The 72,089-nt window shown below is 43.2% G+C and overlaps 1 protein-coding gene across 1 annotated transcript; it reads left to right on the plus strand.

Annotated features, from left to right (window-relative positions):
• Positions 1-405: 405 nt before the first annotated feature.
• On the plus strand, positions 406-60,503 carry IRS1 (insulin receptor substrate 1). The gene is made up of 2 exons (XM_055346336.1): positions 406-4,261; positions 59,473-60,503. The coding sequence occupies exon 1, from the start codon at positions 521-523 to the stop codon at positions 4,238-4,240; it is 3,720 nt and encodes a 1,239-aa protein (XP_055202311.1). The 5' UTR covers positions 406-520; the 3' UTR covers positions 4,241-4,261; positions 59,473-60,503.
• The last annotated feature ends 11,586 nt before the right edge of the window (positions 60,504-72,089 follow it).

Consider the following 72,089-nt stretch of genomic DNA (forward strand, 5'->3'; position numbering starts at 1 on the left):
CTCGCCTCCCCCTGCCCAAGGATATTTAATTTGCCTCGGGAATCGCTACTTCCAGAGGGGAACTCAGGAGGGAAGGCGCGCGCGCGCCTGGAGGGGCAACGCGGGGACCCCCGGCCGCCGCCGCCGCCGCCGCCGCCGCCGCCGCCCCCCCTGCGCCAGACTCCAGCCCGGGCGGCGAGAGATGCATCTTCGTCCCCTCCCGGCCGCGGCGGCTGCGAGGAGCCTGGGCTCTCGGAGGATCGGGGCCGCACTCACGCCGGACGCGCTGCCTCCCCCCCAGGGCACCAAGCGCCCGTGAAGTCCGGCCCAGGCCGTCTCCTTGGCGCGGCAGCTGCGTCCCCCTCCGGCCGCCCCTCCCCGGCGCAGGGGGGCGGCGTGGCTTTCGGAGTCCCGGGCCCGGCCGCCTCCAGCCCTGTTTGCATGTGCGGGGCCGCGGCGCGGAGCCTCCGCCCCCCACCCGGTTGTTTTTCGGCGCCTCCCTCTGCTCGGCGGCGGCGGCGGCGGCGGCGGCGGCGGCAGCATGGCGAGCCCTCCGGAGACCGACGGCTTCTCGGACGTGCGCAAGGTGGGCTACCTGCGCAAACCCAAGAGCATGCACAAGCGCTTCTTCGTGCTGCGGGCGGCCAGCGAGGCGGGGGGCCCGGCGCGCCTCGAGTACTACGAGAACGAGAAGAAGTGGCGGCACAAGTCGAGCGCCCCCAAACGCTCGATCCCCCTCGAGAGCTGCTTCAACATCAACAAGCGGGCGGACTCCAAGAACAAGCACCTGGTGGCCCTTTACACCCGGGACGAGCACTTTGCCATCGCGGCGGACAGCGAGGCCGAGCAGGACAGCTGGTACCAGGCCCTCCTGCAGCTGCACAACCGGGCCAAGGGCCACCACGACGGCGCCTCGGCCCCCGGGGCGGGAGGCGGCGGGGGCAGCTGCAGCGGCAGCTCGGGCCTCGGGGAGGCCGGCGAGGACTTGAGCTACGGCGACGTGCCCCCGGGACCTGCGTTCAAGGAGGTCTGGCAGGTGATCCTGAAACCCAAGGGCCTGGGGCAGACAAAGAACCTGATTGGCATCTACCGCCTCTGCCTGACCAGCAAGACCATCAGCTTCGTGAAGCTGAACTCCGAGGCGGCGGCCGTGGTGCTGCAGCTGATGAACATCCGGCGTTGCGGCCACTCGGAGAACTTCTTCTTCATCGAAGTGGGCCGTTCCGCGGTGACGGGACCCGGCGAGTTCTGGATGCAGGTGGATGACTCCGTGGTGGCCCAGAACATGCACGAGACCATCCTGGAGGCCATGCGGGCCATGAGCGACGAGTTCCGCCCTCGGAGTAAGAGCCAGTCCTCCTCCAACTGCTCCAACCCCATCAGCGTCCCCCTGCGCCGGCACCACCTCAACAACCCCCCACCCAGCCAGGTGGGGCTGACGCGCCGCTCGCGCACCGAGAGCATCACCGCCACCTCTCCGGCCAGCGTGGTGGGCGGGAAGCAGGGCTCCTTCCGTGTGCGCGCGTCCAGCGACGGCGAGGGCACCATGTCCCGCCCGGCCTCGGTGGACGGCAGCCCCGTGAGCCCGAGCACCACCAGGACCCACGCGCACCGGCACCGCGGCAGCTCCCGGCTGCACCCCCCGCTCAACCACAGCCGCTCCATCCCCATGCCTTCCTCCCGCTGCTCGCCTTCCGCCACCAGCCCGGTCAGCCTGTCGTCCAGCAGCACCAGTGGCCACGGCTCCACCTCGGACTGCCTCTTCCCCCGGCGGTCTAGTGCCTCTGTGTCGGGCTCCCCCAGCGACGGTGGCTTCATCTCCTCTGACGAGTACGGCTCCAGTCCCTGCGATTTCCGAAGCTCCTTCCGCAGTGTCACCCCGGATTCCCTGGGCCACACCCCCCCGGCCCGCGGCGAGGAGGAGCTGAGCAACTACATCTGCATGGGAGGCAAAGGGTCCTCCACCCTCACCGCCCCCAACGGTCACTACATTTTGCCTCGGGGTGGCAATGGCCACCGCTACATCCCGGGGGCTGGCTTGGGCACCAGCCCGGCCCTGGCTGCGGATGAAGCGGCCGGGGCGGCCGACCTGGACAACCGGTTCCGAAAGCGGACTCACTCTGCGGGCACGTCCCCCACCATTTCCCACCAGAAGACCCCGTCCCAGTCTTCCGTGGCTTCCATTGAGGAGTACACGGAGATGATGCCTGCCTACCCGCCAGGAGGTGGCAGTGGAGGCCGACTGCCTGGCTACCGGCACTCTGCCTTCGTGCCCACCCACTCCTACCCCGAGGAGGGTCTGGACATGCACCCTCTGGACAGGCGTGGGGGCCACCACCGGCCGGACGCCGCCGCCCTGCACACGGATGATGGCTACATGCCCATGTCCCCGGGAGTGGCACCGGTGCCCAGCAGCCGGAAGGGCAGTGGGGACTATATGCCCATGAGCCCCAAGAGCGTGTCCGCGCCGCAGCAGATCATCAACCCTATTAGACGCCATCCCCAGAGGGTGGACCCCAATGGCTACATGATGATGTCCCCAAGCGGCAGCTGCTCTCCTGACATTGGAGGTGGGCCCGGCAGCAGCGGCAGCGGCAGCGCCGCCCCTTCTGGGAGCAGCTATGGCAAGCTGTGGACAAACGGGGTAGGGGGCCACCACCCTCACGCCCTGCCGCACCCCAAACTCCCCGTGGAGAGCGGGAGTGGCAAGCTCCTGTCTTGTACCGGCGACTACATGAACATGTCGCCGGTGGGGGACTCCAACACCAGCAGCCCCTCCGACGGCTACTACGGCCCAGAGGACCCCCAGCACAAGCCCGTTCTCTCCTACTACTCATTGCCAAGGTCCTTTAAGCACACCCAGCGCCCTGGGGAGCTGGAGGAGAGCGCCCGGCACCAGCACCTCCGCCTCTCCTCCAGCTCGGGTCGTCTTCTCTACGCCGCGACGGCGGAAGATTCCTCTTCCTCCACCAGCAGCGACAGCCTGGGCGGGGGATACTGTGGGGTCAGGCCGGATCCCGGCCTCCCGCATATCCACCATCAGGTCCTGCAGCCTCACCTGCCTCGGAAGGTGGACACGGCCGCGCAGACCAACAGCCGCCTGGCTCGGCCCACGAGGCTGTCCCTGGGGGACCCCAAGGCCAGCACCTTACCTCGGGTTCGAGAACAGCAGCACCCGCCGCCCCTGCTGCACCCTCCGGAGCCCAAGAGCCCCGGGGAATATGTGAATATTGAGTTCGGGAGCGATCAGCCGGGCTACTTATCGGGTCCCATGGCTGCCCGCAGCTCGCCCTCTGTCAGGTGCCCACCCCAGCTCCAGCCAGCTCCCCGGGAGGAAGAGACTGGCACCGAGGAGTACATGAACATGGACCTGGGGCCTGGCCGGAGGGCAGCCTGGCAGGAGGGTGCTGGGGTCCAGCCAGGCAGGGTGGGCCCCGCGCCCCCCGGGGCCGCTAGCGTGTGCAGGCCCACCCGGGCAGTGCCCAGCAGCCGCGGCGACTACATGACCATGCAGGTGGGCTGTCCCGGCCAGGGCTACGTGGACACCTCGCCAGTGGCCCCCATCAGCTACGCTGACATGCGGACAGGCATTGTCGTGGAGGAGGCCAGCCTGCCGGGGGCCACAGCGGCCGCCCCCTCCTCGTCCTCGGCAGCCTCGGCTTCCCCCACGGCGCCTCCAAAAGCGGGGGAGCTGGTGGCCCGCTCCTCCCTGCTGGGGGGCCCGCAGGGACCTGGGGGCATGAGCGCCTTCACCCGGGTGAACCTCAGTCCCAACCGCAACCAGAGTGCCAAAGTGATCCGCGCCGACCCGCAGGGGTGCCGGAGGCGGCATAGCTCTGAGACCTTCTCCTCCACGCCCAGTGCCACCCGGGCGGGCAACGCGGTGCCCTTCGGCGGGGGGGCGGCCCTGGGGGGCAGCGGTGGCGGCAGCAGCGCGGAGGATATGAAACGCCACAGTTCGGCTTCCTTTGAGAACGTGTGGCTGAGGCCTGGGGAGCTCGGGGGAGCCCCCAAGGAGCCGGCCCCGCACGCTGGGGCCGCCGGGGGTTTGGAGAATGGGCTTAACTACATAGACCTGGATTTGGTCAAGGACTTCAAACAGCGCTCTCAGGAGCGCCCCCCTCAACCGCAGCCGCCCCCGCCCCCGGCCCCTCATCAGCCTCTGGGCAGCAGTGAGAGCAGCTCAACCAGCCGCTCCAGCGAGGATCTAAGCGCCTATGCCAGCATCAGTTTCCAGAAGCAGCCAGAGGACCTCCAGTAGCTCAACTGGACATCACAGCAGGTGCGTGTCATGGTGACAAAGTCAGAAGACAAAACTGCTTTTCACCTTGTGCTGGAATCCTCTTCCTCTTTGCCTGGGCCCTTAGGGGGTGCTTTCACGGGGTGGGGGAGGGGAGGGCGCCCAGGGTGCTCACCCCACCGTGAGTGACACTTGGCTGACAGTCCTATAAACCTGTGGGAGCAGCGGCCCACGAGGCCTTCCGTTGGAGGTTCCCAAGTGAAGTCCCTGTTGGAGTGTTTTCAGCATCTCTATCCCATACCGGCTCCGAGGCTTGTCAAGTTCGTATAGAAGAACCTTGTTGTCTTTACTGAAGTTTTCTTTGGACTATATATTTAGGTCAGTCCCTAGAAAGAACAGTTCTACAAAAAATATTTGTTAGCACAGGGGCTAAACCAAACCCTTCCTTTCAGATAGTTTCTCGGAGCTCTTAAAGGGTGATCTTATCAAGTTGCTCTGTGTACTTTAATTCTGTGATTTCACAATACCAAGGCAACATAAATAGCAGTGGAAACATCAATTTTTTATTCCTGCTGCCCTAAAAAGATTCAGGAGTAAGAGCTTGTTTAGGCTTACATGTTTAGGGAGAAATACCTGTCTGTTTATGACTCTGTTGGAAGTAACTATGGGTGACATTCTGTTTTCGTTCCTGAACGAGGATTTGTGAAATATTATTCACATACCGACCCACCACCTCACAGGCATGATGGCTGCTTTTTTGCACGGGGCATGCAGTAAAGTCTGCATGTGTCTGGGACCCATTATTAGTTAAGAGTTATGGAAATTCATCCCAGCGTGTCTGCCTTACAGTTGTCTGTTCTTGCAAAGGCCTGCAGGCAGACATCACACAGATCATTTGGGGGCTACTGTATGTCTTCTGTAAAATTACTTAACATTTTTACGTGGAAAAGGGAGTGTTAAGGTAGGGAAATGCAGGGGTTTGGTTTGGTTTTGCATTTAATGGAAAGGCTTAGGAGTACTCTTCCATCTTTAGAGAATTCATTGTTTGCCTTTAAGTGCAGGAGGAGACACCTCAGTAAATGTTGAAAGTTGGCTTTACTTCTGTGGCTGAGGCTCTACTGAAAATGAAAAACATTTGTAATAGGAAATTTGCCTGTCCTTCATTCTGTTGAGCCTATTTTCTGGTGGTCATAATTGTGGGAAGAAGAGAGGAGGATAGTTTGCAAATAATGTGATGAGTTGGCAATGCAGGAGTTTCCAGCATTTGAAAACACTTTATTCTGACAAACTGATGAACTTGTGATAGTCTTTTTGGTATACGCTTCATAGAATGAGCTTTTAAAAGCATTATTCTTCATAATATGTGTCCATTCTTAAGAAATTGTGCATTTGGGTTCCTATGGGTAGGTGTTTGCTTCTTATGTGATCTCAGTCTCCTAGATTCCAGGTTTCTAATATTTGACCCATATCATTTGCTGTTTTCTAGAACAAGATACAGGTACACAAACATTCAGACTACGATTTTAGGTGGTATGATATCTTACACAAAGCATTATTTACTTTAGCCCTCAACGTTTATTTTTGTGATTCACTAGGAGAGAGATTTCATTGTATTTATCAGCATCGACAGTTAAAAACTTTGGTTATTTTTAAATGATAAAAGAAGTGTTTTTGGGAGTGTGAATCCCTCCACTACTTTAACCATTTACGCTGCAAAGCATTTATCGCATTTATAAAGTAATAAGGACTGGAAGGAAAAAGACCAGGAGAACCAGAATCTTTGTTTTAGAGGAGATGAAAGAACTGGCTAGGAAACAATAAATTGTCCTCACCTGTTTTCTTAGTTTGAACAGGTTTCTTTCTATATAGAGTAGAAGAAATAATATTTGCTCTAAAAGAAATTGATGACCAAATAGTTTTTGCCTTATAAAGGGGCTTTAAAAGAAGATCCTCTTTATAGGGAGGATACATTAAAAACAAACAAACCAAAGCAAAATGATCTTCTATTCTTAGCTTTCTTAGGGAGAGTGTAGTACTCTGGAATAATCATCTCTCTAATAATCTTGGAGAAGCAATACACCATGCTTTGACAGCACCCTGCCAGAAAAATTCTACAGTGTGTGTTTTGTAAGATGTAAATGGAGAGATGAGAGGTGCGTGCGGGTGTGTTTTAAGTGAGGCACCAAATGCTACTTGGCACACTTACATCCTGAATTCTGCTCGCTTGCCTTTGCCCTGTTGAATTTAAAGATGTGATCTGATCCTCGATTGTCATCTGAAACAAAAAATCCGACCTGCCTTGGCAAATGACTTTTCCCAGGAGTGAGTATTTTGGCTGTGAAAACATCCCTTCCCTAACGTCTTCACCCAGTTCCTATCTTTGCCTCTTGCCCATTGCTCAGGTAAAACTTGGAACAGGAAAGGAAATGAGGTGCTGTAGGGGGTGTGCGCTCTCTCCCAGCCCCTCATTTGAAACACTGAGGCTTGTCTGGTATTTTTTCACCGTCAGTTCAAAGAGGACATTTATGGGGCAGCTCAGGTGCTCAGGGACTGGTGGTTGTCCTTCTGGTTGACCTCAGGTCCAGGCAGCAATTTTTCTCAGCCTCTTCTAACTTAGTTCTGACTGCGAGGTCTTGTTTGTTCCAGCATCCCCTCTCCCCTTCCCTTTGTTTCACACCTCCTAGTTCATGTTTCTGGCGTTGTCTTTTTTTTTTTTTTCCTTCCCTCTTTTTCTCCATTTCGGAATTTCACCGTCCTTGTGGCCTACTCTCTGCAGAGTGGCCCGAGAGCCCAAGAAAGAGGGCAGAAAAGGACACAGCAGCCCGGTTATCTTTAACCAGCTTTTACCTTAAATTTGTTTTTCAGTTTTCAAACTGCAGCTCGGGCACATAGAGCTTTGGCAAAGCCGCAGACCCAGGGCGCCCCTTTTAAGTCCCCCCCCTTTTTTGGAGGGGGGGTCATTTTGTTAGGCCCCCTCCCCTCCCCCAAAGGGGAGTGGGTGGGCATTTCTCTTCCTTTCACTCCGTTTCCCTGTTGTGATTTCAAGGATTCCGTACCTCCAGGACTACCTCCCGTGTCTCCCTCCTCCTCCTCCCTCCTTCCCTTCCCCTCCCTGTGTGGCCTTTTTTGTCTGGCGCGTACGGTCTCAGCGCTGGCACTTCCCCGTTTCCCGGGTCACCTCCGCTTCCTGCATTCCTCCCTATTTATTTGGCACTTGGCTCCCCTCCCTCCTGCAAGCCCCTGCAGCCGGGGGTTGGGGACTCTGCGGCGGGGCCGAGGCCGCCCTCGCGAGCCTCCCACCCCGCCCACCTCCGCTCGTCCCCCCGGGGGGCGCCGGGCTCCGGGCCCCCTGCCCCGCCCCGCCCCGCCCCGCCGCGTGGTCCGCGGAGCCTGCTGAGCCCGGGCCCCTCGCTGCGGGCCTGGCTCCGGGTGGGCGGGGCGGAGGGCCCCGATTGGCTCCCGCCAGAGCCAATCAGCGCGAGCATCTGCCTCTCTGCGGCGGGCGCGGGGGTGGCGGGGGCCTCGAGCCGGGGCGGGGTCCCGGGGCCCGGGGGCCCCCCCTTCCCCGGGCTGGGCGTCGGGGGCAGCAGCCCCCCCACGCCCCCCTCCACCTCGTCCCTCGAGAGCCCGCGGAACTGAGCCAGATGCGCGCCCCCTCCCGCCCCCCTCCCAGAGGATGTTCTGCGCTCAGCCTCCGTCGTGCATCGCAGCCCAGAATCCCAAGAATGAGAAAGTCCAACCAGCCCACTGACAGAGGCCGGAAACACACACTTCCTCTTATTTTTAATTGAGAAAAATCCAGGCCACGACCATGTGACGTGCCCCATTTTGTTTCCCTCCTCTCTTTACTACGGTTTACTACGACGCCGCGTTCCTTCATCTTCCTGTCTGCAAACCCACGAGCACGTGGTTGGAGGATTGATGGGGCTGGCTCAAGATCCTCACATTTACTAATGGGAAGGAGGAGGAGGAGGACAGAAAGAAAAAAAGAAAAGAAAAGAAAAGAAAAAAAAAAAAACCGGAGAAGGAAACACAAGCGCTGTGGCTGGCACTGTTTGGGGATCATTCAGGAGAAACTCATTTGGCTGGAAATTGTTTTAGGGTCAACACTATATATCGAGCGGCTGCAGTTTGCAAAGCTTGGAGCCAGATAAGATCAACAAAAACTGACCCTTCTAGGCCCTGGGGAGCTCACAGTGAGATGAAAACGCCGGATGTAGCTTGCAAATCATGAGAATCTAGAGATTCATCGCTAGGGCCTGGGTAGGGTTTGGTATTGAGGGTGGAGGAAACGCTGCTTAAGCTCTCAGAATCGGATTTGTTTTTTTGACCAGTGACAGCCCAAGTGAAAGCTCATCAGGGCAGGCTGGGCTACCTTTCGGAAAGCTTGCTAGATTTGTGTTGTGGCCCTCACATCACCCACGTTACGTGGGATGGAAAGTTTGTTCCCATTTTCCGTCCTAAAATAAAGGAAAATAAGAGAGGAATTCATGGAAGTGTTCCCCCTCCCCTCTCTAAGAAGTCTTTCTCACCAGCCAGTATCCCTCATGCATCACTGAATCATAAGCCCCAAAGGCAGCATTTTTTCCTGAGGGATAAATGGAAGGAAGAAGGGCTGCCCTGGTGTGAATGCTATGCCTTCATGCTGCTTCTGAGCTGAGGCAGAGAATTTCTCTGTTGTTAGTGAAAACTTGGAGCATCTAATAATCTTAATCCCTGCCATTGTTTTATGTTCAAAACTAAACCGATAATAATTCCACATACTGTCTTTTCTCTGATTGATCCCCAAATAAATACTATCTATAATATTGCCTACCACAGTAAGGGACTTGGAATTTAAAAATTCATGGCTAGAGAAGCTGCTTCCTGTAGTTTGGTTTTTTGTTTTGTTCTCCCCCACCCCCCTTTTTTTTTGGTTTATCAAAACTCCTGGAAAATGGCTTTATGCTATCTGAAATGATGCAATGGAAACAGCAGCTCCTGGGAGCCAGAGATCTTGAGTTGTAACACAGCTTGTGCCCTTCACTAGCTAAGTGACCTTGGGCAAGTCCCTTAATTTCTCTGGACCTATTTCCTCATCAGTAACTTGAGAGCTTTGTTCTAAATTATTCTGACCTCCTTTGCAGCACTAAACATAGGAATATTTTGGAGAGAATGACTGATATTCTTTAATGGGTCAGTTGTAATGAGGATTCTTTCTGAAGAAGCTGTTGATGGGCTCATAATGAAGTGCTTTAGAATGTTCTTTTTTTTGTCCTATTCTAACTTTTGGATCACTCTTTTGATTCAGGACTTATTTTAACCTTGGTGGTTTGGAGGGGAGCAGATTTTAACAGACCTTAAGACCAACCCTCCAGACTGCATAAGTCTAAATTTTTGGAACCTTCTCTAGACTGAACTGGGCTCCTCCCCCTCCTTCCTTTTTAAAACATCAAATGTGTGTGGAATGCAAGTCAACTGCTAGTGCCTTGCCTCCTAAGGTCAACTCTTGGAAGCATCCCACCCTACCATACAGATCAAACTTTGACCACTCCATGTCTATGACATTATTCTGTTTGTTCTATTGGAAATCAGCCCTTGGCCAGGTGGTCTTTTTATGGATAATGTCTCTTGTTTGTACCCTCAGAATCCTTCCTTCAGTGAGGTACATCCACATGAATGAATAGAATGGAAATCTGAGAGGCCAACTGAGGACTACAGGAAGTCTTCCACAATTTTTTGTTGGTTTCAGTTTTCTCTGTCGGGTGTGGGGAAGAGCTCCTTGTTTCTCTTGCCGGCAGCATGACTGTTGTCTGGCCTTTATGTGTTTTAGGATTTTTGATTCGTTAGTTGAGCTGTAGGCTGCTTTGCTGACCTAGTATTATCTTGGCTGTCAAGTTGCCAGTGTATTCAGAAGTTCTGACCCTTTGGGTACCTCTGTGTGTATTGCATGAATCATTAGAATAGTCTATTGACTCTTTCATTCAGAACTTCATTCACTTAACTCTTTTCCAATCCTGCTACAACCATATATATCTCTTAGCTGTATAGTATATAAATGGTTCCTTTTATTCTGGTGGGTTGGTGATTTTAAGATACTAGAACACGATTGTAAGGTTTTGTTTTTTTAAAAAATGCTATTTTCTCAATGATTTCTTCATGGTACAGATTTACTGGAAATTGTATTCAAGGAAAATAGTGTCTCGTGAGTTCAGTTTGGAGTCAGTTTTACGCTAAAGATGCTGTTACTTTCTTTACCACATTTACAATTATATACTTGATTTATTATTTATTATTCCTTGCCTTGTGAGTCCATAGCTGTGCAGCAAACTCTAAAAAGCACTTTTAAAAATGTTTATTAAAACACGTTTAGAAGTTGTAAGCACTTTTGAGTTTTAGTTTACCAGAATTATGTTCTAATATTTACGTGGTATAATAGTATGCAAATTTCTGACTAATACGAAATAGTTGCAAAAAAGTTATTGTAAAACTTGTTTTAAATGATGGTCAGGAAATGTCTACTTCTGTTCTTGTCTTACATCGTGGAAATGGTAACCTCTCCCCCATTCCTGACTCCCAGAAAAAAAGAAGATGGATTAGATGAGTATAAGGTACTGTCATCTGTGGGGAAAGGAACATTTTCCCTCTATAGAATATTCTTGCTACAGGCTCTGCTATAATCTATTTGGTAAAATAAAATTGGTTAGATAAATGTTATTTGTGCTTCCTCAATGAGCCACTCAGCTTTGAATAATAGAGCTTTTAAAAATGATGTGTTTATATTGAAAAGGCTGCTTTTCTTTTTTCAAGCCCCTTTCTGCATTTTCATTCATGATGGCAGTAGAATTGAACGTGTAGGTCAGGCTATAATTTTAATTGGATCATCCTATTTACTTCAAGCAGAGTGGAAATTTTGTGGTTTTATAACCCCCACCCTGAATGTTTTGTTGAGGAATGTTTTACCAAGTAAGTAGTCACTGTTTTCCCTTTGCTCTTCCGTGTTTGTTCCTTTGCTCCCCACACCGTGTCACTTTCTGCCATCTACCCCAGTCCTGTTTGAACCAAACCCACATGCATTGGATACTAATTGGTTGGGCTAAGGAAGATGCCAGTAAACCCAAGTTCATAAACTTATCCCCCCTTGTTTTTTGTTGACCAAAAAATACTTTGATGCAAGTTCTCTGATCTGCCCTGACATATTTAGGTCATGTTGCTGAACAGTATCACTTAATCTTGAGAAATTGATAGTTGTGCTATGTTTGTTGAAATGATTAAAGAAACATTCTCCCTTTTTTTCTTTAAACATATATAACGTGGCAAACAAATTCTATTTTGCACAGAAAGTCATGATTCTTACTTTTAGGAAGGTTACAATCCATGTGAAACAGGTAAAAATTAAAGAAAAGACATTTATAAAAATAAAGCAGTTTAAGGTCTCCGAAATATTCAGTAATTACTCTGCCTTCAACTGTTATTCATCTGTTATCCTCTAATGATCATGTTCTGTTTATTTTAAAATTATTTGAAGGGCTCCCTAGAATACCAGAAATAAACATACTTACCCTTGGATTTTAGAGATTGTGGGAATAATCAGAACGTTAGTTTCTCTGGTACAGGATCAGAGGCCACCTGCCTCCCAGCCTCAAGTGGTCTGCCCTTGGCCAACTAGGCCCCAGACCTCAGCTTCTTATTGGTCTCTTTCCCTCTTCGATAAACATTGAACACCTATCATGTTCTGATAACATAGATTTTGTTGTAAGAGAATGGGAGTGGATACACAGAAATGGAGGAGGGAAAAACTTAGTGAAGGGAGTTCATCCAAGTAATTACCAAATTTCTTATGGCACCACTTATCTGGGGGAAAAAATCCAGAATCAGGGTACGCAATCCATAAAAGTCAGCAGTTTTCATGTACTTATTGGGTGAAAGTGCCCATCTACCTCAAAGTATTATGCTTTGCTTAAACATTCTAACCCTGGCTTCCTGGCTGGCAATAACACCAGCTTACTTAAATAGTTTATAAGGCTGTTGAAACTCTTTGGAAGAGGGGCCCTTTTTTGGATGCTCAGCTGGCAAACATATTGTTAGCAAGAAGCAAGAAAAAGATATCTTTGGCTCTTTTGTCCAAGCAAAGCCGCTGGGAGAGGGGTCCAGGTGTTAAATGAACAGGAGTTCATGAGTAGGAAGTGTGGGGTAAAGGGGGGGCTGCAAAGGAAATTATAGTTTTTCTATCCTAGAAGCTCTATCATTCGGGAACTTTTTTCCCCTTTGGGTGGGTGGTTTTTTATTTTTAGCAGTGAAAGGCTTTAACCCCCTGACCTCTGGTTCCTGTGCTTGCTTCTGGCTGGAAGTATAACCTCCTTTGAGATTTTGTCATTGCTATTTCTTAAGTGTGCTCACTTGCACTCTCTCTGCTTTGATGATGTGCAGTCATATTTGTTTTTAAGCTTAAAGCAGTTTCTTACAGCCACCTAAAAAGGCAGTTTTTTAAAGACTGCCTAGTTTTATGATAGCTTGCTGGGTCTATTCACACTATTTTTTTTCTTTAATTTTTTGGTGTGGGCAATTCATGCCAGAAGTTTCAAGTAGTCTATTTTTTTTTAAAGGTATAAAGTGAAAAATAAGATTTTAAAAATTTATTTACTTATTTATTTTTAAAGATTTTATGTATTCATGAATGACACAGAGACATAGACAGAGGGAGAAGCAGGCTCCCTTGTGGGGAGCCCAATGGGGGACTCCACCCCAGGGATCAGGACCGAGCTGAAGGCAGATGCTCAACCACTGAGCCACCCAGGCATCCCCAAAATAAGATTTTATTTTAAAAGTATTAAGTGAAAAATAAGATTTTCTCCCACTCTTGTTCCCCAGCTTCTCTTCTCATAGGCCACCATCTATGCTGGATTTTATTTATGTTTCCAGAGATGAACTGCTCATAAATTTTGAAGCTTAGTAATAGAGAGTTGGTTAAATGCCCAACTGCTTAAAGTCTTCCGTGGAAGAAGCTCAGATCCCCACGTTTTGCACTGAAGGAACACAGCAGACAATGTACCTCTTACAGTAGACTCAATGCTTTTTTTGCTAAAAGGAAAGAGAAGAGTACTCATTACTTTCCATGCCTTCTTGTGACTCTTCAGGTTATAAAAAAAAGCATCATTTAGTATAACCCAGTGATGGGGGGGGGGAGCATTAGTTAGGAAATGATCTGCTTTTCTAATTTTGAAGCATTCGTGCACATTGATTATGAAGGGAAAGGCATCTAAGTGTGAGTCTTTATTACTCCGTTTTCTCCTCTGTTCCTTCTCTGATTGCATGCCAGCACTTCCCTGCCCCTCCACGTGAATAACTAGTTCTTAATATAGTGTGGCAGGATTAACTATAAAGGTTAGGGAGCCTTTTGAAGACGTTCTAGTCACCAAGGTCTTATATTTTTGAGTGTTCAGAAGAATTAAAACTTTCTATTGGAATAAGCAGAAAGATTGGCAAAACCATTTCAAATTCTGGGAGCAGGTTACTTTAGACATAATAATTGCATGTAAATAATATTATAAATTGTTTAGTGATTTCCTCTCACTCAGAGTATTAATAACTTTGGGGGAAATAAGTGGAATTTAGAGAATCTGTTCCATCTCCTAAGGAAATGTATATCATAGTAGGCATGACTGAGATAATCTCTACTTTGAATCTAATGCTTAAAAACATTTATAACTGATGCCCTGATGTTCCTGCTGATGGTGGTCCAAGCACAGTGTGAATAGGATGGGGTGGTTATCGTTACAAAATAGAGACCTTCAAGAATATGATAGCAGATGACATTTAAATCACAATTATCAATATTTTTAAAAATCATTTTTGGTGCCTTGTCAATAAGAATATGCTAAAAGAGTAACATCCATTTTCTTTCAGATCATCTGGAGTGAGGAACAAATCTCAACAACATGCAGAAACTTTTAAGAAAGCTGTTAAAGAATTTAAAACATATGCATCAAGCTAGTTTCTTAGGTGGATGCAGCATCTAGCTCTGATCTGTAACAAACCACCCCCAAACCGAGGGCCTTAAAACATCAGTCGTTTGTTAGATCACATTTCTGAGGTTTGGTAATTTAGGCTGCGTTCAGTGGGCAGTTCCTGTCTCACCTGGATAAACTCCTAGCTTTGGGTGCGGACAAGTGGATGGTTGGCTGAGGACCGGACCGGTTGCTTTAGAAAGGTTTCCCTCGCTCTTTTGGTGGATGATGCTAGCTGTCAGTTGGTGCTTGCTGCTGATTGAGCCAGGCCAGGCTGGGTTAGTAAAAAAGAGGCCAGTTACTCCGTGTGTGATTTGGAGAGTCCCTTTCTAGTTTGTTCCCTATACTTCACATAGTATTTGGGTGAGCAACCAGCCAGTGAGGTGTCGGGGTGGGGTGGGATAGGCATGCACAAGTACTTTTCAAGCCTCTGCTTACATCACGTTTGCTACGATCCCGTTGTCCAGAGCAAGTCACAAAGACATGCCCAGTTTCAAGGGACAGAAAAATCGATACTACTATTTGATTGATGGGAGAAGCCGTTGTTTCGGATTTATACGTTGTATAAGCGTATTTGTAAACGCAGCTGTTTATACCACCACTGACCATTTATCAGTTGCATGTTGGCCATTTAGAATAAAGTTCTTCTTAAGTGTTTGTAATGAATATTCCTAGCTTTGGGTGCAGTATCAATGATTTCCTTTTGTATTGGTGGTATCACTTTTTTCCTTTTAATTTTTCCTTGAAAACCATGAAAGCTTATATTGTCTCAATAAACTTCTGTTGAGTTCAAACTCTAAGCCAGGCCTGGGGACCGAAATAGGTGTGCCCCTGTCTTTCCAGTACTCTCAGGAGGCAGAGAACAAAGAAGTAAACAATGAATTGCATTCCTGCAAAATGTGATATGGGGAGGAAGAAAGGCAGGGTGTTATAAGTGGAATAATGGGGAACTGCTTTAAATGTGGGGACAGGAAATGACTGGAGGAAATAGCAAGTAGTGTGGCTCTATCATTTAGTTTTGTGAAGGGATAGGAAATATTTTTTTTTTTTGTAGGAATATTTTTTTTTTTAATTTTTATTTATTTATGATAGCACAGAGAGAGAGAGAGGCAGAGACACAGGCAGAGGGAGAAGCAGGCTCCATGCACTGGGAGCCCGACGTGGGATTCGATCCCGGGTCTCCAGGATCGCGCCCTGGGCCAAAGGCAGGCGCCAAACCGCTGCGCCACCCAGGGATCCCGATAGGAAATATTTTTATACCACATGTTCATTGGGCCAGGTATAGATTCAGATCTTTCTTTAGGAGTTTGACTCCCTCTGGAGGTATGCCTCTCTTAGAATGAGTGAAAGCTGGAAGTTCATCTTTAAGAAAAACAGGAAAAATGACTCCTAAGATTTCTTACCAGAGACTATCATCTATATTTTTCAGGCCATTGGTGGTTGGTGAAAATATCTATGCTATCTGCCCTAGGCCAAAAGGACTACACTGCCAATAAGTCCTCAGGCAGCTCACACAGGCCTGGAGATGAAATGTGGTGCTAGAAAGGAACCCAGGGCCACAGGACATCAGGCATCTTGGCACCCCCCTCCCTCCATCCCTTCACCAAGAGTGCCCTTTCCTCCATACCCAGCAAGCTGGAGCAGAGCAGAGCTTGCTCAGAGAATGAGGCTGTTAGTGGGGAGCGCTGGGGAGCCACGGGTGAAATGGAGTCAAAGGCTTCAAAGGTTGGAAAGAAGTGTTCCCACCTGAGCACAGATAAGACACAGGCTCTGGAAACGCAGAGCTGCTGGTTCTTGGGCAGCAAATGCAGCTGGTTGGCAGTACCCCACTCAATGCCACAGCAGTGCTTTCTTGAACCTTGTCCCAGATCTCTTACCAGGCAGTATTTACATTTTTCTTATACCAGAATCTCTAATGCCTTAATGTTCCTGAGGTTATAGAACAAAACAAAATTGGGACACTGGGTAACCTACGTCATATTGGGAGTAGGAGAGGGAGTCCCTAAGGTGTGTTGAGGGGTCGGTTGAGCGGTTGAGCGGCGTATTTATATCCTGATCTTGGCAGCTCCCACCCACCCCCCAGCTCCTCCTTGGCTTGCCCTTTCTGCTCCTTCCCAATTCCAGCGCACTCTTTGAACCACAGTTAACAATACCTTCCTTTCAAAACTGATCCCATTCCCTCTGGTTAGATTAAGGAATATAAATATTACATGTTTTTCTAAAGAATGGGTAATGACTTTACTTCTGAAAATATTTTACTTCCATTGGTAGGATACCCTGGAAGTCATTGGGATTATAATGAAAGCTTTCCCTTTTTGCCTAAGCTTGTCCTGTGTGTGGTATGTGTGTGTGTGTGTGTGTGTGTGTGTGTGTGTGTGTGTGTGTGCTTGCACACGCACACGTTTGGAGGTGAGGAGAGTTAGGGAGTGGAAACTACATTCCAGTAAAAAAAGGTTACATTCCTAAAACGAGGTCTTTAAAAATATTTTGCAGCTTGAGCCTTTGGTCCTTCACAAGTTTCTACAAGGGACAACCTTCAGACAGTGTACAGGCTTGTAGATTCTCAGGCCTTTGAACTGGGTGAGGAATGTGTCTCAAGTCAGAAAAAGGGAATGGCTCGTGCTTTTAGCCTCTAGCTTGAAAGCTGGAAGAATGTTATTGTGTCTTCAAAGCCTCTTTCCCACCACGCTGTATTAGACCGGCTCTTGGAAAGCGTCTTTGCATTATTGAGTCCACAACAAAAACCCATGCCACCCAATTCGATCTAATTCAGTGACGACTTTTAGTTGGATTTTAAATTAATGTGTCTCTTCTGTAAGAATAGAGCCCCCATTCCACTCCTCCCTTGTTACCCCAGTTGAGGCGATTTATAGTTATTCACTAGATAAGGAAACTTTGGTCTTTCTTTTTTTTTGCGGGGAGGGGAACTTGGGGAATATTATTTTAAAAAATAGTGGCCAAGGTATTTAGGAAGAGTTCTTAGCTCTGTAGAATGAGAATGCATCTCCGTGGGAAGTCAGATGGCATTTGATCTGACACAGATGATCACAGAAAACATCTAGAGTGTGTTGTTGGCTGGGTTCAAGTGCACCTACCTCCTCCTTGCTTTCCAAAAGTTTACCCCTTCCTGCAGTGTTGGAAACCCCCCTCATTGTTCTAATTACTCCTTTCCCAGCACTCTTTCCTACTGAAACTTGTGAGCATGTTGAGAGCAGTGCCAGTGTCCGAGGAGGAGAGGACCCACACAGCCCTTGCCAAATTAAGAACTTGTTTATCAGCAGTTCAGAGGACAGTTGTTGAATAATAGCTTTAGAAAAAGCCCCACGCAGAAACAATGCTGTGGATATATCTTGGGTACCTCAAACCATTTCAGTCGTTGGGTATTTTAAAAATCAAATTTAAGGGGTGCTTGGGTGGCTCAGTCAGATAAGCATCTGCCTTTGGCTCAGGTCATGAACTCAGGGTCCTGGGATCAGAGCCCCCAGGCTCCTTGCTCAGCGGGGGAATCTGCTTCTCCCTCTCCATTTGCCCCTCCCCCTGCTTGTGTGCTCTCTCTCTTTCTCTCAAATAAATAAAGTCTTTAAAAAGAATACAAATCGAATTCAGATTTCACATGATATTATACATAATCAAACAGAATGACAGGAGTTCTTGTCATCTGATAGGACTGGATATGCAAGCTCCGGTGAAATTGGTTACAAGAGCATCCTTCGTATGTCTGAAATCCTGGGGTACTTCCTCTGTTTCCCCTAAACCATTCTTATAAAGATGGACAGAAACTTTGCTTTGTTTTGAGGAGATTTGTTCCCTGCATCCAACAGTCCTTTACCAACTTTCCTTCTCCTAATAGAGTTCTGATGTGAATTGCAGTTTGTTCATGTAGGTCCGAGCTTCACGTTTTCACTGAGGTTTAAAGATACCAAAAGCGATGAGAAAATGATTTGAAAAATAATTATAGTATCATAGTTACCTCTGTTTTCAAAAAGAGACCAGTTACTCAGTGTGTGATTTGGAGAGTCCCTTTCTAGTTTGTTCCCTATGCTTGTGCCTTTTCTTCCTCTTGAGTATATGGCTGCTCGTTAGCCCCTCTACTAAAGTACTGGTAAGATCTGGGAAAAGGAATTACATTTATGTGAGTGCCATTTGCCACTGTGGCATTTGTTAGCTACGACGTTACCCTTGATCTGGGAAGTTGAACCTAATTGCCAAGATAGGAGACTGTTTGCCTGTGTTCTGTTCCCATAGCTCATGGAGGCTGGGCTGTTTGGATGGCCACAGTGATCGAACGCATCTTCTAAACTAGTTTATCACCTATTTTAGCAATTCTTCTTAAACATTGCTTGATATTTCAAGTACTAAGCTAAAACTTGGGATCCAAGCAATGTACACAGAGCAAAACATTTGTCACCCTTTGTTCTTAAATCCCGCAACTGCCCAAGATCTGTGATATAAATGTGTCCTATTGTATTTTAAAGAGGATTTTGGTTTTCCTGGCCCTTTAGAGTGATTTGATGTTTATGCTACTTTCTAAAACCTGGGAGTGTTTTCTAGCAGGTATGTGTCCGTTCTGGAGCTAGGTTATTTCTCTTTCTGCCAGCGTGGTTGACTAAGTTTGAATGCCTGGTGCAGTGAGTTTGGCATTTGGTTGATACTGTTTGTTGTAGATACTGAATGAATGAATGTGGGACCATATGTTTTTAAACCACAGTATGGGAAGTATGCCAGCACTTCATTTATCTGTAGACCAGAATCCTATTCTAGTCAGGAGGACAGAGAGTTTTTCTTGATGACACTACCACTGCCTCACACTTGGTGGATGCTTGTCGTAGATTTTTCCATTCATTCCATAATGAAGCTGTTGTGATAATTGAACCTGGACATTTGAAGAAATCGTAACTGGTCATAAAGATAGTGGTGGGGAATTGCCAAAGATGCAAATGTTTAAAGACCAGACGTGAGAGAATGTTCTGGTTAATTAATGCAACAAGGATTTTAGTGAGTTGTTGCTGAGTGCCAGGCATATTCCTAAGTTCTGGAGTTACAAATATAAAGAAAACAGACAATAATTCAGGCTCTCATAGAGCTTCTTTTCTTGAGGAGTGGTTGAGGGAAAGGCTGTCAGGATAGATCAGCTTACCCAGGGGGCAAATGAGATGCTCCCAGGGAGACAGGGCAAGGGCTTCTGGCCCACTTCACGAACTGGAGAGCTTGACAGCATTGATTTGTACACACACATTTACCTTAAAGCTCATCACAGTCCTTTTGCCTGGGTGTAAGTGCGTCATTTGTACTCTTCACAGCTTATCATGATCAAGTTTACCTTGTGACTCATAAATGGAGCAAAGTCAGATTTTTTCTGCTATAATAGGGCAGTATATGAAAGAGAAGGAAGTGAGAGTTGAAATTGATATGTGTCTGCTGGAAGAGATTGTCTTACATGTAAATTCAAGATTCGGAACAGATGACAGCTAGGGAAAGAGGGTGAGGAATATGTGATAACCTCTGGGGGCCCTCGAAGAGATGGGATTGGCCACAAGTATGGCCACCATTGTGTGTTGGGTCACATGTGCATCTTGGTGCCATGAGCCATAGCTTATGTTGCAGTGTTAGGGTTAGTAATGTTTGCTGGGTATTAAGGCTTTTCTTTTCAACATTATTATGCAAAACACGTAATGTGTAATACCCATCCTGTTGGAAAAGTATTTAGTATGTTTGCTTTTCTCTACATTTATTCTTGTACAAAATGATTGGGAAGAAAGTCTTGAACCTACTCTTATATCAAAAGCTTTTCTTTCAATACTGTTGTATATTTTGCTAATAAGGATCTTCAGGTATATTCCTCTTGGATCCATATGTAACAGGAAATCCCACAGTTTGAGGTAATTTTTTCTAGTGGTTTAAAGCTTTTATGATGAAGAAATTTCTTTATAGCTAACTTAAATTCCTTATTCTCAAGGGAGAGTGTTTTCCTCATTCTGATTTTAGCAGTGGTGACAAGTGATGGGCCGTCTCCCTTTTTTTTTTAATTGAGTCTATAAATTTTTATTTTTATCTGAAGATTTAAATACATATATAAAATCAGCTGTAAGGTACAGTAAGGTTGTAAAAACAAATTAAAAAATAAAACATAATGACTGTATTTAAGTGTGCAGAAGATAAAACAGGAAACCGTAACCTTGGTGTTGTTACTAGTCAGTTTGCTAAAAGACGAAATAAGGATCGAAATGAATTTAAACAAATTCTTACAAGAAAATAGCCATAAACATAAAATGTTTCATAAGTGATTGGAAATGCTAATTAAACTGGATATGACTTTCTGGGTTTCAAATGCAATATATATTCATTGGCTGAAATTATAGAGTCAAGTTCCTCTAAAAGAAATTTCGTATCATCCAACTTTTGGATAAAAGACAACAGTGCACCCAATACAATTATAATTTGGGTTCTTTTTTAAGATTTTATTTATTTATTTGAGAGTGAGAGAGAGAGAGCATGAGCAAGATGAGGGGCAGAGGGTGAAGCAGACTCCCTGCTGAGCAGGGAGCCAGATACGGGGCTTGATCCCAGGACTCCAGGATCGCGACCTGAGCCAAAGGCAGATCTAGCTGAGCCACCTAGGCACCCCACAATTTGGAGTTCTTTAAAGATTTTATTTTTCAGTAATCTCTACACCCAATGTGGGGCCTGAACTCGCAGCCCCAAGATAAAGGGTCATCTGTTCTGCCAACTGAGCCAGCCAGGTGCCCCCAATTTGGAGTTCTCTAAGTGGCCAGGAAGTTTAAAGGTGTTTGAAAACCAAAACCAGTTAGCAAAGTCCTGAATATTTATAGAATTTGGTTTTTTTTTTCAAGCAAACTTGTTTTGTCATTCATTTTTTAAAGATTTATTTATTTATTTGAGAGAGAGAGAGAGCATGAGAGCCAGCATACAAGCAGGGGGAGTAGCAGAGGGAGAAGAGAGAGAATCTCAAGCAGACTCAGTGCAGAGCACAGAGCCCTACGATGGCTGGATCCCTTGACCCTGAGATTACCATCTGAGCCGAAACCAAGACTCAGTTCACCCATTACACCACTCAGGTGCCCCACTTACATTTTTAATTCAGTAATATTTTTTTTTAAGCGTTTCCTTACTTTCTGACACTATAAGATGCTTCAGGATCATCTTATTTATTTCCTGCCCTACTCCTGGAATCATCTGTTTCTGAAAGAGGCCCTGGTTCCTTTTATTGGAGAATTGTATTAGACACCCACATATTGGCACTAGTTGTGTTTGTTGCCACGGGGGTGTCATTTATTTTCTGCCCTCTCAGTTGCCAGAGCAAGGAAATACATGTGTGTATTCTACGCCATATATATATACACACGTGTCTATAAATATTTCTATATGTAACCATCTGTATCTATACTAAGCTAAACATAAGTTCATACTGATGTCTCTTAACTCTAATGGATTTCCATATGGATTATTCTAGCGTTTTTCCTTGTTTATATGTCACCTCCCACTCCAACAGTGAGAAACTTGGCTGTCACCGTCCTCCATCCATTTCCTTACTTGCTCAGTTCTACTGCTTGCGTACATATAACACTCTCAGAATTGTTATCCTGTGCCCTGTAGGAAACAACTTTATCAACCAGAGCATGGTGCTTAGGTACAGTTTCTTTTGCCTTAGTCTTGCAGAGTCACCTCATTTCCAACGTTCTACTTTGGTCAGCACCTTATGTCTTCTGCCCCCTGCAGGGAGGTAGTTTTGCACATTTGTGATACATTTCGATTCTCTGTCACATTCTGCATTCCACCGTGATCACTGACCTCCTAATGAGTTTTTAAAATTTGCATACATGTAAGTTTAGCCTTTGTTTCAAGTAAAGTGCTGTGTTTTGACAAAGGCTTAGATCTTGTGTGTATGGGGCGCCTGGGTGGCTCAGTAGGCTAAATGTCTGCCTTTGGCATACGTCATGATCCCAGGGTCCTGGGATTGAGCCTTGCAGTGGGTGGAGGAGCTTGCTGCTGCTTCTCCCAGTCTCCCTGCTTACGTGTGCATGCGCTCGCGCTCTCTCTCTCTCTGTCAAATAAATAAATAAATAAATCTTTAAAAAAAATCTTGTGTTTGCTACTACAGTGTCATGCAGAATAGTTTCCCCACACAAAACATCACCTGTGCTTCCCTATGTAGCCCTCCTTCCCTCTTCCCTGCCTCTGGCAACCACTGACCCCTTTATCATCTCTGTAGCTTTGTCTCTTCCTGAATAGCATATATTTGAAATCATACTTAAGTACATTTATCAGGCTGGCTTCTTTTACTTAGCAGTATGCACTTCAGATTCATCCAAGTTTTTATGTGGCTTGATAAGCTCCTTTCTCTTTATTGCTGAATAATATTCCATTGTGTGGCTGTACCATGATTTGTTTATCCAGGCCACGGACCTTTTATGGGATGTTTCCCTACATGTGTTCGAAGACCTTCATGAAGTGAGCTCTCAGTTTTTCCTTAATATTAACCATTTTTAGGTTTTACTCATCATTTTGATTTCTCAAACCTACAATCAGTCTTGTGGTTCTTTCCAAGACCTATAAAGTTTTCCACAATTTTTCCTGCTCGGAATTGGCCAATTTCAGATCAGTCCAGGGGACAGCTAGAGATCTGCTTCCTGATTTCTCCACATTCTTCCCATTTTAACCTGCTCTATATCAGTATTTGTTTGTGTAGTAATAGCAGAACATTACAGATTTTTGTGCCACCTTGTAGCCACTGTGATCATCAGAGCCCATTTCAGATGTCTTCCTTGAAGGACCTAGGTATTTGGATGTTTTGAAACCGTGTTATTTGAATCCTTCTATTGGCAGTCTTTTTAAAAAGTTATCTTGTAATCTTTCCTCCCTGTGGTTACTTATAAAATCTTCATTTTACCTCTCCATAATTGATTTCCTGGTCTCCAGGAATCAAGTTAATACAGTTAATTTGAGTCTGGTCCTCATCAGATCTAGACACCCAGTGGGAATCAGGAACTGGCTCGTCCTCATCAGTTCTAAACCCTCCGTGGGAATCTGGAACTGGCGACACACTCCTGCCAGGGCTGGGCCCTGCGTGGGTCACATGAGGCAGCCACAGGGTTCATCACCATCTGAATTTGTCATCTGGGAACAGGGTTTTCCTTGCTGGACCTTAGGAAATTGTTCTAGGCCTTATAAAGGGGCCACTCTGTGTTGAATCCATGCTTATCATCTTTACATCAAAAAAGGCAGCTACTTAGCAATTTCAACAGTCTGTGAGGTTTTTTGAGCATTTACTACATAAAAGTGTAATCAACCTTAGGCTACTCTCTCCTGAGGTGGCTGCCATTGACCATGACAAAATGCCTTCCTAGCCACTGGGGAGTGCATGTGCTGTGGGGCAGGTAACCAGAGGAGGAGGGAGTGACAAGGGGACCGGCCATAAAGGCACAGATGTTTCGTTCAAATACTAGGACACAAAAGACAGATAAATCCAGGCCATTTGTGCTCCATAGTCTCATTCCATACAGTCTTTTTTTTTTTTCCTTTAAAAGCACAGACATTGATTTTTTTTTCCTCTCTCTCTGAAATTGTCTCAACTTGTGTTCCTGTCAGTAGAATTCCTGACATACTAGATCATAAAGATTACAGCAAGGCATCTTTTATATCTGTGTGTGTGTGTATGTGTGTGTGTGTTTTCTCCATATATTTAACCTTGGGTTACATGTGTAATTTTTCAAACATTCCCTTATAATCAGTTTTGTTGTCTGTACTTGTTGGCTGTGAAGGCCTCTGGAAAAGTTGTTTAAAACACAGGACTCGGGTTTCTTGATACATATCCTTTTCACCCAAATGAATCTCTGGATAAAAGTTATTTTTAAAACTGTTTAAAAATTAAGTGACCTAAAGCAAATCTTATGTTCTTTTTGAACCTTATGTTAAAAGTAGGAATGTATATCTGCTAATGGCCAGGATTTCAGAATATCCAGAAATATCCAAGCAGTGTTCCATAGGTCATTGACTAGAGACATTCATGGTATCCTCCATAGAGTTTCTGAGGCTGCTTGATTTTACACATTCCAGATTGTCACCAGAGTCTAAAAAGAATTAGTATGACTGGACTATATTTGCATTTAGAGTGTTAGCAACCCTCCAGAGTATACACACTGGGCTATTTATGAAGCAACTTCAGCTGACAGCTGAAGATCAGAAGATTCTATTTTGGGAAGTGTCCTAAATGTGAGGTTCTGTGGTGAAAAAATTTAGTGCCCTACAGATAAGAATACTTCAAACAGGAAGCGGTGGTAATTTATTGCTTCCTGTGTAAGTATTCTTATCACTATGATAAGCTTTAGGTTTCAGTTCTGTTTTCCTGATCCCAAGATTTCTTTTCTTGTAATCAGCACCTATAAGAGGATTAAAAATGAAAAAGAAGAAGAAGAAGAAGACAAATGTAGGGGGATGGGTAGAGAATTGCGAGCATGATTTTTCCTATCTGGAGAAGACTCTTATATTTCCTACCACTCAAAAGTATTTGGTAGGCTAAGAGAAAAACTGTTTACTACTGTTGGCTCATTTGCTTGGCTCCATCTGTTATGTGTGTGCATATGGCATCAATTCCATGTTAGTGTAATGCAAGGCTGGGTTGACTATTGCTCATGGAAGGTCGAATAATGCACATGACTATTGCACATGATAGAACCAGCATGGATAAGAAAAGAGGAGATGGGAATTTTATTCCTGATTCTGACATTCCCTGGGATCTACCATTCTTTGACCTGGTTTTCTGGCTCAGAAAATGAGAGGTAGTGCTGTTTCCCCAGTCTGTCTAATAGTGTTGTTCCAAGGAGCAAGTGTGGGAATATATGGAAGTGCAGTCATAAACTGTGAATTTCATCTTGAGCCTGAAGCTTAGAGTGGTTTCACTCAATTCCGACCACTCCCCTTTCGGCCTTAGAAAGTAAGGGTGCTTTTGGTGCATGTTCCTTCCTTATTAAAAATATTTTTCAAATTCAGTCAGCTTCCTAGATTTCTTGGCTGGACGACTATATCATGATTGAGTGCCTGAAGAGAAAGATGCATCAACATTGACTCTCTATTTCAGATATGTGTTTCGTGAATTAGGAGTGTGTCCTACTGTTAAATTCAAGGGAACTGGGTTGCGTTTATTAGCTTGGCATAGAAAAATCAAAGTTCTACACATGGGCTAAATTATTTTATAAGCTGTAAGTATAAATCAGGATTAAAGACTGAAATGTATTTATTAAATTTTAAAGGGAAGTACGTACATGCATTTTATAGTTTCTATGGATTTAATTATATGCTAAATAGAGAAAATAAAAGTATTACTGGGTAGCACTGAATGTTTTCTTCCAAAATTTTTGTTGAAAAGTGTCTTTACTCTTAAGTCTGTGCCCTCTTTGTTAAATCATATCATCTCTTAGTTCACTCTTGCTCTTACAAAGTGACTTTTGGTAGTGTTGCCTGCGTTGTGATTTTAAAGGGTACCATGTTTCTATGTGAATATTCAGCTGTGAGCTCATTCTTGGTCCTGACTTGGCATTTGTCAAGGTCACAGCTTTATGGCAAGGATGATAATAGGGTATACGCATGGCTTGTAGAGGAGTTCCCAGTTGGGTCCACTTGTCTGTGCTCAAGTGTATGATATTAGCCAGCTATCCAAAACAATTATTTCAGTGGCTCACTAGGCTCATTTGTGTTCCAGATTTATTTCAGAGCACTGGCTCCTTGCTAAGGAAAAAAAAAAAAAATAGAGATAAGATGAGAACAAAGGGGGGTGGGTTGGAGGAGGAGTAAAATTCATATGACAGTTTAGTAGATCCCATTGATGATAGCTAATTAATGATTTATAATTACCCAGGGGTCAGAAGTTAGACTATTAGTTATTTTGCTATTTTGCTTTCCAGGTAGAATGGATTATGTGAACCTTAGATGAATCTTTGAATTTATTATGAAAAATATTAGGCCTACATGTGTCCTTAAAAATGGTAACATTTAAAACATTCATTCTGTAGATAAATAAATTCAGGTCCAGAGAAGTTAAGCAAATTGCTCAAGATGATACAGCTGTCTTACGGTAGAATCAGCAAAGAATCCTAATATCTCTTCAGCTTGATGTTTTTCCCCCTATGCTATACTGCGTAAAGATGTTTATTCATAAATGCTTTGTCAATTTTATATTTTTGTATAAAGTGTTTTTCATGTTACATACATATATATGTGTACAGAGAGTATGTGTGTAGATTTAATTGTTTATTTATTTGTTCCTCAAATAGTTAAATGATGCCAGGCACTGTTTTGGGTGCTAGGAATATAGCTAGGAATAAGAGTCAGTGTCTGCCCTCATGGAGTGTATATTCGAGCAAGACTGACAATAAACAGACACATTTATTTCAGATAGTGGTTTAGTTTTTGCTTTTGAAGTCGTTTTGAAAAATTGTATTGGACAAGAAGCATCCGGATTTTCAAAGATATGTTTGGAAAAAGAATTGTAAATTTATGAGAATAATTAAAGGATTTAAAAGATTGCTTGTTAAATGCAGCTCCCTCTTTTATATGCAGAGTGTTTGATTATTAGCCCTCCATGAAAATAATTTATAAGCACTGGTAATTAACTGCCTGTATCCATGACTTAGTCAACCCTATCCATAAAGTTTTAAAAATGTATTTATGAGTACTAGGACTTTATTAGTGCTCTTTTTTCAAACCTCCTGTTTCCTTTCTGAGGGTGGAAGTCCTTGCCTGCTCTGCTCATGTAGAAGAGCAGATAGGAGAGCCCTGAAAACGAGGATGCCCTGTTTTATATAACTTGGAAGGCCATACCTTAAATAATAGTAAGGCAATCAATGAATGATATGTCTTAACGAAGACAAATATCTGCTTGTTATCAGTGAATAGCCCTAGTTCATTCTGAAAAGTTGGAAGAATCTTATTTCATTGGTTTATGACTTATTTTTATATGTACCTGTTTTCCTGCAGTCATAGATAAAAAGTTTTCTGAAAATAATGACATAGGAAGCCTTCCCTACTATCTCCCTGTAGCAAAGATCCCTTTGCTAAACTACTTTGATGTTGTAATAATAGGTTGATAAGCTATTACTTTTAAAATGGAAGTTAAGTCTTGAGCCTCCTGTGAAACTCTCAGGAAGCCTAACATGGCATGTCCTACATTCTAGGTCGTCCATCCATAAACTGGGTGGCTGGAAGGACAGGCCTAGAAATGGCTTTCTGGTGTCATGAGGTTCTGGGGGCCTGTATTGTTTTGATGTGGTGTTTGGACCTTCTGAAGATCTTCTGGGTGGCTTGGCTTGAGCTTCCTTTTCTTTTTGGTTACTGATCACTTGAATCTGGACTGTCCTGATCTCAGTGCCCATGTCTTGAATGGCCAGTGTCCATTCTTGGCTGGGCAAGAGCTGCCGTCCTAATTGTCTTGTTTCATTGTTTGTTCACGACTCTTCTGAGTATGGTCAGTTGATTGCAATCTTTGGCATGTCTTCTGTGTGTGCTTTAAGAGCATACTTGTGGCCACAGAGCAATTTGGTGATAGCGATCGTGTTGAATTAGAATTCTAGGATCAGTTTCTAGGTTCTGATCGTCTTTCCACTTGCATGAACAATTTTGAAATATATTGCATACAGAATGTGAGTGGTCCCATCATGCAAACAAGTGTTATGACATTGTTGGAAAATAGGTTATGGATAGGTGCATCTATCCTGCCTCAGTCAGTTCTGGTAACTTTAAAGAAGAATCAGAATTTTGGTGAATTTCTGAAGCCATCCATATTGATCTGATAACAGCCAAAGCCCAGTTTCAAATGGATTTTAAGGTCAGCAAATATAGAGGAGTACTCAAGGCAATCTTACCTATCAGCTCTTGACATACTCTGTAATACACAAACAGCTAAATCTTTGATTAGCCCTTTGGCTTTGGTTTGGTTTGGTTTATTTTCATCTTATCAGTGGTTATTTGCTTATTATATTCATATTATTTCATAAAATATATTTGTATCAGTGCAACAAACATATGTCCATTCATTCATTTCATAGGTATTTCTTTGGTCAGCACCTACTGTGAACCCAGCTACTTTTTTTTTGAAGATGAAGAGTCTAGAAAATTAGGCAGAGTTAGGTTTTTATCATCACGGAATATAATATTATCCTAGTGGAAGTGACAAATGACAAGTAAACAAAAGTGTCTAATTGCGGGGAGTAACAGCTACCGGGACAATTAAGTAATATAAAGTGATGGAGAAGAAGGGGTAGGCTGGGCTCTTTCTGAGAAGGGTAGTCAAAAAGGAAGAGTTTGAGCAAACATCTTTGTGAAGTGAAGGAGAAGACCCTGTAAGGATGTGCTGGTGAAGGGTGTTCTTAGGAGCAGCGGACACAGTCCTGCAAAGGGACTACAAAGGCATATGTGGAACAATAGAGAGAGGGGTAGCAGATGCAATTGGAGTAGTAGGTTAGGGCTGGACCTTGGAGAGCTTGAGAGGTCATGGTGAGTCGTTTTCATGGATTCATCCTAAGTGAGATGGGAAGCCCAGTTAGAAGGTTAGCTCATGTGCTGGGACCACCCTGCAGGCCTACCAGGGTTTACCCCGGAGAGACATGGAGTTCTTCTGTAAAATCGCTTCCTCCCCACATCTTCACTTTTGATTGAAGCCAGTCACCTACCTGGGGCCTCTTGTATGAACTAAAGCCACCTCTGACCCAGATTTTCAGATTCATTCCTAGCATCACTCAGGCAGGCATATTTTAGGGATACCTCAAGGAGATTTCATCTTTAGTCTTGCCATGGCAACACCTTGCCCAAGCCGCTGGGATGCTCGTGGACCAAACCAGGCCCTTCGGATATTGTGACTACAATTCAGTCCTCATTCCAGGACCGTCTGGATGCTTGGCCACCCACCTAATGATTGTTGACACATCCTTGCAAGACATGCCTACTCTGGTTTCTTTCCAGACAGATCACGATTATTCTATAAAGAATGGCAAGGGCCCAGCCTTCTGGGGTAGGATCCTTGGTTTAAGCCTCCAACAAGGATTCTAGCTGTAAACAATAGCACCCAGTTTTTTATCTATCTAGATTTGGTCATTTTGTTTTGGAATCCACGTCACCTGCCATGACCTGTTTGCATATTGGCCCTGTTAGTGTTCACACTTATTTCAGCCCTCTTTTTATCTTAAGTGGTTTTTAGGTTATGAGATCCAAATTTAGACTTGGTGATAACACTTGGCTTCCAGTGGACTGGCACTGAGTGGAAGTCTGTATGTTTTAGGAAGTACAGTATTAGTTCATTTTAATCCTTTAATCTTCCCGTATGCCAGATACTTGTCTGCTCTAACACCTACATTTAGAGCATTTTTTCTGTGACATTTAAAAGCTATACTGGAAACATATGGCACCAATCAGGTAGAGTGAGTTAGCTTTGACTTTTATTGCTTTTTTCGTTTTTTAACTGGATTTTACCTACTTCCTGGAAAATGTTGGCAGAGTTCACTTTTAATGATGTTTTTGATATGCCATTTGCTTTTAGGTGTTAATTCTGTGATCATTCTTGTTTTGAGCTACTCTGGACAGCTGGCTCTAGTGGTTTCATGGGGACACGCTCGTGGGTTGATGATACCCTAAATAGGTGCACAGCAGGGGGAGAGTGATCTTCATTATCTTAGGTCCTGCAATTGTGAGGATTTAGTAGGGAAGTAGACGCTATAACCATATTCACTAATGAACTAACCACTTCTATAATCTCTCCTTGCTTATTATCTTTCGATACTTACTACTAGGGACTGCTCTTCCCTCCATTTCATTCAACATTGAAAAATGTACATTTTGCAAAAGATGCAGGATTTCATAAATCCGGTGAACATGATGTTGAAGAATTGCTGGGATTCCCAAGTAGTCCATGCCTAGTATAGATCTAGCAGATGAAGATGAGCCAACTGTTGAAGAAACAAATCAAAAACAATGACTCCTGGGGCTGCTGGGTGGCTCAGTTGGTTGAGTGGCCACCTCCTGATTTCAGCTCAGGTCATGATCTCAGGGTTGTGAGATCGAGCCCTGCCTCAGGCTCCCTGCGCAGCTCAGAGTCTGCTTGAGATTCTCTCCCGCTCCCTCTGCCCTTCCCCCTACTCATGTGCACATTCTCTCAAACAAATCTTTTTTTTTCTTAAGATTTTATTTATTCATCCATGAGATACAGAGAGAGAGAGAGAGAGAGAGAGAGAGGCAGAGGGAGAAGCAGGCTCCATGCAGGGAGCCGGACGTGAAACTCGATCCCGGGTCTCCAGGATCAGGCCCTGGGCTGAAGGTGGCGCTAACCCGCTGAGGCACCCAGGCTGCCCCACAAATCTTAAGAAAAAAAAAACAGAAACAAAGATGATGACTCCTTTAGGGAATGGCAAGGGAAAAGGGATAATGATTTGAATATTTCTTTCTTTCTTTCTTTTTTTAAAGATTTATTTATTTAAAGATTTGAATATTTCTATAGTTATGTCTTTTTTATGATTTTCCTATGAAAACCAAAGAACTCAAAGATGAAATATGCAGGAAAGTATTCCAGAAAGTGAACGCTTTGATCACACTTTTACATTCTAAGACTTTGCCAGTAGATGCAACTGACTTATATTTTGTTAAATATAGGTAAAATAGCTTGTCCCATATATTTTAGCTTTAATATTTATAGTATTTTAGTTTTCTGATATAAAATTCCATCAAATGCTTTTTACTATAAAAATGGGCTCCCTCTTTTAGGTGGATTTTACTTTTTTAAATGACCTTTTTCTGGTGCCAGTTACATTCAGCTGATAAAGACATTCTTGTATTTCTTTTACGCATGTGACATAAGAGAGTCATGGGAGCCCTTCCCTTTTCCTACTTAAATTCTGCAAAATAGAACTTGGAGTTTTTCAGTGTTGGGTAGGCAGGTAGTAGAACCCCAGGGATACTTCACTCTTGTGAGCCCAAGAAAGACCATTCATTAGTGCTCATGGGTTGTTTTTAAAAACTCATTGGAACAGAGTGATGCTAAACAACTTTTTATAGAAAACACCAAGAAGTTGTCCATCCTACAGGCTCCAAATAAAAATTCTTCCTGGCCCTTCCAGCTGGGTGTGGATCATCCTGAATACGTCCCCAATTAGAAAGGACCCTTTAAAGAAGTTTGTCTGACAACAAACAGCCGTTCATGAAAAGCTTGCTACTTGCTAGTCAATAAAATTTTAAATTTTAAGGCTATTATCTCATGTCTAATTCGCATTTCAGCTCATGTGTGCATGTCCTGAAGGAGGTAAGTTAGAGGAGATTTTTTTTTTCTTCCTAAGAAAGGAGTATGAATCAATAGTGTGAAGTCAGGCTAGATAGGGATATAATCCAAGAGGAGGGGAATGAAAATATAAACAGATTTTCTTGGCTCTGAAGGGAATTACCAAGAAACCAAGTTTGTTTGGTAGAGTTCTAAGCACTGTATTGATGGCGTTCCTATAACCACCACTTCAGTGTGATTATGTGCTGTTATGTCTTCAGGGAGCACTTAGTGTCCCGTAGAAAAAAAAACAGTTAGGCAGCTGACCAGTTTCTGATATGCTCACACATAAATAAGCATTAAGACCTTAAGACTGTAACACAAAGGATAAATTGTGATACCATTTTGTACAGAGATGATGCTGCAGATGGCCACCATGATCTTCTGGATCCATCACATTAACCTCAATTTTCTCTCTCTTTTTCCTGGTCTTCATGTTTCAGGCTTATGGAGTACTTTTCCAGAGCAATTTAAAAACCTGTATTTTAAAATCTGATTCTTGGGCACCTGGCTGGCTCGGTTGGTTCAGCATCTGCCTTCAGCTCAGGTCATAATCCCGGGGTCCTGCGATGGAGCCCCGAGTGAGGCTCCCTGCTCAGCTCCTTCTGCCCATCACTCTGTGTGCATGTGTGCTTTCTCTCTCTCACACACACAAATAAATAAAACCTTAAAATAAAATCCAATTTTTTTCGCATTCTTTTGGTGATTCTTCATTACTGCCAAACAAACATACTTTTATTAGTGAAGTGAAAGCAAAGGCAAAATATTGTTTAGAAAATCGAGATTTCTCTCTATAGAAATCATAAAATTTATTTTCAGATGGAATAGAAATGATATTGGATTATGTGCTGTTAAAGTTTATCCATGCTCTATCTTTCATCATTTGGCATGAACTACAGTTATGAATAGGGATTTTCATTTTATTGCTATTTGAAGTTCATTTACTGTGAAACATTGATACAAATGTGTTTTGAAGCCCTGATGACTAAGTGATCGGCCTAAAGATTATCATTTGAAATAGGACATATTAATGCCCTGAGACTCCTTGTTGGTATTGACAACAAAGAAAACAGTAGCGTGGGTATTGCTCAAGAGAAATTTGATTCAAACGTCAACGTTTTTGTGAATGGAGGATTTATGCAGGGTCATTTTTTATGGCATTTGAAGTTGATCTGGAATTATTGGGAAGATAATGGATAATTCCAGATGGAGTGAAACTTGACTTATATCGTAGAAACCCAGACAGACCACAAAAGTCTTGATACCTTGGCCATTAGAAATCAAATGCACTATGATCTAATATTTTGGATTGCTGGTACTAGAGAAGAAGAAAGCTGTTTCTCTTGCTGTTTTACTTTTGGGAAGCAGATGGCATCTTTTTTAAAAATACCCTTGAAATTCAAGCTCTCTGGATTGCTCATTTCGTTTTCACATTGGCATTCAAGGGGGCAGCCACGGGGATCTGAGATGTGGCACCTATGGCACTTCTTGTGGATTTTGTTTGTAATATTTTTGTCAGAAATGTGGATAGCAGCCTTCCAGAGAGCCTTAATGCAGGACTCTCAGAGTCTTGACTAATTTCAGGACCAAAGAAACCACACCATGGTATAAAAAGAAAAACCCCAAAAATGTAGCAATTTGAATAAAAAGTAACCCAAAATAGGATGGTATGGGAAATGTCTAGGGAATGACGAGTTAAAACTAACAAGACCCTCCAGTGCAAGGCTGGCAGCCATGCATTCTCTCCACTTACTGTATTTCTTACGCTAGCCATTTCCCCCCCTTGCCTTCGGGGGTGTTGTCTCTTTTCCTTTTGGCTTTCCATCCAGAAAATTACTGTACATTCTTTACTATGAAAGCATTTAAGGCACCTGGGTGGCTCAGTGGTAGAGCATCTGCTTTTGGTTCAGGATGTGATCCCAGGGTTCTGGGATCAACCTACATCGGGCTCCCTGCCTGCTTCTCCCTCTGCCTATGTCTCTGCCTCTCTGCCTCTCTCTCTCTCTCTCTCTCTCTCTCTCTGTCTCATGAATAAATAAATAAAATCTTTAAAAAAATAAAAAGAGCATTTAAAAGAAGAAGGCCTCCTGGGTGGCTCAGGTAGTTCAGTGTCTGACTCTTGATTTTGGCGCAGGTCATGATCTCAGGCTCTTGAGATCGAGCCCTGCGTTGGGCTCCCTGCTCAGCAGGGAGTCTGCTTGAGATTCTCTCTCTTCCTCTGTCTCTCCCTCCACTAGCTCACTCTGTCTTTCTCTAAAACAAACAAATAAATCCTTCCAAATAAAAAAGCATCTCAAAGAAGGTAATGACACAGAGTGTTCTAAGTTTGTCTTGTTCTCTTCTGGGTGATCACAATAGTACTATCATATTTTGTAACAATAACAAATACATATTTATCCTTGGCAGACTGCTCATTAGCTATTTCTTGCCCAATTCCTTGCCTTTTCTAGAAAGGTGTTTATACTCGTCGGGTTGTTACTCTGAGCTGATTTGGGTTTTACGGGTAGTCCTCTTTGTATTTTCCTTCCTGATTTACAGTAAAATATGTAATTCTACTTTACACTAGAATAGAAATTGATGAACTAGAGCCTGTGGGCTAAAATCTGGCTGTCATTTGTCTCTTATAGTTTGATGGGGAAGCAGCCACCCTATTTCCTTATGTATTGTCTGGCTGCTTTTGAGCTCTAAGAGCAGAAGTGAGTTGTTTCAGTAGAGCTTGTAGGTAGAGATGGTTGGTAAAACTTATACTGTGGTTGCTCTTTAGCCATTTTGTGTATTTCTATGGTCTCCTGTTTTAGATGTTTGTACCACAGGAGGCATGAGTTATGTGTCTTTAATGTGACATCTGTAATGACTTTCCAAAGAATCCCGGACCATGGTTCCAAGTCAGGATGCCACATTCAAATGGTGATAGTGCCTATTTATGGTCACTAAGAACAAGATTTTTAAAAACTTAACTAAGTGAATAAACCATACCAAATTTGAATGTGTCGTTTCTGGAAAGTAATGATTGCCAGTTGTTGAAAGAAAGAGAACTTTAGGGAGGCTTCTAGTTTGTATTTAGAGTGCTTCTGTAGTGAGCAAGGCCTGGCTAAATAGAGGGCTAACCGTCCCACCCTTTGTATTGATTAATCATCTGAGTCCTGTTTTACGTGCTTCTTGGATAATCAGGATGAAGTCCTTGGGTGATCCAGTACAGGGATCTTTGCTAAAATTAATGAGAAACTTTAATTTTCCTTTAGTTTGTGACAAAGTAATGGCACTAGGCAACCTCTCTTCATAACCCTGCTTTCTGCTCTGTCATAATTTCTAGATTACACTCATGAAACAGATATTCAAGATTCAAGATTCACAGTTTGTAGTTTCATCAGGTTAGACAATGCTTCCTTGGGCAGATTCCTTGGGTTTGGAGAGTTTCAGGTTTATCGGAATACTTATAAAATCTTAGTTCAACTGTTAGGACCTGTATCGTCTACAGTTCGGATTCTTTGTGGGAAGAAGGCTCTTAGAAGCCTCAACCAGCCTGTGTTCAGTATAAGGTTTGATAAGAAGCAAAACTTCATCACTGTGAGTGACAGTTGACCAGTGTGGGGAAGGTGGTGGTGAAGAACTTACATAGGAAAGTATCAGGGATAAGATGGATAATTTCCAGCCTTTTCAGAGGCAGAGCCCTTGGTAACTGGTTTAGAATGACTTAATAAACTGAGAACCTCCGGCTAGTGTCTGGTGCCATTCACAGGACCATTTTCACACCACAGTGTAAATAGCGCCCCCTATAGTTGTACCCTCCTAACTTCAGTTACAACAAAAGCCAAATTAATACCAAAACGCATTCCAAAGCCATTATGTTGTTGTTTTAGTTGCATTACCTGGAGAGTTGGGTTTTATTGCCCTGCTTTTGCTCATTAAAACTGAGAGTTAAGGGGCCCTCCGTTAAGCATTGGACTCAGTTTCGGCTCAGGTCACCATCTCATGGGGTCCTGGGATCAAGCCCTTCGTGGGGCTCTGCACTCAGTGGGGAGCCTGCTTGCAAGATTCTCTCCCTCTGCCCCTCCCCCACTTCATGCTCTCTCTGGCTCTAAAATAAATAAGTAAATCTTTAAAAATAAATCAGTAAAATAAAACTGAGGGTTGAGAATGGGAGTTGCCTGTAGGCTCAAACTCCTGCTAGTTAGGTGGTATAGCTTGCTGCAGGACTCAGCTTGATTCTAAGTATAACTTCCCATCCTGAGCCAGCAGTGAAACCTAGAAGTATTGGTTTTCAGGGAAGCGGTGTAGAAAACCTCAGCAATTCCTGCCTCTCTGCCGAAACGCACGTGTGTGAGTCTGCTGCTCTGAGGAGGGCCGAGCTGCAAGGTGAGGACTCGCAGGGCTGCTGTCACCAGGTCGGCCTCAGCGTTCTGCATCTTTGCTCCCAAGGCATCTAGGGGTAGTAGAAGACCTCACCTTGGGCTTCAGGTAGCTTCGATGGCAAGTTTTCAAGCTTCGTTCTTGCAACATCTATTCACCAAGGAATTATTTGCTGTCTGATAAAAGAACAGAATTTAATTTAAAAAAATACCAACTCTTTTGTTTGTTTGTTTGTTTGTTTGTTGTTGCTGTTGCTAGCTTCATCCGAAATGGGAAGTAGAGGGTGCTGGAGGGTGCTGGAGGGATTAATCATTTAACCAGTGTCTGCAGGCACATGAGTGGGTTCCTTCCTACGTGCCCAGATCTCTACCAGCTGTGTACTTGTTCATCTTTCACAGGGGTGAGGGTTTTCCTTTGACGTAGAGACATTCCAGATGGACAAGAGTGTAAATGCCAGGTTACATTTTTAGGGGCTTACTAATGGAGCCACCGCAGATTAAGAGGGGGGAAAAAAGTATGACTGCATTTATTTGTAGGGAAGTGTGGACTGAACACCGTTAGATTGGCTATTCAGGAGATCCTCTTTTATTGACATTTTATGAACTCGTCAGGTATTTTCAGCTCTCTCCAGGGAACAGAAAGTAGATTCTTAATGTCACCTTTTCTTGAAAGAATATTTCAGGCAACCTTTTAGGAAAGGCACTTATTGGATCTTGGTTTTAAAATTAATTGTTAAGCTTGTCTCAGGGCAAAAGATAACAATGCAAGGAGGAAAAAAAAAACCCCACACATTTAATTTGTGTGCATAAATTAAAAGACTTGTTTGAAGGGTGGGCTTATTCTGTGAATGACTTTTCTTTCTCATCCAAGCCTGTGGACACGTTCTAACAGTAAGAGGTCAAAGCATTTCAGTGCATTTTCATGGTTTCCTTATTCATGGCACTCGTGCCAGATTTACATTTTATTGAGTTATCGCTAGTGTTAAAGAAAGTGCCATGTTTTAAAGGACAGTCAAAAAATGGATTTTGTTTGCCTTTGCCTGATTTTTGAAAAAAAAGACTTTCTGTGTTGCTTTCATTCAGTTTTTAAATACATTTGAAAATGTATATCTGCTTTGATCATAATAGTCCTTTTCTGCTTGCATCATGTCATTCAGCCTTGGTGAGGAAATAAATTTCACTGCACATCAACATTTTACTATATTATAGGAAGTGCTACAGAGTTTTGGAATGTGACTTGCTTCAGCTGCTGTTGGTGGTTAATGGTTCAGGACATTTGCCAGCTGCCATGGTTTGCTGGCTATGTCAAAACCTTTGTAACTTCAGACCCAAGAGCCCAGTAGTTATTTGTCTCTTTATTAAACGCAGGTGCCATGTTTAGAAGTTCCTTTGCTCCAGACCTCCATAAAAGTTTTCTCTGGACGAAATATTTTGCTTTGTAGAAAGAACTTTTTCCATTTACCAACATGGCATTGTAAAAATGCGGCTACTTTATCTCACATTTATAAATAAGCATTTGGATTTGGCTTTCAAAACCACATGGATGCCTAATGAATATTACTTGCTAGTTGTGACTTTTATTTGTGCTTTGAGCCTTGTGTAATATTTTTTCCCCCTGAAACAGGCAATTTTGGGTATTAGGGCTTATTTTTTCATTATCCCCCATTGGGCCTCGATGAGTCATATTCTGGGCACAAACAGAAGTGAATATATAATTGCAGAGCCTCTCTTATTCCATAGTTACTGGATAAAATAATTTGTAATGTGCACTGACTGTCTTTGTTAGAGGAATTTGCAAAAACAACTTCCAGACAATCCCCGTATCTATCTGTAGTTTCAAAAATTCCATTTCCTGGGACGTTTTAAGAATCTTGGATTGTGTCGTATCTGGCTAATTATGGGGTTGTTCTCATTTGTGTCTCATCATTGAAGGTCATCCCTTCCCTGCCACCTTTTCCTTTTTACTCCCTATAAACATCATGTTCTTTGTTTCCTTTCCATATTTCTGGCTGTATATGATCTATACACATAGAGATATTTTAGAAAATATGTAAATCATTCCAGACTTTTGGAGAGGAAGAAAGGGATGCAAGTAATAATCTGCTGCATTGTGATTATTTCTGTATTACAGCAGAGTTTAACCCCATATGGTAAAACTTCTACTACTCAAGTCTAAATATTCACAGACATTCAAGCTTCACATGTTCCCAGTATCCATAGCTATATACTGAAAATATTTAGGCTAACAGGAAAGATAGCATTCTGTTTCATATTTTGAAAAAGTACAGCATTTTCATTTATGATGTTTTTTGTAACTTTAAAGTACTCATTGTGTGTGTTTTGGTCATGGTGGCAGGACTAATGGTAGAGCTGGTTTTCCTAGCAATGTAAAATAGTTTTACATTTGTCTATGCTTCTCAAGTGGTATTTAAAAAGTATTTGTGGGTAATAAACCATTTCACTTCTATGATGTCCATCCTCCAGTGCCATGAAAAGAAAAATAAAACAGCTTTCATACATGAGCCCTGAAAACTGAAGAATGGTTTTCTGAATTCAGATTGACTCTGAATAATGAGGGGACGAAGCTGGCTATCTCACTCTTCATTTCTCTCCCTACCCATAAATAAATAAACAAACAAACAAATAAATCCATTTTCCTTCAAATCTGAGCAGCCAGCAATTCTTTTTGACACATAAATTGTATGCCAAATGTATTGATACATTAACATCTTATGGACTACAAATCATATTAGGTATTTAAGAATTAAAAATCAGGGATGCCTGGGTGGTTTAGCAGTTGGGCGCCTGCCTTCCGCTCAGGTCGTGATCCCGGGATCCAGGATCAAGTTGTGCATCGGGCTCCCTGTGAGGAGCCTGCTTCTCCCTCCGCCTATGTCTCTGCCTCTCTCAGTCTGTATCTCTCATGAATGAATAAATAAATCTTAAAAAAAAAAACAGAATTAAAAATCAAATACAGTATTCACAAAGTCTATTTTTGTGTGTGTTTAGTTTTTATCAACTTTTCCATCCTAAAATTACTTATGTTTATACATACGTGTATTTTGCCCAGAATTTTATCAGTATGCTTTTTAACTGGCCAAGTTCAGGGGGAAATGACTTGGGGGGAAAACTTACGCTGTCTTTCCCAAAGTGTGCTTCACAAGATGTTGGGAGTTGTTAATATGAAATAAGATCTACGTGTTTTCTGATCATAAGTTTGGGAAACATGGGGTTTGACAAAATGCAAAGGCTCTACTGTCAAGCGGGAGATATTTTTCCTAAAGGTCATTGGCCACAGAACCTTCTTTCTCATGGAGCTTATGTGTTAGAGAACATGTTTGGTCCTGCCAGCTTACGGCCTGCCCAGAACTGGGTCTGTAGGAGTGCACAAATTTGGGGGCACCACCCATGGAAGTTTCCTACTTTGTTATATTACAGGTTCCCCCAAATGTCGGTATGACTTGGAGTCATTGTCATGACCCATTAATTATAGGGCTTTATAAGTGGACTAATATATTTGTGCTTCTTACATGTGCCCTTCATCATTGAGAGTAAGTACACAGGCATTTCTTGGGGGGTTTACGTATATATATGGCTGCCTTCTCAGAAACCCATTAAAGAAAGGAGGAATCATTATATTTTAAAGAAGACAATTAAAAGGCTTCCCTAGAATTCTGTCCCCATTGTGTGTGGTCTGGACCATCGCATTTGAATTCACACTGCTCATCGGTGAGGATGTAATTGATCGATAGGTCAACGAATTTCTAAAATTATCTTCTCTACATGTATTTTCAAGGCAAAATATATTGGTTCTGTGTATTCATCCTCAAAACCCTTCAGATGTGTGTTAACACTTAGAGCTTTGGATGTCAAGACATTGGCTTCTAGTCGTATGGTTAACACAAACAGTGCCTGGTAACTTTTGGGCGATGGATTCACTGACAGGAGGTGTTTCACCACCTTCCGTGGAGCATATGTTTTGATTCAGTGAGGTCACTGATGCTAGATTTTAACATCAGAATCTTCTCAGTGAGATGAAACTGGTGATTCACCTTGGCTCGTACCTCAGACATGTGGGTATAGGATAAATGCTTTCTTAATGATAGTTCAGGACAGCCAATTCTTTGATCTGCCTGAACTTATTGGCTCTCTTACCATTGATATTAATTGGCTGCTCCTGATGGAAGTGAGTTTGCATCCCAATTTTAAAGATACTTAAAATGAATTCTCTCCCCTTCTATGGACGATTGAAAGTAAACGCATTGAGGTCTGTTGATGGACATTGTGTTCTAAAGAGTTTTTTGCCAACTGCCGATCTCTGGAAAATGTAACATATTGTTAGAGATTTGGGACACCTGCGTGGCTCAGTGGTTGAGCGTCTGCCTTTGGCTCAGGTCTCTGACTATGGTCTTTGCCTCTCTTTCTGTGTCTCTCATGAATAAATAAATAAAATATTTTTTGTTGTTGTTGTTTTTTAAAAGAATATCAGAGTTTTGACTTCTCCCTCCCTGCTCCTCTTTCACCTACAAGATGTTGGGATCGGGAGATCCATGCTTGTCGGGTTAGCTTTTTGGTGGCATTCGAGCTGTGATGCTCGAAGGCAAGGATTTACAAACAGGTTGTTGGGATGTGGCCACTCTGTTTTCTAAGCCTGAGTACCAGTGATAAGGCTGATAAGTATTTATGGGTGGCACTAAGGGATAGGGAGAAGCTATTAAGGGAAAGTTGAAAAAAAAAAAAAGTTGGGAGGAGGAGGGAGGGAACCAAGGGATGAAGGAGTAGAGTGTCTGCAGTATTGGCATCCACGGTCACCCACGCCTGGTGCCACTGAAGTTCAATTTTGGATTGTTTTGATTTGTTAAGCCACTTGTATCCCACGCCGTGCAATAGGGAATATACACTCGAGCTAGATGCCATTTTAAAAGGTTACATATATATTTTAGAGTTTTCTGTAGACAGAGATAATTAACACAATTACAGCCCTCCACTTGAGCCATTGAGATCAGTTGCTGCCAACTAGAATAATGACACTGAGGCTCTGTTTATATGTAAACTGTGTAATATCTTAAAGCTCACGTCATTGTTTTTCTCTTCTCAAGTACAGCATGTTTTGATCTACATAGGGAATATTTTTAAAAAGTGGATGTCTAAGAATGTAAACAGTTGGAAGGGGAGATGCAGCTGTTTATGATTTACTTTTTAATCTTCTGTTCTTTGGTGGCTTCTAATGTCAAAGGGCTTTTCTTTACATATTATAGTGTATGGCTTATGACGATAAGTATGCTCTTTCTGGGTTTTATTTTGGCTTTCTAAATAAAGGACGGAAGGACCGACCGAAGGAAAAGTAGTGGGATAAAAATATCCCCCCGCAGACTGGATCCTGCCCTGGAAGCAATGGGCCAGAAGAGCCTACGGTCTTAGAGTGGAAAGGATTTCTCTTTTATGGGGCCAATAAATGTCAGGCCTTGTGCTTTACCTTTCGGCTCTGTTTGTGTGTGTTTGTCAGAATCTATTAGTCACACCCAGTTGCTTGCGTCTACCACTGTCTAGACTCTTCAAGAAATGAGCGATTTCGTATTTAGTGTTTTTACAGGAGGGCACATAATAAGGGATGGGTGTGCTTCTGTGATGGCAATCTCTTTTGCAGACTGTTTTCCAGGAGTGGAGGTGGTTCTGGTATCCAGGTGCCTATTGTGTGAAACGGTGTTTTCGCTGATTTTGGTTTAGATTTATCAGAATGGCATTTCACTATGTAATTTCTCATTACCCGTTGTAAACAACAAAGGTCACCCCCATTTCCTGTTATAAAAATAACTCTGTATATTCCGGTGGACTGTGTTTAGATGAGAGGTTTGCCAGTATTTCCACCCATGCTTTTTCTAGCATTGTCTATAAATGTGTGGTCACGAGCAGAGATTTTGAATCCTAGTGGCCCCGTTTACTGGCTTTGAGATCTTGAGGAATTTACTCTCTGTTCCAAACCTCAGTTTCTCAGTTTTAAGACAGGAATAGTAATACAATCTCAGGATGGTCATGAGGATTAGATGAAATAATGCACATTCAAACTCATAACATATAGTGGTTGGCGTGGAGCAAAAGTTGGCTATCTTGCTAGTGGGGACTCTGTGTGTGTGTGTGTGTATGTGTGTGTGTGTGTGAGGGAGAGAGAGAGAGAGAGAGACATGTTTACATATAACATCCTCACCCCACGAGTGCTTTGCTCAAATATTCAGGGAGGGAGGTGGACACAAGTGAAATTTGAAAACTATTATAATCAATATAAAATTCACTTTATATGTGTAGTCATATTTAATTTGTAGTATTAAAAAATAGATTGAGCTTTTTAAAGAAAATATTTATTAAAAGAGGAATAATAATTTTAAAAGGTTAACAAATCCCTACTTATAAATGTAAGGGAAACCACAAAAACTTAAGAGCCTATTTTTCTTTGCCTAAAATTACTCTTTTTAAAAGAGATTTATTTATTTGAGAGAGAAAGAGAAAGAGAGGAGGGGAGGGGCAGAGAAAGAGGGAGGGAGACTCTCAAGCCGACTCGGTGCTGAGCACGGAGCCCAAGGCTGGGCTCGATCTCATGACTCTGAGATCATGATCTGAGCTGAAACCAAGATTTGGATGCTTAACTGACTGAGCCATTCAGGCACTGCTAAAATCATTCTTAATGTAAGTCATAAGACCTTAGAATATGTGTGTGTGTGCATCTGATTTTCTTCTATAGAAAGAAAGAAATTTTCTTATATAGATTATGTATGAAACACAATGATAAGTCAGGTGGGGTTGGAGATGACAACCCTACCTGAGACTGAGCCCCTCATTAGGCTCCAACACAGTGTCTGCTTGTCCCTCTCCCTCTGCTCCTCCTTGCCCCCCTCCCCCACTTGCACACGGTCTTTTCTCTCTTTCTCTCAAATGAATAAATAAATACAATCTTAAAGTTTGGGGTGCTTTAGAATTGCTAAGGAGAACCCATTTTAAATCACGGATCAACTATTAAAATTATAAACTTAGAGCAAAACAAGAAGTACCTTCAATACCCAGTGATAAAAACAGTGGGACAATATCCCTTATTGATGATGAGTGTCCTCGTCAGGGCTTTACTGACACCATGTTTTGAGGTGCTCCTCTCTGCCAGCACCCCAGCAGTATTGCAAAGAGCAAGGAGCTTGGGTGGCAAATACCTCCCTCTTCCTTTGAATTCCTGTTTCCCCAGCCCCCTCCCTTGGCTTCTTGCTACTGAATGAGACGAATTAATTGTTCTATAATTATTTCATTGTCGGGGTCTGTTCCACATGTTTTACAGTCACCATCTCATTTAACCCTCACAACAACCCGATGAGCTAAGTAGGCACTTTTATCACCATTTTACCAGGAACAACAGCTCAGCGATGTTGCTCAAGGGCCTGAGTGCTGGGCGGGGGGTGGGGGGGGGGTGCTAGGGTCTTACAACCATCAGGCAGCCACAAAGGATAAGTGCCTTGCAGACAGTTTCCATTCTTGCTGGATCCCATAACCATTGATGAAATGTATTTTCATTCTGTCCCCACTGGTTAGGAAAAATAACTCACGTGAATTGCATAGCATGCGAATTGCACTACCCAGCCGTGGTTTTAGAATGAGCTCTTGGGGAGTATCTCTGGCCACCCCATTTTCCTTCCATTTCCTAAAGCCATTAGAAACCTACGCTTGCCTTGTTTGGGCTTCTCTTCCAGACCAGTAAAGCTGCACCTCCTGGTCAGAGCACCGAGTCAGGCCCGGTGAATGAAATTGCTATCAAATAATGAAGACCTTTGGGGCGCCTGGGTGGCTCAGTCGGTGAAGTGTCTGCCTTTGGCTCAGGTCATGATCCCAGGGTCTTGGGATCAAGCCCCGCATTGGGCTCCTTGCTTAGCTGGGAGCCTGCTTCTCTTTCTCCCTCTGTCTGCTCCTCCCCCTGCTTGTGCACTGGCTCGCTCTGGCAAATAAATACATAAATCTTTAAAAAGAAATAATGAAGACCTTTGCTCTGCTGTAAAACTTCATTGATGTAGAAACAGAACCTTGTAATAACTAACTTGCTAATAAGTTGTACTGAAGGGCATGCTCTTGCCTTTTAGAAATCAGACCAGTTCACTACCATCCATTGATGTGAATGGAAGTTACTAGAACCCCCAGAGCATCCCTCTGTGCTTAATTTATAGTCTTTTCCACATTTTGATACCTTTGAGCATTATGGTTTTGGGTTTCCCCAGATGCAGAAAGTGCTGCTTCTGGATCTTCCCCTGCATGCATCCTGTGGTTCTGGAGATGAGATACCTGCGCACAGAGTCATCCTTTTTCCACCAAAACATTATGGAGGATAAATTAAGGCGCAATGGAAAAATGGGAGCCTCTTTGATATTGGTACTTTTGATGCTTCAAAGTTGAAGGTGTTGTAGATCGCTATAATTTAATTGTTGATGTTGATTCTACTCTTCGAGATGAGATCTGAGTTGGCAATTTGGGGACTTTTACCACCTGCTGGTCCCCTCAAATAATAAAGACAGGGAGTTAAGAACTAACCTCTGGTTTGTGCCTTGAGGTTTATTTAGTAAAAGACGCTGGAGGGCGGGGTGTTAGGCGGTCCATGTTCCTTTGAGTTGTGCCGAATGCTTGTTTATTTGGGTTCCATCATCTGTGAGCTAACGCACATGGCCCCACTCCCTTCCTCTTGACCGGGACCTCTAGACATCAAAGTAACCGGCATCCGTGTTTTAAAGCGATAGAAATGTATTGGATCCCAGTTTCCAGCCCTCTTTTCCCAGTCCAGCTGTCTTGAGTCTCCCGTGGCCTGAACACTAAGCAGGTAAAGACCTATCAGTGCTGTCTCAGTATTGGGGTCTTTCCCAGTGTCGTCTTTGTACTCATCCAGATGTTTGTTTTTTCAGGAGCCCTGAGACAGAGGTTTCTCATTCTTGTCCAGTTAACTCTTTTAGAACCTTTCTGCCTGGAAATTTTTCTTTGCGTTTCAGTTCAAAAAACTATGCCTGTGATTTAAGCTCATTTACCCTACTGAGCCCGAGAACAGATGGTTTATCATGTAGCCTTCCTTAACGTCCCCCGTTAAGCCCTCTTATTATTCTTTCACTGAAATTAAATAGAAATCTCTCCTTTTCTTCAGGGTTCTTTACTCCTTTGCTCCTCAGAGTGTGGTCCTCAGACCAGCAACACTGGGGTCCCCTGGTGGCAGGTTAGACATGCAGAATCGTGGGCCCTACCGCAAACCTCAAGAATCACAATGTGCATTTTAACCAAACCCCCAAGAGATCCTAAGCACATTCAAGTTTGAGAAGCTCTGCTTTATTTTATCCCTTCGTAGCTTAGTTATTATTTCCTCTGTACTTTTCTCTAGCATGCCTGAAGCACAGAGACCAGTGGTCTTGTAATAAGAGCAAATACCTAATACTTAATCTGACTCAAATCCCTATTAATGTAATACCTATTATATTATAATAATTTTGAATTAAATTGATGTGTATTTTTCATTTATAATAAATTGGTAGTCTTCAGAGACTTTGGGTGGTCTTTTTTTGCTATATGTTTGCCCCTTTTACCTACTGGACATCTCCATTGTATAGCTGAACGACTTTGCTAAGAATCTGGCTTTGCATTTATATTGGGTACCACCTTGTTTTTCCTCTTTGGGGGATCTTTTTTTAGGGGGGCTCTTTTCTTTTCTGTATAATTGGGCTATTAAGATTTTAATGACTCATGACTAGAAAGAGTACTGTTGGAGGTGAAAAGACCCCAAATCTTACCTCAGTGCTGCTCTTCACCAGTTTCATGGGCTCATGATTCTAACTCTTAACAATAACCATATGATCCAGGAAGTCCCCATAATACCGGGTATAGGACTACTTCGATTGTTCTGTTTGTATTAATCCAAGAACCCTGTCTACGATGACTTGGTCACACAGTGGAAGTCACCTGGTAAAAAGGGAATGGAGCCTCTAAAACAAAAGTTGGAATAATTACTCACATCCAGATGTATATTTTGGTTAGTCCTTATACTCCCCTTCCCACCAGGTTTTTTACTTATGTCAAATGGTTCTCAAGTCACCTTCCTGTTGATTCCTTCTAGCCATGCATTAAGAGGGGGACATTAGCAAGGATATGGCTGCTCTTAATCCTTGCAGCTCCGTCTGGAAGCCTCTGGGAAGGCCTTTGTTTCTACTGGACGTTCTGTGGGGAGGATCCAGCATAAAGATATGTGTGAAGTCAGTGGCTGTGTTCAGAGGCTGTTTGGTGCTGCTGATGGCCGAGAGTGAGGAGAGCTCAGGGTGGAAGGACAGGAAGGAAGAGAGGCATATCTTAAGAATGAGATTTGACGTGGATGCTTACGCAGTCATGCTCTTCCTTATACTGTTCAGGAAGGAAAGTGGGAGTAACTAAACGAAGAGGTAGACCATTGCCCATTTGCAACATGGTTTTATGGGAAAAACATAAGGCAGTTTTTGAGCAGAATTAAGCAAAGTGCCTCATAGGGATGTTAATTCAATGTTAATTATAGCCTGTCGCTTTTGGGTAGTAATGGTGAAATTGTGTGGTTGGGTTTTACTCTGAAGGCATTGTGTCAGCTTCAGAGGCCACAGTGTGGAAAGAATAGAAGCTATTGTTTTCTTTATGAACTTCAGCACCACAGTAGCTTCTGTGGCATTATTTCAGGAGGATATGTTCTTCTTACCATTACCTTCGGGTTCCATCGGAAAAGCTTCATACCTAACCACCTGGAAATCAACTTGTTCTTTCTGGTCACTGTCTAAGTCTTAGAATTTGGAACGCTGTGTACTCTCCTCGATGACGGTCTATGTCCCCTGCCCCTCACCCAGCTCTTTTTCAAGCTTAAAGTTTTAGGGAAAACAGACCTGAAAAGTATCGTCTTGGAAAGACATTTTAGAAACAGCAGCTGAAATTTCCATCTTTCTAACTTTGACTTTTTTTGTAATAAATCATCTTCCAAGGTATTTATTTCATAAAGTAAAAAAAAAAATCTCTAGGAAATACTATTCTGACTTGGGAGTCGCCTCTTAGCAAAGTTAGTGGATTTATTTTAAAAAGTTGACTAATTCTGGAACAGAAGGGACCTAATTCTTAACTTCCTTTTACTCCCAGTTATTTCAGGACAATGAGCGTGACTAATGGTTACAAATAACAAAAGGAAAGTTCTCTTCTTTCTCACCGAGTTTTACAAATGATTGTGAGGACTAGATATTTTCTCCATTTCGTTAAATTGTGGAGGCAAAGCAAGGTCAAGTGACTTGTCCAAGACCATCTACAAAGTACGGGCTCAGTTGGATGAGATACAAGCCTGGGCATGATACAGGGTATCTCCTCTTGGGGTCGATCTTTATGTCATGGTCATGGAGGTGGCGCAGTGTCACACCTGCTAGTCTTCCCCAGACTCTGTTGCTTTAGCCTCCACAGTGCCTGGTACTCTACCTTCTTTAGTCATTGCTTTTGCATTGCCCCCAGACATTCTTGTGTTCCTTTGGAGGAGGAACGTATGGAAACATGGGCCTGGGCTGGTTAATCAGATCAGCTGTCTTCTAGCGGAAGAGGAAGGGAATGGGATGCAGGTGAACTAAGCTTCCAGCAGTGATGAATTGGGAAAGGCTGAGAGCATGGACACACCCACTGGGATTCTGAAGTGTGGAGTCGTAAACAAAGCAAGGCCTTGGAACAGGAACGTACCTCTTCCTTCATTCTGTTCCATAGAACCAGTGTGGACCCCAGCAACGGGTAACAGGTGCATTTGGTGGCTTCGGCAACAGTTCTAGAGCATGGTGTCTCAGCCTCAGAACTAATGACATGGTTCTTTGCTACTGGTGGCCATCCTGTGTGTTGTGGGAGGTTTCGTAGTCCTGGCCTCCACCCCCTAGATGCCAACAGCTTCTCCCTCACCTCATCCTAACCCCAGTTGCGACAACCAAGAATGTTTCCAGGCTTTTCCAAATAGCTCTTGCAGGGAGAAATTATTCCTGCCCACCCAAACTGAGAACTAGAGATTTAGTGAAATGCTTGGAGGCTAGAAGTTCTCCGCAGAGAAAAGTGGTTTAGCCCCACGAGTGTGTTTCAGGCAGAGTCCTGGCACACTAGTGGGCCTGAGGATCACCTTCACAGGTCTCCCTTCTATCTCCCCTGGGGCTGCGACCCCTCATGGTCACTGATACGTTTTTTTTTAAAGAATTATTTTTTTATTTGAAAGAGAGAGAGAGCACGTGCAGGTGGGCGGGGCGGGGGGGAGGAGGGACGAGCAGAGGGAGAGGGAGAAACAGACTCTGAGACTCTGTGCTGAGCATGGAGCCTGACGTGGGGCTCGATCCCACGATCCTGAGATCATGACCTGAGCCAAAATCAAGAGTCAGACGCTCACCAGACTGAGCCGCCCCTGATAATACCCTTAATAAGGATCCTTTCAAGTTGCCACTACCTTATAATTAAGAATTTGGCACCACTGTCCTCAGGAGGCCTCTGTTCAACCAGGCTCAGGACCTGATGTGGTTCAGTTCAGCTTGCTGTCGCAGGGACCGACTCAGCAGACGCTACTGAGGCGCTACGCTCCAAATTAAAAAGCAAAAGGCCGAGATGTCAGATAATGGGGGAAAGCAAGAGGAACAAGAGCAAAGTGGAAGTGAGACTTGAGAGATGAAAGCAAAGGCCCACAAACTCTGGGGTCAGTGGGTTGAAAGGTCAGCCGCTCCTTGTCAACTGGAAGAATTTTGCCTCTTTATCCTGGACAATAGAGAAGTGTTTGCAGTCACTTAGAAATCTGCACCATTGTCTGCTTCAAAGACCTTTGAGATGCAAGCAATGTATACATTATCAATTATTTCAGATTATCTTTCCAGTTTTTCCTCCCTCCTCTTCCAGCTGCCAACCATTAGACATGTGCATCTGGCAGCAATTTCGGTTTTTCGTCAAGTAAGTCAGGCGGCGTTGACTGGCTGTGTCACACTCCTGTTCAATTCCTTTAGATCAAGACTGGGGACAAGAATTTGGAAACAAAAGCCATCCATTTCCTCCCCCAACAATTAGAAACATGCTTCAGAACCTGGAAATAGTGCAGAAGAATCTCACTGAACATCCATTTAAGCCTATTCATGAGAATTCTTTGTGAATCCTTTCATGGAGCATTATAAGTCTTTTCATTAGACTTATAATGAAGTCTAGAAAGCCTGAAGCCCCAGCTTAGAAAGGGTGGGGGCTTCAGGCTTCTAATTTCTTCTGAGAAAGCACTAGAAGTGGGCTTTCAGCAGTGTTTCTGTAGATAGCATTAATTTAAGATCCGCTCAAAGATACGCTAATGCTATCTGTCCTAATATTTAACCTCTGCTGTTCCCCGTGTAGGTAGACAGGTCTTTGTCTAAAATCCTATCCTAGGGTCTTATTTTTAGCTTCACCACTATTACTTTTACCTTTTCTTTTTTGTTCTGGCGCGTCCTCCATACCACCTCATGTCTCAAATAATTTTGTCTTCCTTCCCAAGCAAGACACATCCTGATCTTGGTTGGCTTCAGCCTCAGCCCTTGGCTCTGGCATCTGGCCTGTGGACTCATTCTTGCTTGTTATTTCCACCAATGCATTTGTGGTTGGTGTGTGTTTTCAGGAATCAGGAGAAAATTGGAGAGCCAGGGATACCTAGTTCTTAATAAGAATTCTACATTAAGAGCTAATGTCTGAGGGCTCATTGTGTGTCAGGCACTACGATGAGAACTTTTCATGTATTATCTCATTTTTACCTCAAGGGCTAACCCTGTGAAATGGGTACTGTTCTCCCCGTGTTACAAATGAACACACTGAGATTTAAGAGAGCAAATGACTTGCCCAAAATCACAGAAGAACGAGAGGAGATTATGTAAGTGGTCTTAGTCTCCTTTTAAATTTTAACTTGGAAATAAGTTTTGAGTTAAAATTGGTCAGTCTTTAAAAAGCATAACAGTGAGGTACCTGGGTGGCTCAGCTAGTGACTGCCTTTGGCTTGGGTCATGATCCCCGGGTCTTGGGGGTCAAGTCCCACATTGGGCTCCTTGCTCAACAGAGAGTCTGCTTCTTTCTCTCTCAAATAAATAAATAAATAAATAAATAAATAAATAAATAACAGCCATGTGTTAGGAACATCCTCTTCCTCAAAGTGACCTTTTTTTTTTTCTTAAAGATTTTATTTGTTTATTCATGAGAGACACAGAGAAAGAGTCAGAGACATAGGCAGAGGGAGAAGCAGCCTCCCTGCAGGGAGCCCATGCAGGATTTGATCCCAGGACCCTGGGATCATGACCTGAGCCGAAGACAGATGCTCAACCACTGAGCCACCCAGGTGCCCTTCAAAGCAACCTTTTGTGGAATGAATTCCCTAAATTACATTTTAGGATTCAGAATTCCATACAGGATACTCCTCAGGTAGTGGCAACTCAAGGGAAGCACACGTTGGTTGCATTACTTCATTGCAAGCAGTGTTACAACTTCTCCTGAACATAATCCAGTTACACAGAGGTCCCACCTGGGGCCTTCTGTAGCCTAGGGTGGATGGGACAGTTTTTTCCATCCTTTGAACATTGACTTTTAAGACTAGCTTTCATAACTCAGAAACCTTTATGACTTGCATTTCTTTAACAAGAATTCTTAAGTTAAAACAACTTACACTTGAGCACTGAATACGTTTGAAACATGCTGCCCTGTGCTTCTGTATTGATGACCAGTTTCGATTGGTTTCATTCATCCTTCGACAGTTTTCATTCATCACTTAGACCCCAGAAATAACGACCACAGCCCACTTAGCTTTGAAGACTCTGGATTAAATTCTTCCCTGCAGGTTCCTCTTAGCCTTCTCAAAGCAAAGAGGAAGACAAAGGGTAAAACCTTTGTGTTTGTGATTTATGAAGATGGCCTCCAGTTGATGTTAATTAGATGTGTGCAGTAGGGAAAGCCTACTGAGCTTGACCTTGCTGGGAACAGTTGGGAATAGCCCTGCCCTCCGTTAGGCCCGTCTCATGACCAGAATACCTACAGAAGATCAGGGCCACACAGCTGAGGTACCTCGTGGTTCCTTTTAAAGATGCCTGTTCAGTTCAGTACATTTTTCTTGCATTACCAAATTCTTCCATAAAGTCAACCGCAACCCATATTATCGGGGACTCCGGCTAAAACTTGTGGTGAGTAGGAAGTAGATTAAACACAGGTTTTCCCTTTTCTCCGGCTGCCAAGAGTGATGTCAGTGGTGTTAATGATCCTTACCTCAGCCCGCTGCAGACCCTGTGTGAACGCTCGTTCTGTGCTCTGGTTCCTAGGCTATTACGGAAAAGCTGCTGATGCTTGATAAGAGACAATTGGGTAGTCAGACAATTCCTCAAATGTAAAATCAGGCCCTTGCTTTCTTGAAGCAATTTCTGATATGACTCTGGGGAGAGTGCAGAGAATGCAAAATCTATTTAGTGTTTAGCAGAAAAATTAAAGCAGTACGACCGGGCTGAGCCCACTTGATTCCCTTTTGCCTAATTACAGAAGTGGTACTGCAAACACTTTTTTTTTTTTTTTTTTTTTTTTACCGTCTCTGCACCACATTGTAAACTAAGTTGTGATTTTAATTTAAGTCTACTGGTTTGTATCAAAGCCAGACCAGTAAAACCGATATCCTGTATTTCTGAACACCAAACAAACAAACAAAACAACAAACTGATGTGAAATGACAATAAAAACTATAAACCTCAGAACTGGAATTTAATTCCTGGGGGAGAGCAGCATATCCAGCAGAAATAGCTCCCATGAAAGCAGAAGAAAGACTTGACTTTTATGACTTGCTTTCTCAGGTAGGGAAGAAGGTATCCTATTACTTTGATGTCTTCAAGCAACAGGTTTTTTTTTTTTGTTCTTTTTTTTTTTTTTTTTTTTTTGGTTGAGCTCCGTTAAAATTAAAACTTCCTGCCCCACATTAAGTGGTCTGACTCGTAATGTAGATGGACTATTTTTCTGAGTTCCCCTACCTTGACTGTCACATACGTGTCCTGCATTCTAATTTCGGTAGAAGACAGATTTGAGACATTTTGGGTTATGTTGTGGGGGGTGGGAGGTGGGGAAAGGGCTCTTATCTCTTGCTTTATCAGCATGCTCTCTATTAATTACAAGAATGGGAAATAACTGAAATGACCAAGATTGGGAAGTAACTGAAATGACTATTCTGCAGCTTAGAAGATTTCAGAATGCTTAGATTGCCTTAATTAATATACCTTATTTTTTTAAAAAAATATTTTTAAGTCATCTCCACACCCAATGCGGGGCTCGAACTTAGAACCCCAAGATCAGGGGATCCCTGGGTGGCGCAGCGGTTTAGCGCCTGCCTTTGGCCCAGGGCGCGATCCTGGAGACCCGGGATCGAATCCCACAATCGGGCTCCCGGTGCATGGAGCCTGCTTCTCCCTCTGCCTTTGTCTCTGCCTCTCTCTCTCTCTCTCTCTCTCTCTCTCTCTCTCTGTGTGTGTGTGTGTGAGTGTGTGTGACTATCATAAATAAATAAATAAATAAAAATTTAAAAAAATTTAAAAAAAGAGAACCCCAAGATCAAGAGTCACACGCTCCACCCACTGAGCCAGCCAGGCCCCCGCTGTGTGTTGCTGTTGTTTTCATCCGGCAGCCCCATAAATCTCTAACCCTCTGGAAAAGTGTCCCAGTCCAGCCCCTGCCCCTTGTGGCTGACCACCCCTGGACCACAGCGCAGGCTCCAGGCTGGGCGGCCAGCTCCCAGGTCAGCCCCTCTCTTCTTTTCATGATACAGGTGCCTTTCTTCCCCAGGGGGTCTCCCGAAGTCACCAGCCCCACCACAAGGACTTCACTGGGACAAAAGGTGAACTGGAGCCCGGGTGGCCTCTCACACGTTGGCAGCTGTCCCCAGATGCTCCTCCCTGGCAGCCCTGCGTGCTCCCAGGCCCGGCCAGCGACCTTGTCATCTTCACCCGCCCACGCCCATGTGACTCGCACCAGGCAAAAGTGCTCTTTAAGCAGCTCTGTTAAAGCCCTGGCCCGGCCACTTACCCTTCGCCTTTTAAGACCATGAAACCAAGTCTTTCCAGCCCTGTTCTGGCCTATTTTCAAAGATGTTGGTTTCCTTTCTTTAGCTTCTTGTCAACATAAAGGAGCAAATGTCTTGTGGTCTTACCTCTCATTTTAATTCTTTAGTTCCATCCTACCTTGATTTTTCTTTTTTTTTCCTTTAAGATTTTATTTATTTATTCCTGAAAGACACAGATAGAGAGGCAGAGACACAGGCAGAGGGAGAAGCAGGCTCCATGCAGGGAGCCCAATGTGGGACTCCATCCTAGGACCCCAGGATCATGACCTGAGCTGAAGGCAGATGCTCAACCACTGAGCCATCCAGGTGCCCCTACATTGATTTTTCTTTTCTCTTTCTTTCTTTCCTTTTTTTTAAAAAAAATATTTTATTTATTTACTTGAGAGAGAGCACAAGTAGATGGGGTGGCAGGCAGAGGGAGAGGGAGAAGCAGGCTACCCACCAAGCACGAAGCCTAGTGCAGGGCTTGATCCCAGGACCCTGGGATCATGACCTGAGCCGAAGGCAGATGCTTAACCTACTGAGCCACCCAGGATCCCCATCTTCCTCCCTCTTTCCCTCCATCCCTCTCTCTTTTTCTCTCTCTCCCTCCTTCCCTCCCTCCACTTAGGTCTGTCCTTTGCCAAGGTCTCATCCTGTACTGACACTTCCCAGGTCTACCTTGTAAAGAGTAGAAAGATTCTCCCTGTGTCCCGAACTTGAAGTCCTCCAGAATTAGCTTTTCTTCTCTTTTCGCTTGGGTGATTACCATAGCTAACAGGACTACAGGACAGGGCTGATAATTCTGGGTCCTCCCTAAATGCTTCCATCCACCGCCCTAGTTGGTAGAACCAAATTCTAAGCCAGGAAATTTCTCTAATAAGGGTTTCACAGCCCATCAAATGGGACAGTGGCCTCCTTTGTCCATCGGAGATGGAGTAGTGTGAATGTTAAAAGGCAGCGCCCCTATACACTCCCAGAACTATGAGTCTGTGTAACACTGATAGGGGTTGTTTTTCTGTTTTTTGTTTTGTTTTATTTTGTTTTTGTTTTTTTCAATTTACTGGCCTGTTTGACAGAATCAGGTAGGCTTAAAACCAGGATACTTTTGCAGTGTTTTATAAGGTGCCTTATTAATGTGTAAGCATTCTGGAAGACTTGATCTTCTCTGAGTGGTAGTGTGAATTATTGCATCAGCATCAAGCAGGTGGCTAAAGAAATGAATTGCGGTCACGGTAGTGCTGTGCAGTTGAATATAATTGTGTCAAATGAGAAATCAACAGGCTTGGGAAGACAAGCTTGAGAGAGGGGTCACAGGTGCTACGTTCAGCATCCTGCTGGACGTGGAGCTCCAAACCGCACCCACCATTTCACTCTTTATTTCCAGCCAAAGGGAACTGGTTTCTCTTCTGGGAGGAATCCTCCCCCCTGTTCTTCTAACTGCTCGGCCTGTGCCATTTCCTGAAGGACTTGGGCTTTTGGATATCAAAGCCAAGCCAGAGGCTTTTTCTACTTTCAAACTGCCATATTCCTCCCCAAAAACATGAATTGGAAGGAGGGAAAGGGACAGCATACCAAGAAGGTTTAAAAGTTGGTTAAGAGGGACATCTGGGTGGCTCAGTGGTTGAGTGTCTGCCTTTGGCTCAGGGTGTGATCCCGGGGTCCTGGGATCGAGTCCCACATCAGGTTCCCCGCAGGGAGCCTCCTTCTCCCTCTGCCTGTGTCTCTGCCTCTCTCTCTGTGTCTCTCATGAATAAATAAATAAAATCTTAAAAAGAAAAAAGTTGGTTAGCATTTCAAATATCTTCTCATCACAGTTATTTTAAGAATGGGAAAAAAATCTAAATATGATGGAAATGTGATTTTCCTGTCCTATTGAAACATTTGTGATATCGAATACAGAATTTTAAAAGTTTAAGTCCTTTAAGCAAATAGTGGATTTAGAACCACAGCTGAATCGTGGCTTTCCTGGGTGACAGGAATTCAAGAAATGTTTATTCCTTCTTTACATTTTCCTGTGGTGCATAAAATTTCTATATTATAGTCAAGAAGTTTTTTTTTTTTTTTTACTCACAGCTGTTTATTTTAAGTGAAAGAGAAATGTGCTGTTTTGACACATTTCTTTAAGTGGAGGAATTTATTTATACAAATTTTTCTATTTGAATCTACAATATAAGATTTCAAACAATGGTCTCCATTGAAGAAAAGTCATTACGATAGTCATTTTTTTTTTTTTTTCAATCATAGTCGGGTGAGGAAGAGTTACTTTCTGGCTACATTTTGGTATATGAAAATAGCCAAGGAACTTCTATTTTACTCCTGTTTCCTTAGTAGAAGTAGAAACTGCTGGTAATGCTTTGACTAGGTATTTATAAGTGTGTTGCACTTGACTCAACAAATTGGCAGGTTTTGAGCCATTTGAATACAAGATAAAAATGTTAGTCGATGGGTTGGGCCAAAAATTCATTGTTGAAAGGATATGGATCCTTCATTGTACACATATCATAACCTTGTGCTGTTCGCAGCTGCTTTATAGTGCAGCCTGGTCAATAGGCTGAGTGTGAAAGGGAGCAGAAGCTTCCTCTGTTTTTCAGCTCTCCGTAGGCATAGTTTAAGTGGGTCGAGGCCAGAAGATGTAAATTCCTGTTGGATGCAATAATGCAGTAATCCATAGGTCTCAAGTAGCATCGCTCAAGTGTTGACTTATTTGATAATGCTTTAAAAATTACATTTTTCATTACTGGCAATAGGATTAGGTGGGTTTTATCTTACACGAAGACACACGGAAGGGGACAAGAGATGCTGGTGTGGTGATGAAATTTTGTCAAAAAGTAATTTCCTGCTGCTAAATCTCGTGACAGGTGCAGCGTCTTTCTGGGTCCAGGAGTTACTCCCCAGTGAGGTAACCAGAGAGGATGTATCCTAGGAACATCACCATTTGATATTTGCCCAGCTCTAATCCGAGGAAATATTTTGCTTCTTTTGTTTCCACTTCATGGGTGTTACAAATGAGTTTTTGTATTTGTATTTGTAAAACATCATTGAAATATTTGCCTCCTATGGTTGGAGTGAGTCAGTCCGGGTTGTATATATAAAGAGCATCGAACATACCTATACCGGTGTCTTCCCTTGTAGTGCTTGTTACAGTCCTTATCACTGCCTTCCCATTTGTCACAGATGTTTCTTGAATTGACTGACTGTGGGAGCCTAGTACGGGTATTGGTTTTTTAAAAACATGCTCCCAAAATGTCTGATATACATGTTGGCCTTTCTTCAAGTGAGTTGCTTTGGTGAAGATCACCCTTCTTGACTGCAGTTCTGGAGAGGCTGGGATCAAGGCAAATGAACTTTTTAGTCCCATGAACATCCACTGAGGTCTGTCTATAATGTCCTCAGGGTTCATTTCCATCAAAACTCAGCAGGGCGATTGCGAACAGCTGTGTTTTGGGAACTTTAGTTTTGGGGTCTTTGGCTTTCCATAAGGCCTCACTGGGGAACCGTTACCTGGCTTGATCAGCCCCTTCTTTCACCATATTTGGCTCTCAAGGCTTTTTGGCCATCTCCGAGGATCAAAGGTGCCCTCAGAGGGCTGAGACTGGCTGCTCTAGAGACCATTCCAAAGAATATGCCCAAGGCTGGGAAGGCCATCGCCGGAAAGAAATGAGAACTTGAGGAAGCATTCCAGAAATGCTTCCAACAATGGCTGCGTGATTGGCATAGCTGTGCAGACCTCAAAGTGGCTGCAGTGAAGGACCAGTCTCACTCAGGGATGGCTGTTAAATATCCGTATCATTTGCTCACGAGCTAAATTTTCTGTACGTACACACAGAAACACAGACACGTGTACACACACACGCACACACACACACACACACACACAGTCTCACACCCTTGAACGAAGATAAACAGATGTGAACTTCAGACTTTCCCTTGAAGTTTTTCCGGGCCTCTGCGGCCTGTTTATCGAGTCTGTACCCAGCCCCTCCCCATCAGCATAACCTCCCTCATTCCTTGTTTTCACTTTTTCAGAGATCCCCAAGGTGATGGCACCAGTAGGTAAGCATTAGTGCCTGAGACATGTGCTGATCAGGGTTTATGATAAAGGACTTTGAAAGGTAGAGAGAGTGCTGAGACTTTAGAGGGCAAGTTTATGGTGCAATTGATGGATCCTTTTATTTCCTGCTCTTTGAACATACATACTTGTGGGAAATTACAGGGAGGGGTTCAGCGTGGCCCAAAGCAATAGACGTCAGCATCTGGCGAAGCCAGAGTGTTTTCCCTCCTCAGGGAGGCCCCCAATCTCTGCCCCCCACTGCATCCGTGCAGGTTGGCACATGTGACAACAAAACTGGATGCAGTTTATTCCTGGGCAGAGCTATTCATTCAGCCTGTTCTGGATGTGAGCCAGGTGTAAAATGAAAAGCAGACCGTGTGCCCTTTGCTCCCCCCACTCCCTCCCCCATTTTCTATAAATGAGCAAGCAGTTCGTTTGTTTGTTGCAAGTGTTTTAATAAAAGTGTGGCCTTCCCATTTCATTTTAGGACCAGAGCTGTGAAGCCGCGCTAAGCGGTGTCTAGATATTCTTGTAGGAACATTCTGATAGACTGCAGTGTGAGTTCAGGAGAAACTTGAAAGTAAACAAGAGATCTGGAGAACGGTCTCCCGGGTTTTTGAAGGGATGGGTTTTCCTTTCACTCGTAGGAGCCACGCGAAGTAAGTCCTGTTTCTCTGGCAATCAAAGGGATCAATAAGCCTGGGGTCCTTTTGTGTTGGAACATTGGTGTCTCCATGGAAAGTCTTTACTTGTATATAGAAAAACAGACTGTTTACCTGTTTTAGGGGTGGAGTCAATATTATAAAAACAGCAACAGAAATCTCATAAAACTAGAGTCCACGTTGAGTAAATTTCAGCTTACCTGAAATCCAAATAGTGAATGGTGACTTGTCCCAGCCATATTCTCCTTCAAGAGATGAGAGAGGAAAACAGTTATGTTGGTCAGCATGTCCATTGGATGAATTGTAGAGTCTGTTCCTTTCCTTGTGGCTGGCGTGGGTTATTACTACTGTATCTACTACATCTGGGCGCATCATGAAACATGTCCTGTTGTCCCTGTCCTTAGATAAAGATACCTGAGCCTTTCATTTGAGATTCTTCACCCTCTGTCCCGGCTACATTTGCAGATTTACCTTCTTCAACCCCTTTTCACATACCTTGGGACCCAACCCAACAACCCAACACCACCCTTTCACTTGGCCTGCCTTTGGCCATCCTTCTTCCCCGGGCCTTGTTTTATGGGAACGGGGCTTGTGTCCCTTTGATTCCTTCCACTTATATTTAGTGAGTACTTAACTATGCACTAGCCCTTGTGCTCGGCTCTGGGGATGCAACCCTGAGGCAACAAAGATGCGATCCCATTTCCATATCCCCAAACTATTCCTTTTCTTCCAGACCAAGGTGAACGTGTCAGTGAGGTATTTCCTTTCTCTTCCCAGCTAGAAGCATCTTTCCCTCCCTCCCTGCAGCGAAAGAGTCTTTCCTGTCCATCTGCCGTGGGATTTACTCCCTTTTTCCTTTGCATTCTCTGTTCATGAACGGAGCTTACCTTCCTTGCCCGACTTTCTAGAAAGCAGGGCCTGTAGCACAATTCAGCTTCACGTTCCCCATAGTGTTTAATGCAACCAGTTACCCGTTTGGCAATATTTATTATCTACTCTGTGCCACATACTGTTCAGGACATTCTGTAAGTACTGGTATTTTATAGATAACTTTGGAATGCATGAAAAATGTGGGCCTCAGAAGGACTGTCTGATGTTAATGCTAGAGAGCAAAAGAGGGCTGAGGTTGAAAAAGGTGTCTCCTCTTTGCAAGGGAATGGGTAATGCCCCATGAGGTCTGCTTTCTGGAATCACATAGAAGCAATGTGCTTCTGCCAGAATAACATTTCTATTAGATCTAAATCAGAATCCCTTTCTTTTTTAATTTAATGATTAACTACATCTGTTTCACCTGGGCCTCCTTTTGCATCAAAAATCCTCATGTCAAGTAACGTCATGTTACAAACTGATTTCAGATTTTATAATATTGGGGCTCGCGACTTCAAATTCTAAAACCTGCAGTTGACTTTAAACCAAAAGAAGTTGAAGCGTAGCCTGACCATAACCTGCTTACCAGATTTTACAGTCCTTTTTACATGACAACTATAACTTACATTTTTGTTTTGATCCTAAGAACATCAAAGTATTTTGCGTGTTTGTGTTACTGAACTCTGAAACCTCCAAATCACATCGATCTGTTGACTGATTTAATATTGACTATTTTGAGTTTATATTTGCTTTAGACTCTTGCATTTTGAAAGGGGGGAAAAAGTTAAATACAGTTTGTTGATTTTATTTAAGTACACAGTACTGTTTGTGCCCGTAACTTCCGCTTATCTGATATTGCCTCTTTTTTAAAGAAAAAAAAAAAAACTCAGAAACTGATGGAGCATGCATTTTGAGAAGCCTGTGGTGATGAACCCTTTCGTTTTCCTTTTCAGAATGAAGACCTGAATGACCTCAGCAAATCCTCCCTTTACTCATGGGTACCCAGACTCTGAATATTTCATGATTCACAACCAGGACCTCACATCTTTCTCCTCAGTAGATGGTACGATGCATCCATTTCAGTTTGTTTACTTTCTACAATCCTCAGGAGTTCCTTGACTGAACTGCACGTACTATATTGTGCCAAGCAAAAAAGCACTGTGACACCAGAACAATGAGTCTGCATAAACTTCATCTTCAACCTTAAGGACTTAGCTGGCCACGTGAGCTGATGTGCCCACCACCATGCCACGAGAGAATGGGTTTACTCTCATTGCATTTGCAAGATCCATTTCATCTGCTGCTGAAACTGTGTACGACAAAGCATCGTTGTAAATTATTTCATACAAAACTGTTCGCGTTGGGTGGAGAGAGTATTAAATATTTAACATAGGTTTTGATTTATATGTGTAATTTTTTTAATTAAAATGTAACTTTTCTTACAGCACATCTTTTTTCTGGATGTGGAACTGAGGTATACAATGTTCTGTTGTAAAGAGTGGAGCAAATACTTAAAACAAGGCCAACAAGAGTAGAATAGGGTACGATCCTTGTTTTAAGGTTGTAATTCAGAAAAATAATATAATAAGAATCATAGTGCCATTAGATGGTTCTCAATTGTATAGTTATATTTGCGGATACTATCTCTTGTAATATAGCCCTGATGTTGAGCTGAGATCCTTACAAGAATTGATCTTAATTTTGTATTTTTCCTGTAAGGCAATAGGCCACGTTAATTAAACTGAAGAAAGATATATTCTACTGGGTATTTTCAAGTGTCAGCTTAAAATTGGCAATTGAATGGAAGCGAAATTACAGGCAAATGAAATCAAAGTCTTCCATTGTATATACTGTAAAGAGGAGGAGACTTGGGTGATCCCTTTAAATCAAAAGCTCTCTTTGGAATGAACAATGTGGGTGTTTGTAAATTCTGGAAATTTCTTTCTATTCATAATAAACTAGAGACTGTTGATCTTTTCTTCTCCCCCTCCCCCCACTTTTGTAAGCTTCCTGCTCCATGGCTACCAGTTTTTTTCCGTGCACACATTAGGATATTTTATTTATTTCTGGCATTGTTTCGAGAAAGGTGGTAAGACAAGTGAGTACTTGTCTCTAATTTCCAAGCAGAAGTTAAAATTCCAGAAGAATGGTTTTTATCATGACCAGGGCTACATGTCACTCTCCGCAAGACCCTTATCTCTTATTTTCTGAGAACATCCCGTGTTACAATATTTGACTGAATGTAGTTGGTCCCATTTGCCCTGGTCGGTGCTGGCCTCTTAGTGATTAGTTAATAAAACCCAGTGTACAGAGAGCATGTCAAAACATAATGACCGGCTATGGAAACATCTAGCCAGCAGTGAAGATGTTAATCCTCCTCTTGTTTGGAAAGTACACACATCTTGCAGTTTTTCCTTGTGAAAAAGAAAAGGCAGTGGACACACTTAAAAGATACTGCCTACAGTGTTTTTAAATCTTTTTTTGCCAGGAAACTTCCTAAAGGTTAAGTGGATTAATGCCAAGGTCAGGCTCCCTCAGAGTCCGTGTAAACTCTCTATCAGAAATCTCCACCCCCACTGTTGAGGGGAACAACATTTCATTTCTCTGATAGGTTGAGCTCCCTGGGTTGGGGAGGGGCAACAAGGAAGGGGCCAGGGTTGGGGGCCATTGCAGAGGCTGCTGCCCCTCATTCAACCAATCGGGGGGGACCCCTACTCTACTCAAAAGGGAGTGGAGCTAAATGGAACCCCTCACGCTGCTGAGGCCTGTGTTACTGTTAATTCAGCCGGATGGCATGTACCTCACAGATTGTTGTACGATGTTCATTGTTGCAGATTCTAATCATTTGCATGCTCATCAATTTCTAAGATGAATAGGTCTGTAGTCATAAGAATCCATTGTTTTCAAGGAACTTGCTGAATTACATCATTTCCTATGAGGAGAGAACACTACCGATTTTAAAAATCTGCTATGAAATTTTTTTTATACTTTTATAAAAAAGACTTCCTCGGTCAAACTAATTTAAATGTTTTCAAGTCTTCTGACTCATACTCCTGCTAGGGTAAGAAGAAAGCAAGCTGTCCTGCTTTCTTCCATTGAAGATATAAGTGGTTAGACATCAATGAGCAAAGTCAGCCCAAACCGTTTTCCTGTAAAGCTGGTTATTATTTCTCAAGAAAACTATACTTGGAACACGTATTACCAAGATACCTCTGCGTGTGGAGTATTAACATGTTTTGGGTGAGAGCAGAAATGAACAGACTGGAAAAGCCATCTCTTGGTTAATTTCTCTGATGTTTTGAGTCAAGTAGCAGAAAGGTAGAAATTTTTATTTAAGCTGCTTCTAGCGGTCCCTGAGCTGGGTTTCATGGTGGTATCGAACTTCACCAATTTAAAACTGGAAGTTGCAGGCATTTAAGGCTAAAAAAACTCATGCTCTGACTACAGAGGGGTTGACCTTGAGCAACATCAGCTGCTAAATCCTTGTGTTCAGTTCCTATTGAAAGCTGGCTTTTATCCATTTCCAAGTATTTGTAGGCCAGCCAAGGAATTACATTAATGGGGCTTCTAGTGGCCTCTGGTTAACCTATAAGTTAGTGGCTTTTTCCTCATGAGACCAACCTTTTATAGTGTTCTTTCTTAGAGACCTAGGCAGAGTTTTAAAATTCTCCTTTGTGGAAAGAACAAATATAGTTCATGACTTTGATGATATCTTCATTCTGGGCGGAAAAAAAAAAAAAAGAAAAAGAAAAAGGTCCTAGAACCAGCTAGAAGTGAAGAGAATCCATTAATGATCAACCATGTGAGTCAATAATGACAATTCGGTACTGATGTTACGTTTGTGGCTATTTCTTGCTAACTTTCAAAGGTCAGGGACTCTTAACTAATCTAGGTTGCCTGCAAAAATGGGTTTACTAAAAAATCATCTAGCCGACTAGCCGAAAGTAGAGATTTTTAATCTTTTTCCCCCCATTGTCTTCTAGCTTTAAATTTTAAACATTTCAAGTATTAAGAAACAGTCTTACTATACTGTAAGAAAAAGTAATTTATGATACTGAAGCCCTGTTTTGTTCTATCTTGCATCCTGAATGCAATATGCCAGGTATTTGAAAACTTTATTTACTGCAGGTGGTTAAAAAATGGGAGGGGAGCTCATCATCCACTGACAATAGAGCCATGAAAAATGGGAGAGATGTGAAGTGCTCTGTGTACTTTGGCAGAGCTCTGTGGGTCAGTCCGTCACGCAGAGAGGCACTGGGGAATTAAGACCTTGATCGGGGAGAGACAGGAGGACCCTTTGTAAGGCATGCGAAGGAGAATGGATGGAATCCGCAAATGAAATCACTCCCTTGCAGTGAAAACTTGATAGGGGAGTTTGTGTTCCTAGGACATCGTGTGTGTGTGTGTGTGTGTGTGTGTGTGTGTGTGTGTGTGTGTGTGTTGGAGGTAATGCTGCATTCATAAAAGCAGCTGAAAAACTTTAGGGGAAGAAGCATGTACTTCTTGGGATGTGAGGAAATATGGCCTTGCCCAAACTAAGAGAAAGACCTCCAGTCTGTGAGCTTAGTTCTGGAGAGCAAAATAGTCTTCTTGTGGTCAGTAGAACACTAAGGGTTAGACACTCGTACCTTTGATCATTTCCAAAGTCAAGCCAGATAAGATCTTGGAGGTCCCACCATAGCTCTGTACATCCGTGTCCTAAGCATGGGTAGAGAATGTGTGGGTCAGATGGCACGTTGGTTTCCCACTGCTTGTAACCAGAGCATCCAGTTAGGTGCTGAGAGGAGGTGGAAAGATAGTGGCGATGTTTCACCCTATTCTTAAGGAATTCATCAGTAATAAAGAGCTTACAATTAGCTAATAAGATTAGAAAACATGACTTAGCTGGAGAGTTGTCTTCCTTTCATCGTTTGTTGATGACTTGGCATTGGTGGTGTCCGTCCACCAAGAGCTCTGGGTTTTTTTTGGATTTTTGCCATTCACCTGGCATTTAAATCTCCCTTGGCTTACGTTGTTAATTTCCCCAGTGTTAACCGGTATGTCACATGATAGGACAAATTCAGTAAACAGGAAAACTTGTCTGTATTTGTATAGACCCTTTTAGTGCTGTTTTGGCTTTGTTAGTTTTGTTTGTTGAATCTTAGAACCTTGCTATTGGCTTAAGAATGTTGTTCCCAGAACAATTTTTCTCACAAAGTTCTTTCCTTACACCTCTTGGCTGCAGGGTGGGCCAAATTAAGTACATATATATTTTTTCATTTAATGTATGTGCGGTTTGGTTTATCATCTTAAGATGGTGGTGCTGCCCATGGTGCTACTTCATCTGTGTACAAAAGGACCAATGCATGGTCTGTATTGCTACCAAAACATTTATTGTATATATGTGTATAACATATGTATTATGTATATATGTAATGGGTACCAGGCCAGGTATATATTTTTATTTAGAAGTGTTTCACTTTTCCAAGTTTTCTTTATAGTGTTATGCTTATTTTCAGGTCCCCCCCCCCACCCCTGATTCTGTCTCTGGTACTTAGAACTGTAGTGTCTTCATCGTTAATTAAAGAAAACTGTCTAAATGAATTCACGGATGTGAATGCTAGTGATCCTTCATGTTTTTGGTTATGGGACATGAAACAGAAATGGCCAACTCGAAGTGTGCCGGGCGGGGCATTTGGGTAAGAGCAGTGTACACCACTTAACAAACTCTAATAAATGATTTTGGAATGGAGAGGTTTGCTGAATCCTATCCCTCTTCGGTTGGCTTTCAGTGGCCAAGAGGATAAAGAAAAAGACCTTTGGAAAAATTTTAAGCTGCTTTTGGTGGTGGTAGTAGAATGGGAAGAGAGAGAGGGGACCAACAATCCATCCTTCTTGGGATGAGAAGATAGATGTTCTGTCGATAGGCCAGGGAACAGCCTTGTCAAACCTCCAGTGGGCACAAGGGCACCCCCACCAAGAGGTTGTTCAGACGCACATTGCCATTGAGGGGTTGTGGGGACAGGGCCTGAGACGCGCTGGCTACACCTTACCGTCATCTGGATAGCTCTGGAAAAACCGCAGTGGCCAAGCCAAGTCCAGAGGTGCTGGTCCACTTTGAGGTGGAGGCGGGCATCAGTCGTGGCTATGGATGGACCGCCGCTCTTTACGCTCTCCAGGAGACCGTGCAGGGTCAGGGCTGAGAACCACAGGGGACAAGTGTTGCCCAAACTTGTCTGATTACCAGTCACTTAGAAATGCTGATTCCCTGGAGCTGTCTAGGAATGTGTGTTTCAACAGGCGGCTTGTGGTGGGCGAGTTGGGAAATCCTGATTTCTGTGCAAGTGGAATCTTCTGGATCATTTCACCACTAGAAGGGATAGGACACCAAAGATTTTTTAAAAAATATTTTACTTATTCACTCATGAGAGACACAGGCAGAGACCAAGACAGAGGGAGAAGAAGGCTCCTCGTGGGGAGCCTGATGTGAGACTCAATCCCAGAACCCTGGGGTCACGACCTAAGCCAAAGGCAGACGCTCAACCACTGAGCTACCCAGGTGCCCCCAGACACCGAAGATTTCAGAAAATAAGAAACCACTTTACCAATATAGAAAGAGGCAACTCACCTCCCCTTCTCCCAAACTGAGCTTTCTCGCCCAAACAATTTAAGTAGATGATCGTTGTGTTTTACACCGTTAGGGCAAACTCACATTTCTGAACATTGTGGAAACAGATTGGGGATTAATCTTTTTAATTTAATTTTTTAATGAGCTTAATGCTTCATGGAGAATAAGAAGCCTGAGTTTTCTTGGAGCACCAGGCTAGAGGAGTCTTACGTCTGGCCAGCGTTGTAAATGACATCATTGTTCACAGGAAGCACAGAACAGGATTGGATAAATGCCTGAAGTCATCATTTCCTCTGCACTGTATCTTGACTGTGCCCATCTACTTTTAAAAGAAAAACAATGACAACTGATGTGTCCCTCCCAGTGGTATCACACAGCAGACGTCACTCTAACCGCTAATGAAATAACACGTAGACGTCACTATTCAGCAGCAAGTTGAGGGCAATCTGATTGGAACAAATTGATGGTGCAATTTATAGCAGAATTGACTGATCTGCCTTTTGCACAAACTATACCAAGTGGAATGTCAAGAAAGGGTCTGCGAGAATGAATAATTGAGAATTTAGGATTATCGCTCTAATTCTGTTATAAACAATAGCAACATTTATTCTGCATTCATTCTAGGTTAGCTACCACGATTCACATCAATTATCTCATTTCATCCTTCCAGTGACCCAGAGGTAGGTCTTAATCCCTGTTCCCAGATGTGTAAGCAGAGGTGAAAAGGGGCGTGTCTGTGTCTGCAGCTCTGAGGCAATAGAGCAGCTTCTCCAGCGAGGGTGGCTTGCTGGCCAAGTCTGGATTCTCATCGACGCCACTGCAAGTCTCTGGGTTCCAAGTACTTAAACTAAAATTAAGTTCTGTACATGAAAAAGCATTTATCGCTCCAGCTGCCTTGTGTTACTAATTTGCTGAGCAAGTATGATCTCACAGGAGCCCAAATGTGAAGCCCTGTCCAACTTAACAACTTTCATTCTACAAAGTAATAGGATCTTCTTAGGTTTGTTTCTGTTTGTTATCTTTGTGTCCAGCATGGCTTATTTGTGTCAAAAAACTCTTTCTGGTTCCCAGTTGTTCTTCTTAATAAATATACTCCTTTTTGGCATCAGAAGAGAAATACTCAGCTTTATTTGAGGAACAAACCTGGGCAGCAGGTGAAATGTGAAAGGCACAGAAAATCTAAACCCCTGTGTTTTCAGACATGAGGTTTTACATATTGTCTCTGTAAACAGAAGTAAAGCAGAACTTCTTAAATTCTGTTAGAGATATGGATGATTAGGTAAATGACCGAGATCGGCTAGAGGAAAAACTTGAGGAGGTGGAAGTCTGAGTCTCTAGGGAATCAAAGAATGAGACCTGAAGTCAAAGAATGGTGGGAGCTCCTCCAGTCCAGTAATCCCTTCTCTGATCGACCCTGTAGAGGAGGAAAGAGTTTTCCTCCACTCTTCAGGTCTCTGGCTAGGTCTGGAAATTAAACTAAGGCAGATTACCAGGAGGGGGAGCATACAAACGTATTCAATGTAAGGTTTGCATGACATGGGAGCTCTACTAAGTATATGAAGACCCAAAGCCACAGATGAGGATATTTAGACGTGGTTCGATAAAAAGTGGGCAATTGTGGAGGAAGGCAAAAGGGTTAAGGAGTATGAGGCTATGGTACTACACAGGGAAACAGCAAAGCCTGCTTATTGGATCCTTCTCAGACACCCCTTTGTCTTTGGAGAGAAGTATGCTCTTTTTCTGTGGGTGTTATGACCTGGTCCAGGGGAGAAGGTCAGAGTGATCTTCCTGCTTCTGCTGTTTTCTTAAACTTCTTCAGCTTAATATCTTTAATATGACAAGGTGTCCTGTTTTGGGGTTGCACGTGCTGAACCCCACCAATCCACAGTGCTTCTCAAAGCTTGGACTGTACATGAACTACACAGAATTTCCCGAAGAGCTTCTACCAAGTAGGTTTTAACAAAGACCTCATGAGACTGTATTAGCAATCAATTGTTTCCCCCGGAACACACAACTCTCCAGGGTTATTTTATACCCTGACCTTAGAGGAATGTGTTGCTGGTGTTCACCACACATTATCCTTTCTGCTCTCTTCTGTAGGTGTATTGCTCCAAATCTCAAGCCTCACATGTTTAGTTATAAATGTGAGAGAAGAAATAATATTGCTGGAGATCTTCACTGCTTCTGGAAAAAGCAATCTCTATAAATTAGAAATTGGTAAAATTGACCTAAACTTAGGTAGGAAAGAGCATAAATAGTCAAGGAATTAGGAAACCTTGCACTTATAGTGTTATACAGCATTATCCTGATTCTACAGAACAAAATCCTAAATAAAACAAAATATCCCCAAATATTAAGAAGTAGTATGTCTGATTGCATTATATCGCATTATAAATTCTTTTAGTTTCAGCTTTTCTATTTTTCCATAAGTTTTTACGATGATCATGTCATTTCCATAACGCAAGACAAACAAAATATTATTTAAATAACACAAAGACGGTTGGATGGGCATCTCAGTGATTTATTAGCATATATCACACTATGCCATGATCTGTCAGGCAGGGGTCAGACAACAGTGGCCTGTAAGCTAAATCCAGCCAGCTGCCTGTTTGTGTAAATAAAGTTTTATCGGAACACAGTCCTGCTCATTCATTTACGTATTACCTGTAACACTATCCCAGCAGAGCTGAGTAGTTGAGACCAAGGCCAGATGGCCCCTCAAGTAAAACACGATCCGGCCTTTATAGGAAATGTTTGCTGATCCTTCCCTATGACTGATGTTTTTCAAGAGAGATATTTGGGCTGAGGCAAAGTTTTGTGCCCTGAGATTCTGAAATTCATACCAGTGTGCTGAAAGAGTGTCATGAAGCTCCGCGGCCACCATTATATTGCTGTTGGACAGAGTTTATGATCAAATTTTATCAGAGTTTATTTATTAGTCCCTGTACAGTTGATCACTGAGGTACCAAAAGGACTTATTTAAATCTCATTTACAAACATTGAAGTATTTTTATAGTTAGGCATGGAGAGTTGAATTAGAGCAAATCTAGGATAATACTTTTTCTTGGTATTTCTAGATTAACAGCAAAAGAAGAAAGAAAGAAAGAAAGAAAGAAAGAAAGAAGAAAGAAAGAAAGAAAGAAAGAAAGAAAGAAAGCTAGGAACCAATTAAAGTTTATCCTTTTCTAAGAAGGGTTGATCTTCCTCAAAAAATTACAAAAGGAGTTCAAAGTAGATTGTAGTATCCTCAACCCATCACAGAGACAACAAACAGGCATCCTTTTCTAGTCTCCCTTTCAAACTTGTCATCAACTGCCATGCTGAGAATGGAAATCAGTGCCAAGAGCATGAAGATAAAACCTGGTAAGCTATAAGACAAAGATAAGATATTTTAGGATTATTGGATTGAAAAAGAAAAAGAAGAGCCACTGTCATGAATTGAGTCATTAGCTAGGAAGGCAAATTCTTGGGTATTTTTTTTTTATTATTATAGACTATCAATATTTATTCATTTATCACACCCAGAATATTATTTTTAAAAATAATTTATTTATTCATGAAAGACACAGAGAGAGAGGTAGAGACATGGACAGAGGGAAAAGCAGGCTCCCTGCAGGGATCCTGATGTGGGACTCGATCCCAGGACCCCAGGATCACAACCTGAGCCAAAGGCAGACGCTCAACCACTGAGCCACCCAGGTGTTCCACACCCACAATATTATTGAGGATCTCTTCTATGCTATGTGTGAGAGATACTCTCATAATGACCCAGTTCTTGCCTCCTTGGGGCTCCCATTTCAAGTAATCTCAGATCTGGACCGCTTGTTTTATATATAAGGAAATTGCATTTTAGTCTCCCCCTCTCACTGAGTGTGACTCAATTTTAAAATTGATTTTATACCAGGTCGATTATATTCCTTGATGCCCCCCGCCAACTCCTGGCCAGTTTTGGGGGATTGTTTCAGGGTCCCAGTCAGTATGCAAGTGTGTGAAGCTTCTGCATGGATTTAAGAAGTCATGACTTTTTGAAGAGACCAGAAAGCATCCTAGAATCACAAAGGGTTGCTGCTAGATGATGGAGTCCTTGATCGGTCATCTGGTGCAACTCCTTATGCTCAGGTAAAGTCAAGGAGCGAAGGTCCCCAGATTCTAGCCCCAGAATTAACAACTTCTGGATCAGATATAGTGAAAAACCAAGTAACGCCCCCAGCTCACTTTTACATGTGCCCATGTAAACTTTCACCTCGAAGGTTTGTAGATATAAAACATCATTTTAGACAGTAAAAACTCTGTAGATATAAAACATCATTTTAGAGAGTAAAAAATCTGGGACGCCTAGGTGGCTCAGTGGTTGGGTGCCTGCCTTTGGCCTAGCGGCAAGATCCTGGAGTCCCGGGATCGAGTCCCACATCGGGCTCCCTGCATGGAGGCTGCTTCTCTCTCTGCCTATGTCTCTGCCTCTCTGTGTGTGTGTTTCTCATGAATAAATAAATGAAATCTTTAAAAAAGAGAGAGAGAGAGAGTAAAAATATCAAAAGCCTAGGAAAGAACTTGTGGATTAGACCACTCAGTGGGCAAGTATAGAGCTAGAATCCTGACTCAGTTCCAGTTAACTCCAGAGCTTTGTTTTTAAAATTTAATAATTGAAAGACATGGAGACAAGAACAAAAATCTATATTCTTTGAAATCCTCGTTTACATTTATGACCATAGATTGCCAGAAAATGCCATGTGGAAAGTTTTTGATTTACGGTTCAATACTTCAGACACAACCTGCACCCCCTCCGCATTAACCCCCCCCCCAACAAGTCTAACTTTCTCTGGTGCTTTTGAGGGTTTCTGGTTGAGTCAGGATGAAAATGTTCCTTGGCTTTCTCTTATGAGCTTCCTAAAACTCCATCCTTAATTAAGCGATTTTCCTCACCAAGTGAAATGCAGCTTCTAGTCTGCTTGTCACAGAAGATGGCAGCCAAATGCACACACATATGCACACCACACCACTCACATGTGCACACACACACACACAGCCTCCGCCTTCCCCCCACCCCAAGTCAAGGAGGAAATGTTAATGAGGCGTCCAAAACAACCAACTTATTTTTTTACGCCAGCAGCATGTTTCTGGTTTAAATTCGAATCGTTCATTTAATTTTACATCCCTCTCTCACCCCCACCCCACCCCAACTATTCCAGTTAGCAGGGGTCCATGGCCCCTATGTGAAAAAAACTATAGACTTCGGAATCTGCTTTACTTCATCTGTTGAAAAATAAAATGAGTTTGGCTGAGCTAAACAAACTTCTTCCTGAATAGAGTAACCCTACTATTTGTGTTTGCTGAAATGTTTGACAGATGGGAATCTGATGGGGGGGGGTGGCATTTCTTTTAATGACTGTGTGAACACTTCAGTTCCTGTCTTTCCCTTGCCATACCTGTGTGACTTTGGGCAAAGTGCTTTTCTCTGGCCCTCCGATTCTTTATTTATAAAATATGAGGGTTATTTAATTATAACATGGGGTTCAGAAACTTGTCAATGCTAAAATCTGATGCAATGTTTTTCATGGGGTTGGCAGTGTTCTTTTTTTTTTTTTTCCCTCCACCTGGGGAGAAGGGACTATGATTTCTAGTGGATTCACCAAAGATTCGAATCAAAAAGATAGTTCCTTGGAGTCAAAAATTTTACAGTTTTTGTGATGCCCTAGCAAGTTGTATAGAATTAGGGACTGGCCTAGGACAAAAATATTAGGTCAGCAAAGTTCCCCCCAGGGGCTTTTTCCCCTCGACTCTACACATTGGTCAAAACTGGTTCCCCCCCGCCCCATCGCCAAATGTTTTCATGGGGCCTGGGGTCTTTCTGGAGTGGAGAAAACAACTGATAAACTATTTTTTTCTGGAGGTAAATGAAATTAATGTATTGGTTCCAGGGCATTTGGCTCCAAAAAAAGAAAACATGCTTAGAAGGAAGAGAACACTTCGGCAAACAGTGGGATTTTTAGGTACCCATGTGGGGAGATGCTTAATAGGGGTTGTTTGGTTTAGTTGAAGAAGATTTAATATTTTATAGGCACTGAACCTTGAAAAAGAGTGTGATGATCCCTTTCTTCTCCATGTAACTAAAATAAAACTTTACTTTGACAATGACACAATTCTTGCATGCTTGCTAAATTAATGATAACCTCAATTTCTAGATTTTCGGAATCATTTCGATTCTGAGTTCATCAAAGCTCAACGTTTTCTCTCCTTTGTTTTTGGGGGCTGGAGAGGGAGGTGGTCCTTGCCTGGTTGGTGCTCTCAAATCTTTTCTGGGTTCAACATCCTTGTCTCTGAGGTCATTTTGGTAGGTGACCACCTAGGCCACCCGTTCGTGAAGTTGGCTCCGACCCACTCGATGATGAACCTTGCTTAATTGTTGGCAGAAGAACAACTGAAGCAGGAAAAGAATGAAAGAATTTCCTTCTGGCAGGCAAACAACTCCTACTTGTTGCTACTAACGGGAAATCTATTTTTACTCTTCCGTGCCCCAGCAAAGGAGTTGATCTTCATGACACAAAGGAACCCTCAGCCAAAAATTGAAAAAGAGCATTTCTCTTTGGAAATTACAAACTCAACATAGGAAAGCACACTCTAGTATAGCAAGTAAGAAGACGATGCCCACCGTGTGTGTTCCACACAAATGTTGAGCCCCCAGTGAAAATGTTGCCAACGACCAAAGATTTTCAACAAAGATGACCACGCAGTTGAAATCTGCCATTCAATTTTTCCTTTTGTGGTTACAGATACATTTTTATTCTAGGAAAGGGCTGCAGTGTTGGAATTAGATAGTTCTAGGTCAACCAGGAAATCCTGTTTCCTAGCTAAGAGACCATGAGAAAATTACTTAGCGTCTCAGAGCCATAGTTGCACCATTATAACGTGAGGACGATGCTATTTACTCTGCAGAGGCTTGGTACGCATTGCCAGGTCCTCCTG

This window comes from Nyctereutes procyonoides, unplaced genomic scaffold (genome assembly GCF_905146905.1).
Source record: "Nyctereutes procyonoides isolate TBG_1078 unplaced genomic scaffold, NYPRO_anot_genome, whole genome shotgun sequence".
Taxonomy (NCBI): domain Eukaryota; kingdom Metazoa; phylum Chordata; class Mammalia; order Carnivora; family Canidae; genus Nyctereutes; species Nyctereutes procyonoides.

Bases quoted from the DNA above. Each gene is read 5' to 3' on its own strand.
- IRS1 (XM_055346336.1), top strand. From the start codon at position 521: ATGGCGAGCCCTCCGGAGACCGACGGCTTCTCGGACGTGCGCAAGGTG.